The sequence below is a fragment of the Dendrobates tinctorius genome, unplaced genomic scaffold (assembly GCF_039654945.1).
Source record: "Dendrobates tinctorius isolate UK_male_01 unplaced genomic scaffold, ASM3965494v1 ptg000032l, whole genome shotgun sequence".
NCBI classification, from domain to species: domain Eukaryota; kingdom Metazoa; phylum Chordata; class Amphibia; order Anura; family Dendrobatidae; genus Dendrobates; species Dendrobates tinctorius.
In genome coordinates, this window is record NW_027361700.1 from 15930912 (window position 1) to 16003000 (window position 72089).

The window sequence follows — 72089 nt, forward strand, 5'->3', positions numbered from 1 at the left end:
TGTATGGAGGAGCAGGGGCCCATAATACTGTATGGAGGAGCAGTCGGCCATAATACTGTATGGAGGAGCAGGGGGCCATAATACTGTATGGAGGAGCAGGGGGCCATAATACTGTATGGAGGAGCAGGGGGCCATAATACTGTATGGAGGAGCAGGGGGCCCATAATATACTGTATGGAGGAGCAGGGTCCCATAATATACTGTATGGAGGAGCAGGGGCCCATAATATACTGGATGGAGGAGCAGGGCGGCCCATAATGCTGTATGGAGGAGCAGGGCGGCCCATAATTCTGCATGGAGGAACAGGGTGCCCATAATTCTGTATGGAGGAGCAGGGGGCCCATAATGATAATGCTCACCTTGAGAAAGACACTTGAGGTGTCGGAACGCCTGGGTCTCCATAGACCACTATGGCTGCAGATACCTTTCCCAGATGACGGGGCGACTGTGACTGCTTTTTTCATTGACCGGTCTGTGGTGAAGTATCAGTTCACTGTCTTGTTTTTGAGCCACCAGCTCTTTACTATTTTCATGAGCTTACTTTATTCAGAACTTCTGGGAGTACCCCTGTTGGGGGTTTGTTGAGGGGTTTGAAATATTCATTGATCCTGTCCCTCTACTTATGTATTTCAATCATGCTTTTGTGCTCATTATTCACATTGGTCTATGGTAGTTGAACTTGCGGTCCTATAGGAAATTATGAGTGGCTCAAGTGATCCATTTGTCTGCCACTGATCAGCCTGGTGTTTCGTTTCTGTCTACTGGGTTACATTAGCAGTTTGACTATATGATGCTTCTTCCTTTAGTGCAATAATAAAATTATTTTGCAGCCAGTGGTTCCATAATTTTGACCATCTTTTATGTTTTCTTTGGGGACCATGTTGGTCTCAGTTTACTGTTTTTAATTGTTTTTAAAATTGTGTGGTGCTTTGGTGTTCTTGCAAACAATAAAGTATATTTTTCAAATTAAATTTGTATTTCGTGTGGTGATCCTACACATGTGCATGGTCTTTGTCTTTACATTGCTTTGGTCTACTTTACATGCATGTAGTGATCCCCTTTATATTATTATACTGATGGTGCCCACTTAGTCTGCTTGTTCCTATATACAGAGCTCCTGTGTACAATGTCACTGGTGATCACTGTATTACCTGTACGCTGACACTATATACAGAGCTCCTGTGTATAATGTCACTGGTTATCACTGTATTACCTGTACACTGACACTATATACAGAACTCCTATGTATAATGTCACTGGTGATCGCTGTATTACCTGTACACTATATACAGAGCTCCTGTGTATGATGTCACTGTTGATCACTGTATTACTTGTACACTGACACTATATACAGAGCTCCTGTGTATAATGTCACTGGTGATCACTATTATTTCTACACTGACACTATATACAGAGCTCCTGTGTATAATGTCACTGGTGATCGCTGTATTACCTGTAAACTATATACAGAGCTCCTGTGTATAATGTCTCTGGTGATCACTGTATTACCTGTACACTGACACTATACAGAGAGCTAACTAGATCAGTCAGGGATAGCAGAAAGAATTTTAATAGGACTGGCAATCATTAGCGTTAATGAAAATGACTTTTAAGTTAAATATCCAAGTTTCAAAAAGCCAGTCACCAAGATATTATCAAAAATATCAACAGGAGTTGAAAAAATACTCCTGTTGATATTTTTGATATCTTGGTGACTGGCTTTTTGAAACTTGGATATTTGACTTATAAGTCATTTTCATTAACGCTAATGATTGCCAGTCCTATAAAAATTCTTTCTGTTATCCCTGACCTAGTTGGTTTTTGGTAATTATGTCTTTGGTCTAGAGGCTTTTTCCACTTGACCATGTGGTATCTTCTTTTTTTGGTTTAACAATACAGAGAGCGCCTGTGTATAATGTCACTGGTGATCACTGTATTACCTGTACACTATATACAGAGGTTCTGTGTATAATGTCATTGGTGATCACTGTATTACCTGTACACTGACACTATACACAGAGCTCCTGTGTATAATGTCACTGGTGATCACTGTATTACCTGTACACTGACACTATATACAGAGCACCTGTGTATAATGTCACTGCTGGTAATAACAGTGTTAGTATTGTGGGTTGTATTCATGATCAGTATTGCAGTATTTGGTCATTATGTGGTGGTAATTTGAGGCCTGATGTCGGCGTAGCAGTATTTCTCCTTTTATGTGGTATTATTTATTATTATATACTGGTAATATGTCATATTATTGAGTCACTATATGGTCTGATCATGGTGTGGCGGAATTTGTCCCTTGTATGTAGTATTATTCGGTCACTAAGTGGTCTGGTCATGGTGTGGCAGTATTTCTTTTCTGTATGTGGTATTATTCGGTCACCATGTGGTGGAATATGTAGTCTAGTTATGGTGTGGTGGTATTTCTCCTTGTATGTGGTATTATTTGGTCGCACTATACTGGTAATATTTGGTCACTATGTGGTCTGGTCATGGTGTGGTAGAATTTCTTCCCTGTATGTGGTATTATTGGTCTTGGTATAGTGGATTGTGTTGTGTATGGTGGTCATTTGTTCTCTCTAATAATTAAATACTTTGCACACAGCGGTAGAGATGCACTTACAGGGGTTTTCCTGTGAAAAAAGTAATCACCTCTCCATAGGATAAGTGATAACGTATTGATTGGTGGGTGTCTGGCTACTTGCACCCATTCAGCAAAATGTGGAACTTTTTATCCCCATTAGACTGGTGTGGCATGTACAACTTGATCACTGATCCATTCATTCCCTCCATGGCTGCACTTGTTTTTTTCTGGAAGCCCCAAAGAGAATGAATGGAGCTGCGGTCAGACATCCCACCTGCCGCTCCATTTTAAAATGGGGATAAGTGTCCTATCAAAGATAAAACTTCCTCGTTCTTCCGATCGGTGCAGTTTCTAATGGTCGGACCTAAGTGATCACCTATCCTGTGGAGTCCACCCATGGATCGGTGATAACTTGTTTTAACCAAAGAACCCCATTAACGTAAACTATCGTAATTATACATCCCAGTTATGGGGGCACACAGTAGATATGCAGGAGCCGCCTGTGTTTTACAGCCGAAGCTCCACTATTATGGGGATAACGACTGACAGATATTTGCATATAGCTGTAGGGTGGGCTCCTAGAGTCCATTCCCCTGGTGGGCACCAGACACAACAGTCCGACCCTGCATGTCGTCATCCTTTAAATTTGTCCACTTGGCCATCCATTGCTGAAATGTGAATGCTGCTCTGATAAGAGTTACACGTCATGATTCCTTCCGGTCCGTCAGGTTTCCAACCACATGGTTCACCGCCGGTATGTACTTTGCTCGTTAAAATACGCATATATAGATTTGATGAGTAATCCATAGAGATGATCTTTCCATTGCTGTGCTTGGCCGCATCTCTCTTTCCTTCCAGATACTTGGTCCATAGCTCTTTTGCGGCCACAATACCTATTGCCCTTTATCAGTGTAGAACAGTCTGTTTGACTGAGTGTGACACCCTTGATGCAACATGTGGGATGTACTGGTTTTCTTTAAAGAGGCCAGCTGAGTATGGAGTCTAAGGGAGAAAATGATGCAGTAATCAATAAATACCTCCCCAAAATTGCATCATTGATGTCACACTCAGCCAGCCAGACACTGCTCTACACTGATGAGGGGCACAAACACTGAAGCAGGCTTCCTGTAGAAAAGTTTCTGGCTTGACTTGTATCACTGGTCATGTTGAAAGGATCGATAAAGAGTCAGGCAATGACTTATAGGGTAGATACCTCTCCTAGACGGTACTTTGGATATGCAGTAGTATATTTTGCACTGTGAGAGTTAGTTTGCATAAAAGATATTCAAAACCAATAAACATTGATTGAAGATAAAGCTGACCATACATCTTATAAAGCTGTTACCTAAACTATCCATCCTGACTTCCCCATAAATATGAACACTTCTTAATATTACTATGTTATGAGAGGGAGGAGAATTCTACTTCCAGACACCACATTTTTATTATTATTTATATAGCACCATTGATTCCATGGTGCTGTACATGAGAAGGGGTTACATACAAATTACAGATATCATTTACAGTAAACAAACTAACAATGACAGACTGATACATAGGGGAGAGAACCCTGCCCTTTTGGGCTTACATACTACAGGATGGTGGGGAAGGAGACAGTAGGTTGGTGGGTTGCAGCAGTTCCGCTGTTGGTTGAGGTGATATCTCTGGTAGTGGTGAGGAGATAGCGGGGTCATTGCAGGCTGTAGGCTTTCATGAAGAGGTGGGTTTTCAGGTTCCTAATGAAGGATCCGAATGAGGTTGATAGTCGGACATGTTGGGGCAAAGAATTCCAGAGGATAGGGGATATTCGGGAGAAGTCTTGGAGGTGGTTGGGTGAGGAGCAAATAAGTGTGGAGGAGAGAAGGAGGTCTTGGGAGATTACGTGAGGGAAGGTATCGGGAGATTAGTTCAGAGACATATGGGGGAGACAGGTTATAGATGGCCTTGTAGGTCAGTATTAGTAATTTGAACTGGATACGCTGAGGGAATGGGAGCAAGTAAACAGATTTGAAGAGGGGACAAGCAGAGGAGTAGCGAGGAGAGAGATGAATTAGTCAGGCAGCAGAGTTAAGGATGGACTGGAGAGGTGCGAGGGTGTTAGCAGGGAGACCACAGGAAAGGATGTTGCAGTAGTTGAGGCAGGAGATGATGAGGGCATGCACAAGCATTTTAGTAGATTGAGGGTTGAGGAAAGGACGGATTCTGGAAATATTTTGAGCTGGAGGCGACAGGAGGTAGAAAGAGCTTGGATGCGTGGTTTGAAGGACAGGGCAGAGTCAAAGGTTACTCTGAGGCAGCGGACTTCTGGTACGGGGGAAAGCGTGATGTCATTAATTGTGATAGGTCAGGAAAAACTGTGAGATGGAGGAAGGATGATGAGTTCAGATTTTGTCCACATTGAGCTTGAGGAAGCGAGAGGAGAACGAGGATATGGCTGATAGTCACTCCAGGATTCTGGACAGCAGAGAGGTGACGTCTGGGCCAGAGAGATAGATCTGAGTATCATCAACATAAAGGTGGTACTGGAATCTGTGGGACTTTGAGTTACACCAGGCCAAGTGTATAGACTGAGAAGAATAGGGGTCCAAGACAGAGCCTTGGGGGACTCCAACAGAGAGAGGGTGGGATGAGGAGGTTAGTGTGGGAGTGGGAGATGCTGAATGTGCAGTTGGAAAGGTAAGATGAGGAGATCCAGGATAGGGCATGGCCTTTGATGCCAAAGGAGGAGAAGATCTGTAGTAGGAGGCAGTGGTCAACTGTGTCGAAAGCAGAGGACAGGTCTAGAAGCAGGAGTATAGAGTATTGTCCGTTTGCTTTGGCTGTAAGTAGGTCGTTAGTAATTTTGGTCAGGGCTGTCTCAGTGGAGTGATGGGGGCGGAAACCAAATTGTAGATTGTCAAAGAGCAAGTTAGATGAGAGGAGTGAGGAAAGTTCAGCGTGGACGGTCAACTCCAGGAGTTTGGAAGCGAAGGGGAACAGCGATATTGGGCAATAGCTGGACATAGCGGTTGGCTTTTTAAGGATAGGCGTGATTGTGGCATGTTTGAAAGCGGAAGGGAAGGTACCGAACGTTAGTGATAGGTTGAAGAGGTGGGTTAGGGATGGGATAAGTGTGGTGGTGAGGTTGGGGAGGAGGTGGGATGGGATGGAGTCAAGTGCAAAGGTTGTGAGGTGCGATTTGGAGAGGAGACAAGCTCCCCGTCAGTGATGTTGAAGAGGGAGGTTATGGGGTTTGGGCATTGGTCTGGTATACAAAGAGGTTGTGGTGGTTGACCAATGAAGAGTTGCCTTGTTTGGTTAATCTTATTTTTGAAGTGTGTGACAAAGTCCTCAGCAGAGATGAGGGAGGTTGGAAGGGGCAGTGGTGGGCGGAGGAGGGAGTTAAAAGTTTTGAATAACTGTTTGGGGTTGTAAGATAGGGAATATACGAGGGTTGTGAAGTAGACCTGTTTAGCATAGGTGAGGGCAGATTTGAAAATGAGTTTGAATGCAGTGAAATCGTCTTGCGAATTTGTTTTCTTCCAATGCCGCTCTGCAATCCTGGACACTTGCCGGAGCTTTTTAGTGGTGTTATTGTGCCAGGGTTGACTGTTGGTACATCGCATTCTGCCATGAACGAGAGGGGTGACGTGTCAATAGCTGATGCGAGAGTGGCATTGTAGAAAGCAGTGGCACTGTCTGTGTCATGGAGTGGAGTGATTATATGGATGCCAGTGGTAGAATAGAGTCAGAGAGCATGTGGGTGTCTAGGTGTTCAAGGTTTCTGCGGGGGTGCGCATGTTGCTGGACATGGGTGCCAGGAGAGGAGGACAGGGATGAGAAAGTGAGTAGATGGTGGTCGGAGAGAGGGAGAGGGAAGGTGGTGAAGTTAGAAAGAGAGCAGAGGCGGGTGAAGACCAGGTCTAATGTATGTCCGTCTGTGTGGATGGCTGAGGAGGACCACTGAGTAAGTCCAAAGGATGAAGTAAGGGACGGGAGTTTGGAGGCTGCTGACTGAAGGGTATCAGTGGGGATGTCAGTTGAAAGAAAATGAAGAAGCCAGGTAGAGAATTGGTCAGTGAAGGCAGTGGTCGGGCCTGGAGATCGGTATATGATAGCCACTTGGAGGTTGGAGAAAGAGTAGATGCAGACCGAGTGGACTTCAAAAGAGGGGAGGATTAGGGAGAAAGGAGGTGGGATTGGGTTGAAGGTGCAGTTGGAAGAAAGGAGAAGACCCACTCCTCCACCGTGTCTGTTGCCAGGGCGAGGAGTGTGGGTGAAGTGGAGGCCAACGTAACACAGTGTAGCAAGGGAGGCGGTGTCAGAGGGTGTCAGCCAGGTTTCTGTGAGGTCATGAATCACATGAAGCTTATTGCAGATGGAGTGGGGATTCCAAAGTGTTCCACAGAGAGGGAGCAGGAGGGTGGGTGTCAATGGCACGGGTTTAACGTTGGAAAGATTGCGGTAGTTCTTATTAGATAGGGAGCGGTAGGAAGCGGTAGTAATGGGGGTATGAGCTGTGTGGGTCCAGGATTGGGAAATATGTCGCCAGCAGTGAGGAGAAGCAGAGAAAGGGAGAGCAGATGGGAAATGGAGAGTGGGCAGCTTGTTTTATGTTTCATTAAGACAGATCTGAGGTTGAGGAGCAGGTCAGCAGAGGAGGTCAGGTGGGGAGGAAAGAGGGAAGGGGAGATGATTATTTGGTTAGAGGGTGCTGGGGTTAGCGAAGGAGAGTGAGGATTAATGGAGCAAATACTGTGAGGGCATATGTAAACATGGTAAAGGAGTAGGAGGGTTAATAGAAAAGCTTGATCCAAGTAATAAGACGTTCTTACTCAGCAGACATACTCAAAAGAGACAGGTACATAGTGTGGGGCCCTGACTCCTGCTGTGACTAACTGCTGTTGTAATAACTGCAGCTTCAAGATACCTTTGCTGCAGTGATACTTATGCTGCAGGGAGACGTGTGCCAGACCCCACATGCGTGCACCACTTGGGATGCTACTAAATATATAGGACTGAGTAGAGCATCAGATGAGAGGGATTGTGGGAACTAATATGGGATAAATTATCAACTGGCTAGCACACCAGGGGTGGTTAGACAATCAAAGGCACAGGGCCTGGCTACATCCATATGCTGGTAACACCTTGCACCTGATAACATCTCTACTGGCCCCAACATGGATATACAGCAGTATTTCACAAAGAAAATAAGGATAAGGATTTTGTATTCGATCTCCCTGATCCTTTTCTTCTGTGACATACAGTATATGGATAGAGTTGGAAAGCCCCATAAATATTAGGTGTTTGGCTATTACTGGTGAGTTTGGCTTACTTAAATCTAACCTGTATGGGGAGTCTTATGACTGCTTTCTATTATGACCAGATCTATGAGGCATTGCTCAAAGAAAAACTGATATTCTCCCAAATGAAATGTTCTGTTGACAAAATAATTGTTACAAGAAGTTCAAGAGGCTCACTGAGAGAGGTGATTCACAGACAGGTAGCAAAGTTACTGGAAACCGCAATCAAGTAGGTAGCGATACTGGAAACCGCAGGCAGGAAAGTAGCAAGGTTACTGGAGACAGTAGACAGGTAACTAAGGGACTGGAAACCTTAGACAAGCAGGAGATGTCCTGATGATAGTGGATTTGAACTGTGCACTGAAAACTAAGAGGATTACTACAAGTCTTAAAGCAATACCAAGACATAGGTGTGTGTCTAGGGAGCCTTTAAATAGGCCTTGGAAATATAACGCATGGATCACGCTGGGCTACTTGCAAAGCCCAACACGGAGCTCATGAAAATCAAATGGACAGGGTCATATGCGTAACCATAATAACTACAATTAACATGTGAAATATATTTACCAATTTTTGTCCTTTTAAATCAAATACTTTACATACAAACTAGGAGACCAGGGAAGAAAAGAAATAATTTTTATTTGTATATTTGGGCACAGACAAAGGATCCAATTAAGCCATAACTTTGTCAATTTCAAATTTGCTGAATTTTTTTTAATGTATCTTGAAATAAAAAGTTTATATTAAAATTTTCCATTGTTTCGATACTCACACATACACTTCTGAGGAAATCTGACACACTGAATTCTGTTTCATCTCTCTTGTCTTTAAAATCTACCACTCACACAATTTGTTCCTATTGTAACCTTGTAGGCAATAATCTGTATATCAGAGCAGGCATAGTGCACCTTCTCGTAATTTTTACTGAAAGTCCCATGGACATACATCAGCTTTCCTGTCTGGGATCTCTGTTTCATTGACTTCATTGGGTTCTTCCTGCACCTCCCAGGGACAGATGTTTACCAGTTTGGTTGACTTTTCAATGTCTCCAGCCTTGGCATTTTGTATATTGGTATCTAGTGTGTTGTTTCCACTGCTTTCATTCTCATCAGAACACCTGATACTTTTTTCCATCAGAGAGTAATGATAACGCCTATCATGCTTTACACTACTTTCAGAGGCATAGAGATCACCAATACGGCTTTCACTTTTGCTTATGATTTTGGTCAGTGGTCGAGGATCTTCACTGGACAAGCTACTCAAGGAATCCTGTTTACTTTGTGCTTTCACTAGCTGACTTTTAGAAGGTCTGCTAGTCTGTGCTGACTCCCATGTAGATATTTCATCCATTCCCTTTGAAGAGGGTTCCCAACTGTGACTTTGGGATTGACTCATAGTTGCAGGAGTTTCCTCAGAATCTAGGCTTTCCCAAGGACATATCTCACCTCTTCTAGCTTCCAAGTCTAAACTATCTGAGGTTTTTGATGGAACAGGACACCCATCAAATGTCTTGCTCTGTGATTGACTAAGTACACCAGGAGAACCTCCTGATTCTTCACTCTCCCAAGGACAGACTGCATCTCTTTGCTTGCCAAGTACCTCAAGTTTCATAGCAAGTCTGCTACTACTCAACCCTCCCATTTCCAGTACATCATCATTTGCTTCCCATGGACATATGTCTTTTCTTTCTTGACTTGACTGCATACCTTCGCAAGAACTGGTTCCCATTCTCTTGGTTTTCTCCTCATTTTCCCATATATTTTCATTCTGACTCTTTTTTCCTTCTGTTGAAGGGCTGTGGAAAGATAGGTTGCTACCTGACTGACTAAGTGGACCTCCTGCACCTTCACTGTCTGTGCTCTCCCAGGGACATATTTCACTTCTTCTACTTTCCACACTATTGGATTTTTGTGGCGCATCTCTTGGTCCCTCCATGCTTTCCCATGGACAAACTGCCTCTCTCAACTGGCTCATTCTTTCTAACCTGCTTGCTGTAAGAGTATGTTTGGAAGCGTTTGTGGTAGAGTATTTCCCCTCTTGTTCCATCTTATCATGACTATTTTTATCTGGCTGTGGGGAGGAGAAAACCGGCTTTTTATTTTCTGCCATGTCGAATACTGGTGCGTTTGGTTTCTTATCCACAGTATAACTGGATTCGGTTTCCCAAGGACAAACCTCTTCAAGCACCTGTTTATTTGTTTCTACAGCTCCCTCCATAGGTTGCTTCACCCTTTCCTTGTTTTCTTTTACCACAGCTGTTCCTTTAAATGCTCTGACTGCAAGAACCAAACTTTTTAGAGTACTTTTGTACTGTGGTTTTGTGTTATCAACTAATTCAGACTTTTTCACTACCGTACCTGTTGTCTCTAACCCCTTCCCTTCATGTTGAACTGTTCCAGGTCTAATGGTTAGACGAGAGCATCCATTCTCATTTTGCTTCCAACATGGATTACTCTCTTCTATGCTCTTTGATTCTTCATTACTACCCAAACTATGGTGCTTCCCCCCCACCTCTCCCTTATTTACAAGTGAAACATGTTGGTTTCCTGATGAATAAGAGCTGTCCAAACTGCTGCATTTTCCTGGTGCATAAGTGACATGCTTCTGCGACCGATTTTCAGACTGCATTGGGAGCTCTTGAACTTCCCATGGACATACCTCTGCTTTGTCAAAGCTGCCACCCAATAAGGGGTTTCGGCTTCCTTCCATTGTTCTCTCTGTGGGGACATCTGTTAGTGGTCCCTTTCCTCTATCACTTCCCATCATGCTATGTGATTTCTGTAGAGTCCCAGGTTGTACACTCAATGGCTTTTTATCAGCTAGTAGATTGTGGGCACTAAGAGATTTACAAACCAAGGGTGCTTGACGAAGAGAATCACTGCGTGAACGTAATGATACATTCCGAGCAAGATTTCGTCTCATGACAGAGTCTCGCAAGGAGGCATCTCGAGATGAGCTTTCCAGTCGTGGAGAAGTAGCTCCTGTATCCTTGGATTCTTGCATGTGGTCGTATGTGCTGTGTGACTTTCTTAAGGAAAGAACTCTCTGCCTCAAAGACTCCTCACGCAGTTTAACACTACTACTGTCCTGTTGCCTCCGCCTTTGTCCACCAGTCAAACCTGGAGATCCTTCACGTTCGTCACGTCCACTTTGCTTTGAAACAGAATCTGGGATTTCAGTGATTCGTCGAATAATGGATCGACCAAGACCCCTTCGAGAGCTGCGTTTCTTTTGCAGGTGTGGATTGTTTAGAGTCATTTTTTTTGTCTTATGGACTTCCAACTGAGCATAAAGTTTTTTCAGTTCATCCTGCAGACAAGAATATAAAAGGTGACAAACTATTAGCATGGAGCTGTTCTTGGGAAATAGACTTGTTTTTTTGTGTGCATTTCAGGTGGGCTTTATGAGATATCATTGCATAGTCCCGAGTCCCATATTAGAATGTTATGCACATACCTATAGATCCAAATTTGTATTCTAGCTCCTGACATTCACAGATATTCAAGACTCACTCTGATGTCATCAGGGTCCAGGCTGTGCTCACTCCAAGCTGATGTGATGCTACTATTCAGGTTGGATCTAGACCTTCTCAAGTCCAATTCATCTTCATACACCTCAGCAATCTCTTCTCTTGGAGGACCTCCTGCATGTAAGAACTAACACAGCCGCTTACATTGGGATCTGGTGAAAGAATATCTTTTATATAAATGGATGAACACAAATATTACAAAATTACCTTGGGTACAAACATCAAGGTGAGTGTCATTGTGACTGTTCCATGTGTGTGAATGAAGAAGAGAAGTAGTGTCCAATCCGGATGAAGTGATGGGACCATAACAAACCTAGAGTGAAGAAGATAGTGTAGCAGACCGTCAGGACTGTGAGGTTTGCATTGCATATTATGCAACAAATCCAAAAGGTGGTGCACTCAATATAGTGCTTGAAGGAAAAAGAAAACAGTATATAAATAGATAACCTTCTGCACTTAATAAGTCACAAGAAAAACAAGGGATTCCAGCAGAGTTGAATTTAATGAACAGTTGACCAAATAGGTTAGACATCATCCAATGTTTCGGCAATATTCCCTTTATCAAGGTAGTCTATATCAAATTAATCAAAATTTTTGTTTAATTTGATATAGACTACCTTGATAAAGGCAATATTGCCGAAACGTTAGATGATGTCTGTTTAACCTATTTGGTCGGCTGTTCATTAAATTCAACTCTGCTGGAATCCCTAGTTTTTCTTGTGACTTATTGAGTGCTGAAGGTTATCTATTTATATATTATGCAACAAGAAATAATTTGAGTTGGATGGCAATAATCACTGAGTGCATAATAATATCAGTTTCTCTTTTGCCAAGAAAACATGCTTCCGGGATCTACACACAAAACTAGCTAAAGCATAGAGTAATGTTCCAAAACTGATGTGCGAATCAGGAAGTGAAAGTTGGAAAACAACAATATGGTGCATTTCATCATACCCTGGTACTTTCACCTTACCTGAGAATATGGAATGCAGTTGATATAAGCATCTCATTGTGTATCGCCAATCCCATATAACGTGGTTCATGGAAAGCAGAGGGCACTGTACGAGCTCCGTAACACAAGTAACTGCCCCAAAAGAGGAAGAGCAACTCAGCTGTGGAGAGACATCAGTGTCACACGGAGGACTTTATATCACTTTATATCACTTCACGCTTTTTTTCTCAGTCACACACTGTATGGACAAAAGTAACACCCCCATAATTATTCTATAAAGGTGATTCAGCCACATCAATCGCAAAGCGGTGCATAAAATCAAGCACACATATGCAATTTTCATGGATGTTAATATCAGTTCAGTCATAGAGAGAAACTGAGTGACTTTCAACATGTCATGATTAGGATGCCACATTTCATGAAATTTCTGATGTGCTTCATCTGCCATGGTAAAAATGCTGCTATTGCAAAATGGAAGACTCTAGAAGTAAAAACATCTCAGTCATGAGACTGCACCGAGTAATTCAAACTGCAAGTTATATCGGCACAAGATCTGTCTCTCAAGATCTTCTTGGAATGAGTGTCCATTGTGAAGTAGCTGCATGTAAACCTAAGATCACCTTGGCCATTGGCTCAATCATTGGCTTTGCGGTGTAAAACATGCTGTCACTAGTCGTTAAAGCAATGGAAATGTGTTGTCTGTAGTGGTAAATCACTTTATTAAGTTGCTCACTAGTGTATAAACAAGGGTTTAGTGGATGCCAGCAGGAGGTTACCTACCAGAATGTTTAGTGCCTACTGTAAAGTTTGGTGGTGGAGATATATAGTATGGGGCTATTTTTAATAGTTTGATGGCAATCACTGCATGTGTTGAGTCTGTCGAATAGCCGTACGACACGCAGGCAAGGGGGCTTGAACATATTTTTCGAGCATGCCGCAGACACTTGGTTAGCACATGGGCATGCTCGGATAACACCTTATTCCGACCATGTTCACTCTTCACTATTGAACACCCCTGGTTAAAATTACTGCTAGGCTACGTGTGCACATTGCGGTTTTGCTTGCAGAAATGTCTGCACAGTTTCTGCATCTCTTGGCAGAAAAACGCAGTGAAAATCCGCAAGTTTTTTATGCATTTTTGTTGGGGTTTTTCATGCAGATTTTCATGCATTTTTTCATGCGTTTTTGTAAATCCATAGAACTCAATAAAGATATATTATTAAAAAAAAAAGAATTGTGATGTAATTTCCTTGTTCAACCTCTTCTTTTTCATTCTCCATTGAAGACCATAATATCATTACATACCATGTTTAAATGTATAATATTTACACCCACAAAACATGGAGAAGAGCAAATGTTGTTCCTATCTTCAAAAAGGGGAAGAAGGTGGACCCAGGCAACTATAGGCTGGTGAGTCTGACTTCTATACCAGGAAAGATCTTTGAACAAATTATTAAACAACATGTATGTCAATACCTGGATAAGAATGAAGTGATTAAACAGAGTCAGCATGGGTTTGTAACTAATAAGTCATGTCAGACTAACTTAATTTCCTTCTATGACGGAATCACTGATTGGGTGGATCAAGGAAATGCTGTAGATATAGTATATCTTGACTTCAGCAAAGCATTTGACAAAGTCTCTCATACAATCCTTATTGAAAAAATGACTAAGTATGGAATGGACAAGGCAACTGTTAGGTGGATTCATAACTGGCTTAGTGATCGGACCCAAAGAGTGGTCGTAAATGGCTGCACATCCAGTTGGAAGAATGTCTCAAGTGGGGTACCACAGGGCTCTGTCCTGGGCCCTGTATTGTTCAACATCTTTATCAACGATTTAGATGAAGGAATTGAGGGTAAACTGATTAAATTTGCTGATGACACAAAGCTAGGAGGGATAGCTAATACTAGAGAAGAGAGAGAGAGGATTCAAAAAGATATAAATAAACTGGAGAAGTGGGCAGCAACTAACAAAATGGTTTTTAACAGGGAGAAATGCAAAGTACTACATCTGGGCAATAAAAATGAAAAACGCATATACAGAATGGGAGGAATAGGGCTAAGTGACAGCACATGTGAAAAAGACTTGGGTATACTAATAGATCACAGACTGAATATGAGTCAACAGTGTGATGCAGCAGCAAAAAAGGCAAATGCAATTCTAGGATGTATTAACAGAAGCATACAGTCTACAGCATACAGATCACGTGAAGTCATTATTTCCCTCTACTCCTCTTTGGTCAGACCTCATCTGGAATATTGTGTCCAGTTTTGGGCACCACATTTTAAAAAAGACATCAACAAACTGGAGCAAGTTCAGAAAAGAGCGACCAGAATGGTGACTGGTCTGCAAACCCTCTCTTATGAGGAAAGGTTGCAGGATTTGGGAATGTTTAGTTTGCAAAAGAGAAGACTGAGAGGAGACTTAATAGCTGTCTACAAATATCTAAAGGGCTGTCACATTGTAGAAGGATCAACTTTATTCTCATTTGCAAAAGGAAAGACTAGAAGCAATGGGATGAAACTGAATGGGAGGAGACACAGATTAAATATTAGAAAAAACTTGTTGACAGTTAGAGTGATCAATGAGTGGAACAAACTGCCACGAGAAGTGGTGAGTTCTCCTTCAATGGAAGTCTTCAAACAGAGGCTGGACAGACACCTGACTGGGATGATTTAGCGAATCCTGCTTTGAGCAGGGGGTTGGACCAGATGGCCCAGGAGGTCCCTTCCAACTCTACGATTCTATGATATATAAGTGAATATATATATATGTTTCTGACCAAATACTTATTTTCCACCATAATATGCAAATAAAATGAAAAAAAAAACAGACAATGTGATTTTCTGGATTTTTTTTTCTCAGTTTGTCTCCCATAGTTGAGGTCTACCTATGATGTAAATTACAGACGCCTCTCATCTTTTTAAGTGGTGGAACTTGCACTATTGCTGACTGACTAAATACTTTTTTGCCCCACTGTATATATATATATATATATATATATATTTTATACAGGGTGGGCCATTTATATGGATACAACTGGGTGGGCCATTTATAAAGTTGCATCCAAAATGGCCGACTTCAAAACGGTCGCCATGGTCACCACCCATCTTGAAAAGTTTTCCCCCTCCCATATACTAATGTGCCACAAACAGGAAGTTGATACCACCAACCATTCCCATTTTATTTAGGTGTATCCATATATCCAGGTGTATCCATATACCCAGATGTATCCATATAAATGGCCCACCCTGTGTGTGTGTGTGTATATATATATATATATATATATATATACTGCTCAAAGAAATAAAGGGAACACAAACAGGCTGTTGCAAATGGAATAGTGTTCCCTTTATTTTTTGAGCAGTATATATATATATATATATATATATATATATATATATATATATATTTCCAAGCCCGAGGTTTAATAATGAAAAGGTGCCAGGCAGATACCCTCATTAATAAAACAGTACATAAAGAGTTAGATAAAGACACACACACACAAACACACACACCAGCCTACATATGCTGTAACAAGACAGAAACTGTCAGAAATCTGCATGAAGCAGAAAAATTAATAAATTGCGTGGACTTCCGCATAATTTTCATAAACTGCAGCGGGAAAGCTGACAGCTGAGGGCTGATGTTATATTTCTGAGAAGGAGCCAATAGCCATAAAGGTTACCAGGCTATTAATATTAGCTCACATATATTCAGGAGAACCTCAGAAAAGAATTGACATGGGGTCCCCCTTTGAAAATAGAACCAGCAAAGGCTAGGCAGACAGCTGCAGGCTGATATTAATAGCCTGGGAAGGGGCCATCTATATTGGCACCCCCCAGGCTAAAACATCAGTTCTCAACTGCCCCAGAAATGGCGCATCTTATAGATGAGCCAATTCTGGCACTTAGCCTTTCTCTTCCCACTTGCCCTGTAGCGGTGGCAATTGGGTTTCATATTTGTGGGGTTGATGTCATCTTTATATTGTCAGGTGACATCAAGACCACGGCTTAGTAATGGAGACGCGTCTATAAGACACCTATCCATTACTAATCCTATAGTTATATGGTAAATAAACACAGGCAGAAAAAAGTCCTTTACTTGAAAGAATCACACACTCTTTTATTAAATATAAATTAATCATACTTACTGAACACCTAATCCCCGACGCCCTTGTTTCCTGCAATCAAAAAATAATAGACCAACATATAATACTATCCTGTCCGACATAATCCATTTAATACCGAATGTTCCACGGCGATCTCACTGTAGAACAGTCATATCGGGAAATGTAATCGCTCTACTCGGCCTCTGGCGATACACTGACAGGAGGTAATCGCTCCCGCAGTGTATCACTGCGCTGCCGTGAGAGTTCACCGGAGTTCATCAGCACCGGTGCTCTCACTTATGGCACTGCCGCTGTGAGAACTTTCTCACGCAGCGGTGCCGTAAGTGAGAGCACTAGCGCTGATCAGCTGATGCACTCCGGTGAACTCTCACGGCGGCTCAGTGATACACTGATAGGAGGTAGTCGCTCCCGCAGTGTATCGCCAGCAGCCGGGTGACATCGACGTGGGACACTTGGTATTAAATGGACTACGGCGGACAGGGAGTATATGTTGGTTAAAAATTTTTGATTGCTTGCAGGAGACGCAGGTGTCGGGAATTAGGTGTTTGGTGAGTATGTATATTATATGAAAATATGTATGTGATTATATCAATTGTGGTGTAGTGACCACTGTGTCCGCTAGGGGGCGCTGTGTGGATGTCTTAGGAGAGAGGATGAATGGCAGAATACTGTATGACCGTTGTGTATCTCAAGGTGGTGGCCTTGAGATGGAGACTTGTGTGTGTGTTGATCAGCAGTGATACTGCTGAGGTGCTGTTTTAATGTGTCCGGGAGAAGTCTCCAGGTAGCTGGGGAGACGGGCGTTACTAGTTACCTACTAATCCACCCAGGGGTGTGGTTAAGAACGATATTGTAAAGAGTGTGAGAATGGTTCAAGGACCTGTGATGAGGTCATAGCCATGTGACCCGGTGGGCGTGGCTACGGACCATATAAGGTGGCCAGGGTAGGTCACATGGGTGAATGCAGGGACCTGGTTGGTCCGTTTTGGAAGGCCCCATCTGGGAGAGATGGGGACTGTCTTCCTGACAGCAAGGAACGCTGGGTTGAATGGCTGCACGTGCCTGATGATTCCCTGAAGGCAATTGACGTCTGCAGCATGATGAGGTGAAGCAGTCATGAGGAAACCCTGACGTGGGTGAGATAACTGAGGCTGAAGAGCCTGTGTATGCCTTACCTGTGTGACCACAGGGGTTACAGAGCTGAACTCTGTCATGGACGCTATGCTGATGTGATGAACTTTATGTTACTGCTGTGGATTTATGATGCTGAATAAACCGCATGGACTATAATTGTTTTATGAAAAACCTGTGCCGAATCTGGTTTTGTGGCTGCTAAGCAAGTATCCCCTATCCGAATAACAGTGCTACCTTACACAATGTTTTGATTTTTTTTTATAACTGAGCTCAGGCGCCAGATGATGAGACTATTCTCCCATCATTGGCTCGTGCTGTCTCTGTTATATGTGACAGCAGACATAGCCAGATGGGAGTAGTAGTCCCATCAGACGACGCCTAAGTACAATCACTATGGGCTGTTCGTCGCATGGGTACACACAGCGCCGGACTGGGACTAAAATTCAGCCCTGGCATTTGAAGTTACACAGGCCCACTAGTCACATGGTGACTATATAATATCTTTTTACACTTGTAGTTTACAAGAAGTGAGTGGAGATTAACACGTCTATATAACATGTAGTCACAGCTGTGCCCAGTATTTCAGCTCAGTCCTATTTATTGCTTTTAGGTACAGTACTCCTCCCAAATCTCTGTCCCCTTTTGTATGCACGATTACAGAATTCCTGGCAGAACTGCTATCCATTGGGCAACCAGACCCCCTGGTCATAGCCGCCCCTTTCATACCTCCCAACTTTTGAAGAAGGGAAAGATGGCCAAAGATGCTGCAAATTTTGGCCACGCCCAACCACACCCATTTCACATCTAGTCACACCCATGTCCACACCTAATCGCACCCATTTAGCACTGCTGATCACACTGACTGGTACTGAGGGCACAGTGGCTGGCATTATGGGCACACTGACTGGCACTAAGGAAGAGAGAAAACAGAGAGAGAGAAAAAAGAAAACAGAGAGAGCGAGAAAGAAAGAGGAAAGAAAGAAAGAACAGTGAGAGACAGAGAAAGAACAGAGAGAGAAAGAAAGAGGGGAAAGAAAGAAAGAACAGAGAGAGAAAGAAAGAAGTAAAGAAAAGAAAGAAAGAACAGAGAGAAAGAGAGGAAAGAAAAAGAAAGAAAGAGGGGAAGAAAGAACAGAGAGAGAAAAAAGAACAGAGAAAGAAAGAAAAAGAGAGAAAGAAATAAAGAAAGATTCTACAAAGATACTATAGCAGCCCGGCTCCCATTGTAGTGCCCACCTGAGCCTCCCGATGCAGGACATATCATGATCCGCTCGCATGGCCGGCATCCCCGATTCCAAGGCGATCCTGCTGTCTGCGCTGTCGGAGGAGGACACGGTGATGGATCTGAAGCATTCCTGGTTCCGCCACAATCTCCTCAAGAAATTATCTCATTTCCGGTCAGCTTCCAGCATATCACTTCTGGTGGAACGTCATGTGTGTGTTTTAAAATGCTCCTCGGGGCTCCGCCGTGTACTCCTGTGTCCATGGGAAAAGCCCGCTTTGTATGCTTCGTACACACTTGGCTTCGCTCCATACACATATGGCTCCACTCCGTACACCTCGTACACGCGTGGCTCCTCTCCGTACACCTCGTACACGCGTTGCTCCTCTCCGTACACCTCGTACACGCGTTGCTCCTCTCCGTACACCTCGTACACACACGGCTCTGCTCCGTACACCTCGTACACGCGCGGCTCCTCTCCGTACACCTTGTACACGCGCGGCTCCTCTCCGTACACCTCGTACACGCGCGGCTCCTCTCCGTACACCTCGTACACGCGCGGCTCCTCTCCGTACACCTCGTACACGCGCGGCTCCTCTCCGTACACCTCGTACACACACGGCTCTGCTCCGTACACCTCGTACACGCGTTGCTCCTCTCCGTACACGTCGTACACACGCGGCTCCGCTCCATACACCTCGTACACGCGCGGCTCCGCTCCATACACCTCGTACACGCGCGGCTCCTCTCCGTACACCTCGTACACACACGGCTCTGCTCCGTACACCTCGTACACGCGTTGCTCCGCTCCATACACCTCGTACACGCGCGGCTCCGCTCCATACACCTCGTACACGCGCGGCTCCGCTCCATACACCTCGTACACGCGCGGCTCCGCTCCGTACACCTCGTACACACACGGCTCTGCTCCGTACACCTCGTACATACACGGCTCCTCTCCGTACACGTACGGCTCTGCTCCGTACACCTCGTACACGCGCGGCTCCTCTCCGTACACCTCGTACACGCGCGGCTCCTCTCCGTACACCTCGTACACGCGCGGCTCCTCTCCGTACACCTCGTACACACACGGCTCTGCTCCGTACACCTCGTACACGCGTTGCTCCTCTCCGTACACGTCGTACACACGCGGCTCTGCTCCGTACACCTCGTACACGCGCGGCTCCTCTCCGTACACCTCGTACACGCGCGGCTCCTCTCCGTACACCTCGTACACGCGCGGCTCCTCTCCGTACACCTCGTACACACACGGCTCTGCTCCGTACACCTCGTACATACACGGCTCTGCTCCGTACACCTCGTACACGCGCGGCTCCTCTCCGTACACCTCGTACACGCGCGGCTCCTCTCCGTACACCTCGTACACGCGCGGCTCCTCTCCGTACACCTCGTACACGCGCGGCTCCTCTCCATACACCTCGTACACACACGGCTCTGCTCCGTACACCTCGTACACGCGTTGCTCCTCTCCGTACACGTCGTACACACGCGGCTCTGCTCCGTACACCTCGTACACGCGCGGCTCTGCTCCGTACACCTCGTACACGCGCGGCTCCTCTCCGTACACCTCGTACACGCGCGGCTCCTCTCCGTACACCTCGTACACGCGCGGCTCCTCTCCGTACACCTCGTACACGCGCGGCTCCTCTCCGTACACCTCGTACACACACGGCTCTGCTCCGTACACCTCGTACATACACGGCTCCTCTCCGTACACGTACGGCTCTGCTCCGTACACCTCGTACACGCGCGGCTCCGCTCCATACACCTCGTACACGCGCGGCTCCGCTCCGTACACCTCGTACACGCGCGGCTCCGCTCCGTACACCTCGTACACGCGCGGCTCCGCTCCGTACACCTCGTACACGCGCGGCTCCGCTCCGTACACCTCGTACATACACGGCTCCTCTCCGTACACCTTGTACACGCGTGGCTCCTCTCCGTACACCTCGTACACGCGTGGCTCCTCTCCGTACACCTCGTACACGCGTGGCTCCTCTCCGTACACCTCGTACACACGCGGCTCCTCTCCGTACACCTCGTACACACGCGGCTCCTCTCCGTACACCTCGTACACACGCGGCTCCTCTCCGTACACCTCGTACACACGCGGCTCCTCTCCGTACACCTCGTACACGCGCGGCTCCTCTCCGCACACCTCGTACACACACGGCTCTGCTCCATACACCTCGTACACGCGCGGCTCCTCTCCGTACACCTCGTACACGCGCGGCTCCTCTCCGTACACCTCGTACACGCATGGCTCCTCTCCGTACACCTCGTACACGCATGGCTCTGCTCCGTACACCTCGTACACACACGGCTCCTCTCCGTACACGTGTGGCTCCTCTCCGTACACCTCGTACACACGCGGCTCCTCTCCGTACACCTCGTACACGCGCGGCTCCTCTCCGTACACCTCGTACACGCGTGGCTCCTCTCCGTACACCTCGTACACGCGTGGCTCCTCTCCGTACACCTCGTACACGCGTGGCTCCTCTCCGTACACCTCGTACACACACGGCTCTGCTCCGTACACCTCGTACACGCGTGGCTCCTCTCCGTACACCTCGTACACACACGGCTCTGCTCCGTACACCTCGTACACGCGCGGCTCCTCTCCTTACACCTCGTACACACACGGCTCTGCTCCGTACACCTCGTACACGCGCGGCTCCTCTCCTTACACCTCGTACACGCGCGGCTCCTCTCCGTACACCTCGTACACGCGCGGCTCTGCTCCGTACACCTCGTACACGCGCGGCTCCTCTCCGCACACCTCGTACACACACGGCTCTGCTCCGTACACCTCGTACACGCGCGGCTCCTCTCCGTACACCTCGTACACGCGCGGCTCCTCTCCGTACACCTCGTACACTCGCGGCTCCTCTCCGTACACCTCGTACACGCGCAGCTCCTCTCCGTACACCTCGTACACGCGTGGCTCCTCTCCGTACACCTCGTACACACACGGCTCTGCTACATCCACACTGTAAATCCTGACCCCACACATACTTACCTCAACCAGCACCATGATAACAGCAAAGCAGAGTCTTGCAGACGGTAGAGGCAAGGCTGAGCGCACAGGACCTGTGATGAGGTCACAGGAGGGGCGGAGTCAGGGGTGACATGATCGGGGGTCTGGACAAAGACTCCTGCTGATCATGTGACCCCCCTGACTCCTCCCCTCCTGTGACCTCATCACAGGTCCTGCGAACAGAGCAAGCAGGCAAGCGAGTGCGACGCTGTGAGTGGCTGCGGGGGGGTCTCATCTCATGCTAAGGCGAGGATGGGGGGCGTGGCAGCTTATCTCCCTGCAGTGCGGGAGGAACTTGAAACTATCACCGCCATGCCCACAGAGGGCCGGCGGCAGGAGCAACAGTGGCCGCAGCAGCTGGCAAGTGGCCAGATGATCGGGCGCTGCCGCCCGCGGCCCACGTGACAGCGGCCCAGCGGGAAAATGCCCGGTTGGTTATATTGCCAATCCGGGCCTGGATACACACACACACAGACACCCGCAGACAGACACACACAGACAGACGCAGACAAATAGAGACAGACACACCCGCAGACAGACACAAACACACACGGACACCCGCAGACAGACAGACACGCACATATTATCCGTTCACATATATTCTCCGCTTACACATATTCTCCACCCACACACTCTTCCTCCTTCTGACATAATTCCCTTTGACAATTCCGCAGCGTTTTTGGCAGCACATCTGCAACAAATCCGCAAACCTTTTTACACCTGCATTTTAACTTCAGCTTTGACTTACTCAATGGAAGTCAATGGGTGAAAAACGCTGCAGGTCCGCAAAAAGAATTGACATGATGCGGAAAATAAAACGCTGCAAATAGGGACGGAAATTTCCGGATTATGCGCACAACACTTCAGGATTGTCATTTATTAACCTTGCTTTAGTATTCCATTACATTCTTGGAGCATTTCCACGCATTAAAAAAGCTGCAAATACGCAACAAATCCGTATCGTGTGCACATAGCCTTAATGTGAGCAGTTAAGCAAATTGAAGATTAAGTGATCTCTAAAAGGGCTAAAGTTAAAGATTACACCATTTCCTTTGTATTTTAGGCAAAAAAAATTGTCATCTTTTACATTGTAAAAATTGCTAAAAGGAAAATGGACCAAAAACGTAATGTAAAAGGTTTGGGCAACCTTGGAGATTTGTGTGCTCAGATAACTTTGACCAAGGTTTAAGACCTTAATTAACCTGTTATAGTTTTGGTTTCTTCACTATTATATTTATGAAAGGCCAGGTGATGTAAATTTCCCAGCTTTATTAAAACCCATCCTCTTCTAACCTTATACTAAAAAACAGCAGCCATGGGTTCTTCCAAGCAGCTGCCTTATCACTCTGAAAATATAAATGGTGAAGGCCTACAAAGCAGAAGGCTATAATAAGATAGCAAAACATTTTCAATTTGCCCTTTCCTGAGTTTGAAATGTTATTAAGAAATGGCAGTTAACAGGAACAGTTGCGGTCAAGATAAGGTCTTGAAGACTAAGCAAAATTTCAGTGACAGCTGCTCGTAAGATTGCTAAAGAAGCAAATCGGAACCCCTGCTTGAGTGCAAAATACCTTCAGAAAGATTTAGCAGACTCTGGAGTTGTAGTACATTGTTCTACTGTTCCAAGACACCTGCACACATATGGCCTTCATTGAAGTCATCCAAAGAAAACCTCTCCTACGCCCTCACCATAAAAATCAGCATCAGAAGTATACAAAACAACATCTAAGCAAGCCTGATGCATTTGAAAACAAGTCCCGTGGTGCTCGTATTTCCGGCTGCACGGCCTGTAGCTCCATTTAAATGCCGCTGTCAGCGTTTGACAGCGGCATTTAACTAGTTAATAACCACGGGCGGATCGCGATTCTGCCTGCGGCAATTGCGGGCACATGTCAGCTGGTCAAAACAGCTGACATGTCCTGGCTTTGGTGCGGACTCACCGCCGGAGCCCTCATCAAAGCGGGGGATACTGCCAGCTGACGTACTATCCCATGAGCCTGGCAGTAAGGGGTTAATGACCAGGCCAATTTTTACAATTCTGACAACTGTCCCTTTATGAGGTAATAACACTGGAATGCTTCCATGGATCCTGGTGATTCTGACATTGTTTTCTCGTGACATATTGTACTTCATGATAGTGGTAAAATTTCTTTAATATTTATTTGTTAGTTCGGAAGGGAAGGAGCGTTGCTTGACTTTTCAATGCAAAATTGGCTGAAATTGAGATCGGACGCCATGTCGCGTTTGGAGAGCCCCTGATGTGCCTAAACAGTGGAAACTCCCCACAAATGACATCATTTTGGAAAGTAGACCCCCTAAGGAACTTATCTAGATCCGTGATGAGCACTTTGAACCCCCAAGTGCTTCACAGAAGTTTATAATGTAGAGCCGTAAAAATATAAAAAATAATATTTTTTTCACAAAAGTGATATTTTCTCCCCCAATTTTTTTATTTTCCCAGGGGTAATAGGTGAAATTGGACCCCAAAAGCTGTTGTACAATTTGTCCAGAGTATGCGGATACCCTATATGTGGGGGTAAACCACTGTTTGGGCACATGGCAGAGCTCGGAAGAGAAGAAGCACAGTTAGACTTTTCAATGCAAAATTGGCTGGAATTGAGATTAGACGCCATGTCACATTTGGAGAGCCCCTGATGTGCCTAAACAGTGGAAACCCATTCTATCTCCAACCCTAACCCCACCTCACCCCTAACCCTAATCCCAACCCTAACCCTAACTTTAGCCCCAACCCTAACCCTAACTTTAGCCCCAACCCGAACCCACATTCCCAACCCTAACCTTAACCCTAAAGAGAACATGGAAATGAATAAATTTTTTTATTTTATTATTTTTCCCTAACTAAGGGGGTGATAAAGGGGGTTTGATTTACTATTTATAGCAGGTTTTTATGTTTGGCAGCTGTCACACTCTGAAAGATGCTTTTTATTGAAAAAAAAAAAGTTTTTGCATCACCACATTTTGAGAGCTATCATTTTTCCATATTTTGGCCCACAGAGTCATGTGAGGTCTTTTTTTTTTTGCGGGACGAGTTGACCTTTATATTGGTACCATTTTCAGGCATATGACATTTTTTGATAGCTTTTATTCCGATTTTTGGGAGGCAGAATGAGCAAAAAACAGCAATTCATGAATTTCTTTTGGGGGGGCGTGTGCGGTAAAATTGATAAAGCAGTTTATTTTTCGGGTCAGTACGATGACAGCGATACCTCATTTATATCATTTTTTAATGTTTTGGCATTGCAGCCAGGCGTGGGAGCGCCGCTGTATAGCACCACAACAACAGCCGTCTTTCTTGGGCTATTTTCTTGGGAGTTCTATTCTTCTTTATTCAAAGATCCGAATTTCAATTCAGCGATAAGAGTGATAAAGGCTCGGACTGAGCCGAAACGTCGTATTAATTATATCGCTTTTACTTCATGCTATATATTCTTGTTTGGCTCTCACATGTTTTGTACATAATAAAATGAGCACTTGTTTGCATAAAACCCCTCTGAGTGTGAGGTGAATTAGATTATTATTGGTAATAGGACCTACTGGTCCATTACACCTGCACCTCGCTACTGGACTTGAGTGCACGCTAACCTCCTGGTTACTTTTCTAGTACTGCACTATTAACAAATCTTGGCATATGCACACATCCTGCAGAAGTTGCTTAATATTGTTGGAAGGGATAAAAATTGAAGTGTGGAAAGTTTGGTGCCTAAAAACTTCCAGTTTTCAATTTTGTCTGTCAATCCTGCTTTGGTGTTGTGTTGCAGCCAATGGCACAGGGAACATTTCACGGGCAGAGGGAAGAATGGATTCAATGAAATTTTAACAAACTCTTGATGAAAACATAACATATCTGTAACAAAGTAGAAGTTAAACAAAGGATGGCTTCTACACATTGGATAATGATCCTAAACACATGTCAAAATCCACAATAGACTACCTCAAAAAGGCGCAAGATGAAGGTTTTAGACTATGTATTCACATATTGCGCTTTTGTTGCATTTTTTAATGTACCGTAAAGTTTAAGCTGCATTTTATAGTATCAGCAAAGTCTATGAGATTTCAGAAAATTCATGCACACAAATTGTTTGTTCCTGACTGATTTTGAAAACTGCTGCGCTTAAAAAAGCGCAGCAAAACATGCTTTTTGTAAGCAGCTTCGTTACTGCCAAGAGAGCACGTTTTGCCTGCAGAAAAAAAAACGGAGCAAAAATGCAACGTGTGAACATAGCCTTACAATGGCCCTCATAGTCCCCTGATCTTAACATCATTGAAAATCTGTGGCCCAGGAATCTCACAGAACTGGAAGAATGGATGAAATCCCTCAATCAAGAATTGAAAGATTCTTGGCTGGCTACAAAAAGTGTTTACAAGTTGTGATACTTTCAAAAGGGGTGATACTAGGTACTAATTATGCTGGGTACTCAAATGTCTGCATTGATCCTTTTTCCTTTTTGTAATTTTTTAAATGTAAAAAATGACAATACAACTTTTTTTTCCCTAAAATACAAAGGAAATGCGTCATCTTTGACTTTAGGCCTTTTAAAGATCATTTCATCTACAACTTTCTTAACTGTTCACAATAACAGTAATTATGACCAGGGGTGGCCAAACTTTTACATGCCACTGTATCTCTTGGCCACATTGTGTAATCTGTTAAAATTTGATTTCTCTCTTATTGCAATATAAAGTTAAAATCTGACGCAACATAGAGGACTTACCCAAAGACATCATGTAGTCCCAGCGATCGTAATCACATGTGTAAAAGATTAGCCCTTCTTGTGTTTGTGTTCGGATGACCACTGGAACCCCTCTTTGTAAATTCTCCAGCGTCCCTACAGTCCATCCCACGAGGAACCAGAGACAAACCGCCAAGATGATACATAACATACGTAATAATCGCACACTAGTCATGTACGGTACGCGCTGGGCAGTCCGCGATAGGAAAACTTTCATAACCCTAATGTGAGGTATTATACATTAAAAAATATTAGTTCATGAAACCGTTCATGTCTAACTAGACCCATAACATCTACAATCTTACCTGTACAATTTAAGAACAATGGTCCCATAGACAATACAGAATCCAAGTAAACGGACCCAGCGAAGAGCCATGCAACGGAACACACCGGGTTTAAAATACACAATAAATACCTGTAATCCAAAAGTGGTTTTAGTAAAAAAAAAATGAGAGCTCTTCCTCATGTTATTATTTGTGTTGAACACATTTTTGTAACTCACTGGAAAGTAGAGCAGCAGTGACCCAAAAAGTATCGTCTCTAGGAGGAGAAGACCTGAGGCTCGAATTCTCTATATGGGAAGAGACAAGGTGCAGGTGTTATTTCTCAGGAAGAAGATGTCTTAAGACATGGATAAGCAACCTTTTGGCAATCCAGATGTTCCTGTTCCTAACAACATTGTACATATGACGGTCCATACACCAAAATCAAATCACCTTCAGTATTAATTATAATCAAAATGTAGCTGTCCACACTGACTGGTAAGGGTATGCTATGAAAACAGAAACATTGTGCATTTCATCCATGTTTAATACTTAAACAGCATTGTAATATTTATCAACGAGATTAGGACTAAGCATGCTAAGCAACCAGTAGAGATCTTGGAGGACCAGTCAGCAGTCCTAACTTTTGTATTTAATGTAATACAGAAAAAGCACAAAATAAGAATCCCAGCAATTTTTACCTTTAAGCGAACCTATCAGCAGCATTTTGCTCAGTAAATTACAGGCATTGTCATGTTGCCACTGTTATACTGAATACAATGATACCTGTGGTGAAGAATTCCGTCTTGTGGTTCTTGTATAATCAGCGTTAGAAGTTTTCAGCTAAAGAGATGCCCATGCTCCAGGCCGGGACTGTAGGCAGAGTCTTATCTTCCTGCACTAAGCAGAGAAACCAAGGAAAGACCTGCCCACAGGTCTCCCCGAAGCACAAACAGTCTGTCTCTCTTTGTCTTTATGATGAGGGACATGTTTGTGCTTCCGAGTGGCCGGTGGTCAGGTCTTTCCTTAGTTTCTCTGGCTTAGAGCAGGAAAATAAGACATGTTCCTGACTCGCTACTTCTTCTCTTCTATACCTAGGAATCAAAGACATTGAGCCCGATTCATCAGAGTTTGGCCTAAATTTTGTGACTTTTGGCGGTTTCACGCCAGTTTCTCCCAGCTCTACCAAAATGTGCAGAGCTGGCATGGGATTCCACAGCTCATCTACAAGCGGTGGTTTTCTGTGCACAGTCTTTGACTGGAGTGGGAGTACTGGAATGGCACATGGAGCGCACACCACTTGTCAGACTCTCTAGATTAATGAAGAGACATGCACTTCTTCATGAATCAGTAGCATCTGACTACAGCACGCCTTATCAAGATTGGTGTGAATAACGCCAGTCCTGATGACTCAGGCCCATTGAGCATGTGCCAATTCAAAAGAGAAGAAAGAAGAGAAGATATAGGGCCTTATACATCAAGACTGACATATGTCATGCTAGTCTTGATAATGGGATGTGGTAGAGCCAGAAGTTCTCAATTCATGAAGATGTGAACACCTCTTTATGAATCTGGAGCATCTGACTAGTGGCATGCACCAGAAATCTTACTCTGGCCAGATACTGGAGTGAGGTTTATTGTGTAAGGAACGCCACAGCTCATCATGAATTAGACAAGCTCCTGTCCTGACCCAGATCTGCCCCTATAGTCAGAGCTAAGAGAATCTCTGAGCTGCCCCTAAATTTTATGACTTTTCAAAGATTTAACATCAGATTTCTGGCATGGCAGGTTTGATGAAGCGGGGTCACAGTGCGCTGGGAGGAGGCTAGTCACACCCAGGGCATGACTACAGTGTGTATAGGTTTCTTTGCATAATCTGAGAATTGTATTAAAAGTTTATTCTTCTGATAATAATAGTTATTGTCTCAGGTCAGGTATCGGGGACACTATTAGGAAGCTAGATTCACGTTCTGAATTGGTTTCTGAGGCTTCAGACAAGACCCCTTAAAAACCTGCTTGCCATGTGACATAACAGTGTATTGCAGTTAGCACAGGCCTCCGTACTATTGCAGTGACAGATTGCACCCGCGCCTTTACTTGTGGGTGCCAACTGCATTATACAGCTTACAACCTACTCAAATGGTAGTGATTGCATATAACTCCCAATTCTAGCTGTTTAACCCCTTCCATGATGTGCTCAATTCGGACCGTGACATCTAAGTTTCTAGACTGCTACATTAAAGGAAAAAAAATGTCATGTTTGTGTCATTAAATATTAAACTGGGCTGCAACCTTAAAGGGAACCTATCAGATTCCCTGACTGTACTCAACCACTATAGCAGAACTGGTGCAGTTCTTTATTCCAATAAGTTTTCCAGGGTGTCAGACGTAAATCCAACGGAGCCACGGACATGAATGTAAAACAAAATGTGAACCCAGCCTAAGGTGTTAAATGGATCTATGAAACATTCTCAGATGGTTTATTAAAGGGAACCTGTCAACTGATTCATAGGCAGGTCACTGTAGGGTTTCAGAGAAATGCATAATTGAAAGTGCGTTCGCTAGCAAGGTGACTAGTCCATGAAGCAGGTCCCCACCCTCCAGCTAGACAGATCTCTCCCTATACGTGAGGCCACATTTTCATCTCTGAAACAACGAAGCAAGCTAGTCTCTGGTTCATGCTGCCTGTGGTTCAGGTAGCATGAATCAGCTATCCGTTTCCCTTTAAAACAGCAAAACCTAGTGCTCATACTCACTTTGCTCTCTCGGAAATTGTAGGACACCAGCATACTAAAGAAGACTGCCAACATCCCGGCACCTTGCAATGACAACACTGTAACACGCAAAGCCCAATCTTCTTTCACTATGCAAGGTGTGTTATCTACACAAGTGGCGCAGCCTTTACTACAAGGTAGACAGGATGTGGCACCGAAGTAAGAGTTGTCTGGACCTGCAGGGTAGATATATGTTTTCTTAAATAAAATAACTAAATATTATATATATATATAACACAAAAAACACAAACATTATATTACGAGATAGCTATAATTCTTATGATTCTACACTGAAGACTACACATCCATGTACGCATAGATATTTGCACACAGTTTTACATTACCCTCAGGCTGTCTCCTGTAATAGCCAGGCTGACACACGCATCGGTACCTGCCCAAGATGGAGCCGTCTCTTTCATCCGATACGCACTAAGGGAGAAGATACACAGCTCAGAACAAGCAAGCTATATAAGATTATTCATCCCATACTAGCAATATTAGTAATCAATTCATTAACAGCCAAGAAGAAATAATTTCTTGTCTCTATTTCAATACCTAAGGGAATCTCAAAAATATATTCATTTATGAAAGTTATTAAGAATAAGACAAACAAGATTGATTTCCCCCAAAATAGTGCCACGCCAACGCACAGGTTGTGTGTGGTATTGCCACTTGAGCCCATTATACAATCCGGAAGGCTTTGTGGGCCTATTATGCTATATGAAAGGCTATGTGAGGGCCATTATACTGTTTGGAGCACTATATGGGGATCTTTATACTGTTTGGTGGGCTATGTGGGGGACCATTGTATTGTTTGAAGGGCTATGTGTGAGCCATTATATTTTTGGAGGGCTATATGAGGGCAATTATACTGCTGGTAGGGCTATGTGGGGGCCATTATACTGTTTGGAGGGCTACATAGGGGGCCATTATACTGTTTGGAGGGTTATGTGGGGGGACATTATACTACATGTGAGCAATTACACAGTGTGGAGTTTTGTGTGGTGTCCATCATACTTTGTGGAAAGTTGGGCCATTACGCTGTTTGGAGGGCTGTGTGGGGGCCATTATACTGTGTGCAGAGTTGTGGGGGCCAGTATACTGTGTGGAGCGTTGTGTGGGGGCATCATATTGTGTTGGTTTCACCATATTTTGCCAGGGAGGGAATGGGGGCTACAGTAGGGTCAGTGGAAGGTATAGTGGAAGGTACTGTGGGCACTTTTGTTGGCATTATACATTATGGGGGCAATGAAAGGGGAATCTAGGGGCTTCAATAGGAGGAAAATTACTTTGTAAGGGCTGCAAAGTTGTGAGATATGCTCATCTGCAAACCAAATATTTTTTTTTTTGTAGATGAATCTAAATATAATTACTACTATGGGGCCTCATGATTTCTGAAGGAAAAAAAAAAAAAAGATACCTGAAAAACGACATTCAGCCTATGGACAAATGTGGGAAATAGGATTTTTAATCCTGTAAAACTCTAAAACGCTATCAACATTTCCCCCTCTCATATCAAAATTCATAATTCTAGTAGTACTGTCTCCAAGTAATTTATATCTCCATTTTGGTAGACATTATTACCTGTGTACTGTTCTCATCACAACTGTGAGTGTTGGCAAACCAGCCGGAGCCTTGGGAGCATTGGTCTATCCCCAGACTCAGCAACCGCACATCTACATGTAATGTTCCCCTGAATGGAACAAAGGGAGAAATGTTTATGTAAATGAATCGCTTTAATCACAAAGTTACTGATTATATATACAGTTCTGTAGCTATATTTTAAATAAAAAGTGGAGTAATTTAGGAAATATTGAGCTTCCACTGGCTGCTCCATCGTCTGTGCGGGACTCGGAGATATTTATGTCAGCGTTCTACCGGTCACAGGACCACTGTGGCAACAGTCACTAAAGCTGATTAGCTCAGGAGAAAAACATCCAATGATGTGCGGCTCAAGTAATCTGACCGCTGACCCCTCCTACGAGCCATGGTGGTCTTGTGACTTGTTGAACTACACATTCATCGCTTCTGGTGTTGGCGCAAATTATGGAGCGGCCTGTAATGGATTCAGGAGGGTGGCAGCAGAGAGTGGGATTTATTTTGTTCCTTTTTCAGAATCCATCCCCCAACTAATGAGCACCTCTTGCCTGGACAACACCTTTAAAGCACACCTGTTATTTCAGGTATGTTTTCTGAATAAACTGCAATGTGTGTACATGAGGGATGACACTATGTCTGACTATTATTTCAGTTGCATTCCACATTTTTCACCAGTTCTAACCTTTACAGGCTCTATCTCAAATTTCAGTTGTCTCTGACCTAGTGGGTAGACACTAGCTGCTATGATGTCTCCTATACAGAGAACAGAGAGAGAGAGATCCCTTGCTCTTCTTTCTGTATATCACACAAACAGAAGTACTAGCCAGGAATATATTATATAACAGCACTGAGCTTTGCGGCTGTGAATTCAGCACTGAAGTGAAATAGAATCATAGAATGGTAGAGTTGGAAGGGACCTCCTGGGCCATCTGGTCCAACCCCCTGCTCAAAGCAGGATTTGCTAAATCATCCCAGACAGATGTCTGTCCAGCCTCTGTTTGAAGACTTCTATTGAAGTAGAACTCACCACCTCTCGTGGCAGCCTGTTCCACTCATTGATCACTCTAACTGTCAAAAAGTTTTTTCTAATATCTAATCTGTGTCTCCTCCCATTCAGTTTCATCCCATTGCTTCTAGTCTTTCCTTGCGCAAATGAGAATAAAGATGATCCTCCTTTGCTGAAAGCTATAGTATGATCTACCTGTATCTGCCTGGTCTTTCACTGTGCTGAGTGCTCCTAATCTCCCTCCCCCATCCTCTATATAGACTAAAATAGTCAGTGTAACATTAAATTTCAATGTGCTGGCTTTTAATCTTATTTTGGCCCAGACAGATCAGTACTGTTTTTCAGAGTGGATGTTGAGTTCAAGGGACAAAGGGGAGAAGAAGTGGCTCCTATTTGGAGAATGATGCAGATTTCACTAATAAAATACATTTAAAAGTTCCTCTTGTTCTATTGCTTTATGCTAAAGGGAACATGTATGCTATTTACCTGCATATAGGGCTAATCTGTAGATAAATAGCATTACAAAGGTACCTGACTGCCACAATGAAAATGTGGCTACCATGTGAAAATGAGCTTAATTTCTCTGGGAAACTGCCAACTTTCAGTCATATTGGCGGTGCACAGAATGACTACGGTCACCGCTCACAACACCACACTATATTGTGAGTGGCAGCTGTTAGCACGCACTGGCACACTTTTTTAACAGCTCACTCTGCATAGACGCACTACACATCTCACTGTCAATCAATGCAATGTGCTTACAACTGTCTCTCAAAGTACAGGGTGGGCCATTTATATAGCTACACATAAATAAAATGGGAATGGTTGGTGATATCAACTTCCTGTTTGTGGCACATTAGTATATGGGAGGGGGAAAACTTTACAAGATGGGTGGTGACCATGGCAGCCATTTTGAAGTCGGCCATTTTGGATCCAACTTTATTTTTTCCAGTGGGAAGAGGGTCATGTAACACATCACTTATTGAGAATTTCACAAGACAAACAATGGTGTGCTTGGTTTTAACGTAACTTTATTCTTTCATGAGTTATTTACAATTTTCTCTTTGTTTACAGCCGTTGACATGTCGCAGAGATTAACACATGAGGAGCGGATAGAAATTGTGCTGATGTCTGGTGAATGTAGTAACTGGGTCATTGCAGCAGATTTCAATGCAAGACACAATACACAAGAAAACTGTCACCATTCCCATTTTATTTAGGTGTATCCAAATAAATGGCCCACCCAAAACAGTTTGCCTCATCACTGAACATAATGTTCTGTGTAAACTAAGGGTCCTGTTCCAATTTTTGTTTTGCCCATTCTGCAAATTCAGTGCGCCGATCTGGCATCAGTCAAACATCCCTTCAGCGGATATTAGCTACTCACAAGTGGCACCCTTACAAAATCCAGCTGCTGCAGCGTCTCAACGAGGATGACCCTGAGCTGAGCGCTGAATTTGCAGAATGGGCAAAACAAATATTGGAATAGGACCCTCAGTTTACACAGACATTATGTTCAGTGATGAGGCAAATGTTTTTGGGTGGGCCATTTATATGGATGCACCTAAATAAAATGGGAATGGTGACAGTTTTCTTGCGTAGGGTGTCTTGCATTGAAATCTGCTTCAAGGACCCGGGTACTGCGTTCACCAGATATCAACACAATTTCTATCTGCTCCTCACATGTTAACCTCTGGGACATGTCAATGGCTGTAAACAAAGAGAAACTTGTAAATAACTCATGAAAGAATAAAGTTACGTTAAAACCAAGCACACCATTGTTTTTATTGTGAAATTCTCAATAAGTGATGTGTCACATGACCCTCTTTTCTTTGAAAAAAATAAAGTTGTATCCAAAATGGCCAACTTCAAAATGGCCACCATGGTCACCACCCATCTTGAAAAGTTTTCCGCCTCCCATATACTAATGTGCCACAAACAGGAAGTTGATATCACCAAACATTCCCATTTTATTTAGGTGAAGCCATATAAATAGCCCACCCTGTATAGTGAGCAGTGTTGTGAACTGTGACTATAGTCGCTCCCTACAAAACCCCTAAGGCCTCTTTCACACTTCAGTTTTTTGCATCAGTCAAAATCCGCCAAAAGGATGGATGGCGGATCCGTTTTAGTACGGATGACAACGGATGCCACCTGTCCGTTTTTATGACGGATCCGACAAATGAAGAATTTTAAAGGAGTCGCAGCCTGGAAAAGGAGAGAGAGAGAGAGAGAGAATTTTTTTTTTTTTGTCCGGCACCCAGAAAGAATTTTGGGTTAAATGAGTGTCTGGAGGATCCGCCAGAGAAAAAAACGTTGCAAGCTCCGTTTTGCAATCTTTGAGGATGGTGACGGACTTCCATCAATGGAAGTCAATGGGGAAAAAACCGGATCCTCAAAAGAAAATTGAGGATCCGTTTTTTTCAAAACCTGGCGGATTGTGACTGATTGTAAAAAACTGAAGTGTGAAAGAGGCCTAAGACTGAAAGCTGGCAGCTACCAGGTGGAAATAAGTTCATCTTGTCGCAGTAGTCACACTGTTAGAAAAGCAGCTGGGCAGCATTTTAACACAATTTTTGTGCAGATTATTCATATATCTGCAGGCAAACAGCATTTTCCGAGATGATAGGTTCCTTTTAAGCTCCTTGAAATGACCTTGTCTATTTAAGCTGGCAATATACTGTATATGAGTGAGTGTCTGCCAAAACATATAAATGCAAGCATTCACTCCACTATTAGCAATTCATGATCCATAATCTTTTGTGCAAACAACCACCTAACATTAGAGTTGTGTTGTTTTGGACAAAAAATGCTAAAATTTTTTGTGCCTGCGGAATTGTAAAACAGTTCTGATCTATAATATACGATAGGCTGTAACTCTGCATTAATACTACAGACACTGTACATTTTCTTATAACTGTCAGAAGCAAAGGGTTAATATAGCATAGGAGAAGTTCAATGATGGTCTTTCCAGAGTATAGGCAATTCATCTTTGATGATGAGGGAGTATACCACTTTCAGTACTGTAGCCAATTGGCTACAGAGACTAAAGGCCCTGTCTCACATAGCGAGATCGTTAGCAAGATCCCTGAAGCGACACCAATTTTGTGACTCAACAGCGACCTCGCTACATGTGACACAAAGCGGCAACCAGGCCGCTGCTGTGATATCGCTGATCATGCTCGAATGTCCTGGGCCATTTTTTGATTGCTGGTGTCCCGCTGGCCAGCGCGCATCGCTGTGTTTGACGCCGACGAGCGACCTTGTTAGCGACTCAGAAATCATGGACGCAGGCGGGAGTCGTCAGAATCGCTGCTGTGTGACAAGGTCCCAACTACCGCCGAGGTCGTTATATGGATCGCTGGATCATTGCTGCGTCATTTGGTAAATCTGCCTGTTTGACAGCTTACTAGTGACCATTTAGCGACGCACCAGCAATCCTTACATGTCGTATCGTTGTCGGGATCACTGGTGCGTCACTAAGTGTAACGGGACCCTAAGACATCAGTGTTTAAGTCTCGAAGAACTCTTTTAAAGGGAATCTTTCAGTAAGATCTATCCTCTTAAGCCTGGTCATGAAAGTCATAGGAAGCTGAATAAAATTATACCCGAGATCTGATGTCTTATGCCAATTAAACCCATGTTTTTCTTAAATGTAAATGAGCTGTTTAGAACTATGGGCCGGACACTGATCTGCATGAGAATCTGCCCCCAGAGCTTATTTTTAATTAAAAGGGGCATTTCCAGTGTGAGACACATAACTAACACATAACAGTAGAACTGAACCTTGTCTCCTTACAAACACGTTTGCTGCAGCTCTCACAGCTCTGCTGTATTGTAACACTAGCTGCCTGTGAGATGGAAAGTGAAGTACTCATAGGAATCTGCAGATTTGTCAGGTATCATCACACACAGTTCTGCAGTGAGAACAGGGGAGCAGAGAGCGGCTATTACACATCACACTGGTAACACTCCCTTTCATTTAAAATAAGCTCTGGCAGATTCTCATGTAGATCATTGTCCGGCCCATAGTCCTAAATAGTTCATTTACATATAAGAAAAATGTGGATTTCTCTGGCATAAGACATTAGATGGCAGATATCAAGGTATCATTTTATTTAGCTTCCTGTGACCTACAGTGCCTTGAAAAAGTATTCATACCATGTGAACGACTCCACATTTTTTCACTTTACACCAACAAACTTAAATGTATTTTATTGGTATTTCAGTTGATATATCAACAGAAGGTAACAAGTATTTGTGAAGAATAATGGAAATGATACATGGTTTTCTAAATATTTTAAAAATATAACTCTTAAAAGTGTGACATGCTTTTGTATTCGTCCGCCTAAGTCAATACTTTGCAGGACCATCTGTTGCTGAATTACTGCTCTAAATCATTTGGGGAATGTCTCTACCAGCTTTGTACATCTAGAGGCTGAAATTTTTCCCATTCTTATTTGCAAACTAGCTCTAGCTCACTGACATTGGATGGAGGAACCTGTGAACAGCAATTTTCAAATCTTTCCACAGATTCTCAATGGGATTTAGGTCTGGATTTTGACTGGGCCAATCACACATATGAATATGCTTTGATCTAAACCATTCCATTGTACCTCTGGTAGTATATTTAGGGTCGATGACCTGCTGAAGGTGAACCTATGCCCCCCATCTCATGACATTTATCGCTGCTGACAGGTTTTCTTCCAAGATTGCCCAGTATTTAGCTCCATCCAGCTTCCCATCAGCTCTGTCCAGCTTCCCTGTGCCCGCTGAAGAAAATCATCCCCACAGCATGAAGCTGCGCTCACCATGTTTTACAGTGGTGATGGTGTTTTCAGAATGATATGCAGTGTTAGTTTTCAGCCACGCATAGCATTTTGAATTCAACCTAAAAAGTTTTATTTTGGTCTCATCTGAACAGAGCACCATCTTCCCCATGCTAGCTGTGTCAAATGCATGACTTTTTGTGAACTTCAAGTGGGATTTCTTATGACTTGCTTTCAAAAATGTCTTTCTTCTTGCCACTCTTCAATAAAGGACAGATTTCTGGAGTATACAGCTAATATTGTCCTGTAGACAGATTCTCCCACCTGAGCTGTGGATCTCTGCTGCTCCTCCAGAGTTACCATGGACCTCTTGGCTGCTTCTCTAATTAGTATTCTCCTTGCTTGGGATGTCAGTTTAGCTGGACAGCAATGTTTTGTTACATTTGCAGTTGTGCCATACTGCTTCCATTTTTGCATGATGGATTTAACAGTGCTCTGTGAGATGTTCAGAGCTTGTGGTATTTTTCATAACCTAACCCTGCTTTACTTTTCTCCACAACTTTATCCCTGACCTGTCTGGTGTGTTCCTTGGATTTCATGACACTGTTTGATTCCTAATGTTCCCAAACAGACCTATGAGGCCTTCACAGAACAGCTGTAGTTTTTCTGAAAATACATTACACAAAGGTGGACACAATTTACTAATTACGTGACTTCTGGAGGCAACTGGTCGCTTAGGATTTTATTTAGGGCTATCAGACTACTGGGGACTGAATACAAATGCAAGACACCATTTTCTGATTTATATTTTTAAAATACTTAGAAAATCATGTATTATTTCCAATACTCTTCACAAAATGCTTACTACTTTGTGTTGGTATATCACATAAAATCCAAATAAAATACAAGTAGGTTTGTTGGTTTAATGTGAAAAAAATGTGGAAAAGATCAAAGAGTATGAATACCTTTTCAAGGCTTTGTACATGTTCATATAGACGGCTTAGGAGGGTTAACTTTAAAGACAGATTCTGATAATCTGTCTCCTTAGATGGGTTTACATATACAGTATTTCGATGTCCTCTAAAACTGGAGAACTTTTTCCAATACTTTTCACTGTGCAGTATGTTATTCCTCCTGAATATTTATTTGTACATTTGGACCTCTTTTTTTTTCCTTGTCAAAAGGGCTAGTCCCTTCACTTTCAGCACTAATTGTGGCGTCCCCCGAGGAAGTGGTATCTACACCGCGAAACGTACATTGGGGTTCTCTGACTGGCGATCCATACATGACATAATGGGTATGTTTCTAAATACTTGTTTACGTGGGTTTGGTGCAATATACTTTAGCATGTAATTTCATTGGTTCCCATATTTTTGGCACTTTGTGGCTTTTTGCTGTACTTTTTGACCCAGTGGTGGTGCCTGCAGCTGCAGTTGACGCGATCACTGACTAATATTGCCAGATATTGCGACTGAATATAATTATACCGCGCCGGCTGTGACTGCGTCCCCCACTGCTGTGTCAACAGCTTACAACCTAGGGCATAGTGCAATATAGTCATTCATTTACTATTTACTTTCTTTTGTATATTTGTACAACTTATTGGGACCTTTGAATATGACCATTGTTTATTTCCACTTCATGTGTGATAGGCACATAACATTACTTACCCCTCTCAATGTCGTTCACCTTGGCCTTTTATTAATATCGCTGGTCTGCTCTTTTTTACAGTTTCAGGCTAAATAATCCATTTGACCATTTGATATATTAGTACAAATGTCCCGTTTCTCATGATGTGTCTTGAATTGTATTAATAAAATCACACGCATGAATATAGTTTGGGAATCCATGCAAAGAGAAAAGGTCGCACTCATCGAGATGGAAGTTTCACTGATTTATTGACATATCATAAACATGTCAAGTCGGGGGAGTGACATAAGGAGTGTAAGAAAGGCTGACAACGGCCGTTTCGCGCTGCTCGAGCGCTTCAAAGGGTCAAACAGTGGGGGAAAGTGCCGGGTTCATATGCAAATCACATCACTCCGTACCTCCTCCCTCCACAGCTGCTGTCTAAATGACATTGGTGAATTAAAAACATGCTGAGATGCATTACAACATACAAAAGCATAAATACAACTTACTGCACAAGCAGAAAAAATGGTTACATCGAGAGATAAATTACAATGCATATTCATATATCGAAGACTACTGTTATTTTCATATGTCGAAAACTACTATTTTTTTCTTTTCTTTTTTCTTATGGAAAACATCTACAATCATATGTATTCAGAGACCAAACTGTCTCACTATTATTATAATGAACTACTAATATACTCACAGAAAAAAAAAAAAAAAAAATTTCAAAAAAATTCTCCCCAAAAAATTTTTTTCAAAAAAAATTTTTTTTAAATAAAAAATACAAATTGTGTGCAACTTAATATCTGTTTTTTCATAAACGACTATGTACATGCATAGCTGTGTCTTATTATGGATAAACACAAAAATGGACTATCAATGACAAATCTCAATCCTAGCGGACAGAAACCGCTGCACTGAAAACGCACAATGTATATGTGCACGTATACTAAACAAACAAAAAACAAGTCACTAAACGATTCAAGTGTTACGGGAAAGAAAACCCACCAAATTCAAAAAGATGTCTTTGCCTCAAATATGTGAAAGTTCATCAAACTGCAATAAGAGACTCCAGAAAAAAGGTAACAGCCAGAAAAGCCACATATATACACTCACTGGCCACTTTATTAGGTACACCTGTCCAACTGTGTGTTAAGACTTAATTTCTAATCAGCCAATCACATGGCGGCAACTCAGTGCATTTAGGCATGTAGACATGGTCAAGACAATCTCCTGCAGTTCAAACCGAGCATCAGTATGGGGAAGAAAGGTGATTTGAGTGCCTTTGAACGTGGCATGATTGTTGGTGCCAGAAGGGCTGGTCTGAGTATTTCAGAAACTGCTGATCTACTGGGATTTTCACGCACAACCATCTCTAGGGTTTACAGAGAATGGTCCAAAAAAGAAAAAAAATCCAGTGAGCGGCAGTTCTGTGGCCGGAAATGCCTTGTTGATGCCAGAGGTCAGAGGAGAATGGGCATACTGGTTCGAGCTGATAGAAAGGCAACAGTGACTCAAATTGCCACCCGTTACAACCAAGGTAGGCAGAAGAGCATCTCTGAACGCACAGTGCGTCGAACTTTGAGGCAGATGGGCTACTGCAGCAGAAGACCACACTGGGTACCACTCCTCTCAGCTAAGAACAGGCATCTGATGGCTACTTTCAGCAGGATAATGCGCCATGTCATAAAGCTCGAATCATCTCAGATTGGTTTCTTGAACATGACAATGAGTTCACTGTACTCAAATGGCCTCCTCAGTCACCAGATCTCAATCCAATAGAGCATCTTTGGGATGTGGTGGAACGGGAGATTCGCATCAGGGATGTGCAGCCGACAAATCTGCGCCAACTGTGTGATGCCATCATGTCAATATGGTCCAAAATCTCTGAGGAATGCTTCCAGCACCTTGTTGAATCTCTGCCACGAAGAATTGAGGCAGTTCTGAAGGCAAAAGGGGTCCAACCCGTTACTAGCATGGTGTACCTAATAAAGTGGCCAGTGAGTGTACATATGTGACCTAATTATCCTATCAACATCAAGGGAAATGAGGGAAAATATAAACTCCTTCATAAAAAAACAGCCATGTCTATTCTATCATTAAAACCCAGCGGACCTGTCGCCTGTGTATTCATAATCCACCTGGATTCTCGTTTTAATAAGATTTTGTTTAAATGCCCTCCGTCAAAACGTGGGTACCGCGATGGGTACCCCGGCAGCATGTACATTCGCCAATCTCTTTTTGGGTGCCCTGGAAGAAAAATATGTCTACAATGCCAAACAATTTTTTCAACATATCAGACTGTATCTTAGGTATGTGGACGACGTGTTCATTGTCTGGGATGGCACTAGAGATTCTTTTGACAAGTTTGTCAGTCACCTAAATGAGGTGAACCAGATGAACATGCTGTTCACACATACTTTTGGAGGGACACGGCTGGAATTTCTTGATGTCTTGCTGGAAGTAAAGGATAATGAAATCTGCACGTCAGTTTACAGGAAACCTTTGGCTACCAATTCCATATTGCGTTATGATAGTTTCCATCCATCACATACCATTAATTCATTACCATATGGCCAATTTTTGAGAGTCCACCGTTTAAATAATACCTTGGAGGGCTTTGAAACACAATCTAGAGAGTTATATAATAGGTTCAGACAACGGGGATATCCTAAGGTTCTATTAGATACCACACTTGATGTTGATAGGATAATTAGGTCACATATGTATATATGTGGCTTTTCTGGCTGGTACCTTTTTTCTGGAGTCTCTTATTGCAGTTTGATGAACTTTCACATATTTGAGGCAAAGACATCTTTTTGAATTTGGTGGGTTTTCTTTCCCGTAACACTTGAATCGTTTAGTGACTTGTTTTTTGTTTGTTTAGTACACGTGCACATATACATTGTGCGTTTTCAGTGCAGCGGTTTCTGTCCGCTAGGATTGAGAGATTTGTCATTGATAGTCCATTTTTGTGTTTATCCATAATAAGACACAGCTATGCATGTACATAGTCGTTTATGAAAAAACAGATATTAAGTTGCACACAATTTGTATTTTTTATTTAAAAAAAAATTTTTTTGGGGAGAATTTTTTTTTTTTTTTTTTCTGTGAGTATATTAGTAGTTCATTATAATAATAGTGAGACAGTTTGGTCTCTGAATACATATGATTGTAGATGTTTTCCATAAGAAAAAAGAAAATAAAAAAATAGTAGTTTTCGACATATGAAAATAACAGTAGTCTTCGATATATGAATATGCATTGTAATTTATCTCTCGATGTAACCATTTTTTCTGCTTGTGCAGTAAGTTGTATTTATGCTTTTGTATGTTGTAATGCATCTCAGCATGTTTTTAATTCACCAATGTCATTTAGACAGCAGCTGTGGAGGGAGGAGGTACGGAGTGATGTGATTTGCATATGAACCCGGCACTTCCCCCCACTGTTTGACCCGTTGAAGCGCTCGAGCAGCGCAAAACGGCCATTGTCAGCCTTTCTTGCACTCCTTATGTCACTCCCCCGACTTGACATGTTTATGATATGTCAATAAATCAGTGAAACTTCCATCTCGATGAGTGCGACCTTTTCTCTTTGCATGGATTCCCAGGATTGACTGTTTCCAGGTCTGGCACCCGAGATTCCCAGCTGCTGGGCTTCTGTATGCCGCACATCATTTGAAGTTACACGGTAACAGCGGTGCCGTCCGCTTTTTAGCTTGAGTTTTGTGATGAATATAGTTTGGACTCTGGTGTTCTCCTGTTTACTAATTGTGGAAAGGTAGAGTGTGTAGGGACACCTCCTCCAATTGGTGACATCTAGTTTTCAATTTATTCTAACATTTCCAAAAGGAATAACAAAAGCTGCACAGGTCTTATATTTTATAGGGAATTTATCAGACTTATCAGGAGTACCGATCGTTATTCTTTGATATTTAAATTGTACCATAGATTGGTATCATCCTATTTATAAGGTGTAAAGCCAAAAATTCCCCTCTACTACTGAAATAATAGAATATGTAACTGGCTGTAATAAATTCATTTAATGGATATCAATTAAACATACATTAAAAATGTGTGAAAATGCTGAAAGGTAAATGACAATCAAGGAGAAGGTAAGAGAAGTGGATGATTGAACAATAATGTAGAATTGACAGATGATTGGAGAGACTTGAGATGTTCAAAAAATAAACAAATTCATAAGTATAAAAGTGAATGTGATAAATAAGAGTTAAAGTTGACTATATACATCCGTCAGTATGGACCAATGGCATGTGTATGAGGCCTGTGGGCAGACCATTGGGGTAAGAAAGATCAGCGTGTTGGATTTTAACATATCTAATCCTTTATTCCAGCAGGAGATAAGCCCCCAGAGAGGACTGACAGCAGCTTATTCCTCTCTTCCCTATCTCTCCCAACTTCCCCGAAAAACATGCACGCTAGGCCATGCTGAACATGCATGTTTATTGGGGATTCCGTACATATGTCCAGATGACCATGATCTTATCTGTATGGTCAGTTTAAGGAAATACTATATTCTCAGTGCAAATGTTTGATTTTCTCTTGTTGTAAATGCCATCTAAATGTGTGATTTTGAATTTCAGATTTAGATACTAAAACTTGGAAAGTTCTACAATTCTGGGCAGCACGTGGCTGAGTGTATAGCACTGCAGCCTTGCAGCGCTGGAGTCCTGGGTTCAAATCCCACCAATGACAACATCTGCAAGGAGTTTGTATGTTCTCCCTGTGGTTGTTCTTCAGTTTCCTCCCACATTCCAAAGACATACTGATAGGGAATTTAGATTGTGAGCCCCATTGGGGACAGTGATGATAATGTGTGCAAACTGTAAAGCGCTGCGGAATATTTTAACGCTATATAAAGATTATTTATTATTATTAATTCCACTCGATTTTCATGATCTCTGCTTGCCTCCATAGAATTGGAGCTATAAATCTCATCTTCAGCAGAAGTAAATCTGGCATAGTCACGTGATGTCATACAAGTGCTCAATTAGTTATAGAAGAGGGTATCAGAACTAAGTCTTCCGAAAACCCATGGACCTCAGTCTCCACCATCACATGGCCAGGCCCAATTTTATCCACTGGAATTTAATAATGAAGGAATCTCAAAAACACCAAAAAAATCAGTATAAAACGTATGCTGGAATATTTTATAACTTTTCAACAATTAATTGTATTTGGCTGAAACCAGAAGACTCTTAGGATGGTAAATTGAATTAGGCACTGTTGGGGCACAACCGTTTCATAATGTTTTCATGAATGGAGATGTCACAACTTGGAGAGACATTTGCAATGCCACATTCAGTATTAATAACTGGAGTGAAAAATTACATAAGTCATTTAAGTAATAAGAAGGTACAACATCAGCAAAAGCAAAAAAAATGAAAAATAAATTAAAATAAATAAATTATAAATAAGGGAAAGCTATACTGGATCACGCATTGTGTTTGGACATGTACCCCTTCCCTTGTCCTTCTCTATCCATCGGATGAACTTGATGGACATTTATCTTTTTTTCAACTGTATTAACTATGCAAGTATTTAAAAAAAATGTCTTTAGCATAGCTGTGAGGGTGGAATATTGGTCCTAAGCACTTAGATCCATCATTCCCTGGGTAAGGCATCTATAATATGGTATTTGTCTATGGATTTACTAATAAATAAGGGGGCAGTGAGATGGAGAGGCAGGGGGTGCACAGACAGTTAGGACCTGGAATACTAGCGCCATCTGCTCTCTGAGAGCTGGCGGATGGGAGATTTGCAGCTTAACAGCTGCTCAGTTTGAGGGCGGATGTGAGTGATACAGAAATCAGCCTGTGTGAGAGTCTAATCTGTGGGGGGAGGGAAAATAGAAGGACAGGTGAGAGACAGAATGGGCAAATAGCAAGCTAAGTAAAAAAATGTCATAATGATGTAAAGTGTGCATAATAACCAGCATATTATAGTATGACCCAGTTAGTATCATTCCCAAGAGAGTACAGATCATATAGTATCGTCAACAAAAACGCTATGGATACATTTTCAGTCAGACTCTCATCCCCTCCCATCCCGTTTCTCTCCCTCCTCCATGTTCCAAGCTCTTCAAAGATCCCATCTGTCCTCTGCCCACACAATAATATGGAGGTTCACTTACTTAAATTCTGGACTCAGATCAGGCTTCAGCCCATAAAATGCAGTGGACAATGAGACCATCCATCCTTGTACAAATCGACCTCCCTCGCACTCCAGAAAGGGTTTAGACCACTGAACATGGCTTGGGTCCAAAATGTAGCTGTCACCTCTGCTCCATTTGGGAGTTTCTAGACTCTGGAGGTCATTTAGTAGAATTGCTTTGGTAAGAGATGGGTTGGCTTGAAAGGTGGTCCAGTTACCAAGGTCTATTCTATGTCTCACACGATGAAGTGACAAAGACAGGTCCTGAAGCAAAATTTCATGACCCACCTTGGTGGCCTGAAGAAGCAGCTGAGGTTTAGAGGACATGGGATGTGCAGTGAAGGAGAGCATGGCCCTATGTATATGTGGTTCCCCACCAGCCAGACTTCGAACCAAAGCATGATACCATTCCATATCTTCTCTTATGCTGGATTCTCGCATATCACTAGCCTGGAATATCATGTTAAGGAAGTTGGTAGCATGCAACAGGTAGTCCAGTGGCCTTCTGACATGATGAAGAAGTATCTCAGGAGGAGACCCCTGCAGGTCCGTTAGCTCAAATCTCCTTGAGCAATTGGCTTCTGATAGTGAAAGAAGGTCACCTGAGTGTAAGAACTGTACAGCTGCTTTTTTGCCCTCTTCATCAGGCTGGTCTGGATTAGGCGTGGAGGGCTCAAATGGGGTTGTTTGGGTTGATGTTGTAGGAGAGGGTGAAAAAGGAAAGGAATATGAAACCGGAGTAGTGGGGATAGAGTCTGGAAAAATAGTAACAGGCACAGGAACTGATGGAGTTGGTAGAGGAGATAAAGATGTTGGTGATGGAGTGGGAGTTGGAGTTGGTGTCCACTCATCAATAGCATATTTCCAAGAAGGGCTCTGAAAATCCTCGTTGGCATGGAGAAAATGCTGGGCATGATGGCACCATAACAGCGCCCACCATAGCACCGCCATCTCTCCGTGAAGAAAAAAATCATGCCAGGGATCTCATCCCTGCCAATTGTCGGAGGAGTCTTGGCCAGTTCTCTTCTGAACACGGACACCCCATCGCACAGAAGGATCAAATGCCAGTCAGGCCATGAAATGCTGGTAGTCTGATGTCATCTATAGAGGAACCTCTAAGCAACAGATATCTGCTACGGTCTCACGTGCACTGTGGACGTATCAGGTCTTCTCTATAAGATTCCCATGCTTCCTTCCCACTCCTTCTTGTCTCACTCCTCCCTCTGTAGCTCTTTTCTGTTACATCTCATCACCACTTTCTCTCAGACTCCTTTCTCTCATTTATCTGTCTTCCCTGTTATATTATCTATTCCCTGTGATTCTCTCTCCTCTTCTCTCTCTTCCTCTGTCCCTCTCTCATGGAACCCCCTCCCTCTCTGACTTGCTCCGTTTATATGTACGTCACTTCGTTCCCCAATCTCTGCCTGGCACTGCCCCCCTACCCTGTGCCCGCTTCCCATGACAGGGCTACCTAATCCCTGTGCTTGCTAATAGATCGAGGTGTGACAAGGACTGCTGGGCAGCGATCAAAAGGCTCAAATGTGAGGGAGGAGTGTCTGCAGGATGCAGATGTTAGGGGAAAGCTGGCAGATTATGATGGCTACTGTGCCTCCTCTAGGCAAGATGCTGAATGTGTGATGTTTGCGTAGCACAGGGGGGCACCGGTATTTATTGACGAGATATATTTCAGGCAATGCTCCTTGGGACGGAAGTATACAAATTAGTTATCAGAATTGCTAATTAGTTCATGACATTATATTTAGGAGGCCGGTTGCAGACTTGCTGGTAAGCACTGATGTTTAGATCAGTAGTGTACTAGGAGATGCCACCTGCAGTTGCCCAGTGGTGAGTATGAGGTAAGAAGGTACCACTAACTTAAAGGTCAAATAGAGGCACGGCATCAAAGATGGCAAGACTAGACGACTGAGATGGTAGAAGGGAGAAGTGTAAGATGCAGAAAGTTATGTGGCAACAGTCTTGTGGGAAAAGGGGGGTTGCTCTGGATTTTTTTTCGCAATGCTAGGAGACGCTAGATGTGTCGTCACACCCTGGATAAAACTCCATGGCAACTGAGGCTGAGTTCTGCCCCCTCCATCAGACAGTCTGCTGTGAAAAAGGAGCTGGTACAGGAACATGGGGCTTCCTGATAGGCGAGAGATTGAGTAAGAGATGTAAAGGAGACAGATGAACAGAAGAGACGAGCAGATAACATGGAGCGACACATATTTATATGATACATACAAAGTGATGAGATAATGATATTACTGAACAGATTGATGGGGAGAAAGATTAATGGGCAGGCAGCTCCATGTAATTCTTTGATGGTAAACAGCTGTCACATGAGTGTGGTTTCAAGTGTCTATCATTTCTATTTCTTTTGCTGCATCTTGTGGTAGCAAAATCCCGATAACCATAAGGATAAATGACATAAGCAATATGGCGAGGGCAGAAAACTCACTTGGGGTGGCAAGGACAGGTGGCACCAGGTGTCATGGGTGACATCACTCAAGGGTAGCTCAGTGTTAGCACTGTTGCTTTGCAGTGCTGGGGTCCTGGGTTCAAATCCCACCTAGGATGACATTTATATCTTCCCCCAGTGTTTGTGTGGGTTACCTCTGGGTACTCTATTTTCCTCCCAAAGACATACTGATAAGGAATCTAGATTGTGAGCCCCAATGGGGGCAGTGATCATAATGTCTGTAAAGCATTGCAGAAAATGATGTTTTTTTATAACAGAGGTCTCAAACTGCATTCCTCAAGGGCCGCAAGCAGGTCATGTTTTCAGGATTTCTTTGTATTGCACAGATGATGAATCCAGCACCTTGTGCAATGCTAAGGAAATCTCAAAAACATGCATGGTTTGCGGCCCTCCAGGAATGCAGGTTGAGACCTCTGTTTTATAAGCAATGCATAATAATAATAATTGTGATACAGCCATAGTTACAGCAATCTAATAGGCATTATGCTGTATAATGTTACTGCCCTAGCCTTTATGCAATGTTTCCATGATGAGTTTGTGATGTTACAGATTTTATGCAGAATTTCCGCACCAATTAGCTAAACTGGTTACTTCTGGGGTTTTTTCATTGCATTTTTAGTGTGGTAAAATAATTAAAAAGTACCCACCTATTGTTGTAATGGTAGCCTAGTCCCCTGCTGGTCTCTCTATTCTGGCCTCCAGTGATGACGTGTTGTCACATGTGGCCACTGCAGCCTGTGATTGGCTGCACTGGACATGTGCCTGATGTCCATGATTTACAGACTGTCAGGAGACCATACTAACATTACAAAATGAGTGTTTTTATTTTAAATTGCTTTTTATTTTACAATTGTATATGGAGTTTGCTTGTTATCAAAATTTGCAGCCATTTGGTTTGTCGCATATATGGTCTGCTCCTTTGAACTCAATGGGAAAATATGATTTACAGGTCAATCTTATGCATGGAAACTGTCTTTAGATGAGATTTGTTCAAGTCTCATTCTCTTTTCTGTTACTGTATGTCACTTCTGATATTCTGCCTAACTAAAAATTGTCTGCAATTCCGGTGAATGTATCGTAAGGTCAACTTTGGATACCATAGGGCTTAATAGACATCTGTGGGTTCTGATTTACAACTTTATACAAACAGAGACTATTTGAAAAGACAAGGCGTGTTTGTGTCTCTCTGATTATTGCTTAGAAATCCCTCCTCTGACATTCAGAAGTTGTGCAGAGCTGGAGTTATAGTCTGCATGTGTGCTTATGGGGATTGAGTCATGTATTTGATAATCTATTATAAATTCTTGCAAAATAATTTACAAAGTTACAATTATTTAGTTTATGTGATAATTGTTTCTATTGCTGATGTCCATCTTCAGACACAGGAACCGGTCCTCTGTTGAAAACTCTACTGTTAGGCCCCCAGCTGCAGTGTATTTCACACTAAGAATATGTGCACATTGGGTGGACACTCTGTTGACATTTCCTACATATTAAGGCTGGTTTCACATTAGCGCATTTTCAGCGCGCGCACGGCCGGGGGTAGCTCCGCCCCCGATCCGGCTCTCTGCCCGGCGTGCCCGCCCCTTCCTTGTAGCGCCGCCTCCTAGCGGACAGCGGCGCCTGCGATCGGCGCACCCTATCTTTAGCATAGGGTGCGCCGATCGTGCGCAGGCCGTGCGCTAGTTGCGCTTTGACCTGTGCTGCGCACTTTTGACGGTGCGCCGTGCGCGCCAAAATCCGAAAAGTTTGATTTTGGCGCGCACGGCGCACCGTCAAAAGTGTGCAGCACAGGTCAAAGCGCAACTAGCGCACGGCCTGCGCACGATCTGCGCACCCTATGCTAAAGATAGGGTGCGCCGATCGCAGGCGCCGCTGTCCGCTAGTAGGCGGCGCTACAAGCAAGGGGCGGGCACGCCGGGCAGAGAGCCGGCTCGGGGGCGGAGCTACCCCCGGCCGTGCGCGCGCTGAAAATGCGCTAATGTGAAACCGGCCTAATACTGCATATTTACACAACAAATTTCACCCTTTTCAGTGTTTAGGGTGAAATCTGGGGTAAATCTGCAACAAAATCAACACAATTTGGTACCAATTTTCCAGTTGAAAATCTATTAATTATTAGGCTATGCACACACACTGCGGATTGGTCTGCGGATTTTTATCTGCAGAACCGCAGGTTTGGCCTGCGGTTTGCCACCTGGACAATGGAATAGGTGGCAAACCGCAGCAGAATCCGCAGAAAGAATTGACATGTCAATTGTTTCTGCAGATTCAAAACCGCAGCATGTGCACAGCAGAATGTAAATCCCATAGGATAACATGTTACTGTACACTGGCTGCAGAACTGCTGCAGTTCTGCTGTGGCCGGAACCGCAGCAAAAACCACAGCGTGTGAACATAGCCTTAAGATTCATTAACGATTATAAATTTGCAGCATGTCAATGTATCCCGTATATGTGAGTACATATTTGCACTGTTACAGTTGTTTATTAACATACGCTACATGTTTAATGGTTTCGAACTTTCGAGCAAAGGAGGAACTAGCTTTCATTTTTTCCTAAAGTCTACCTGACAAACAATCGATTTGATTGAAATTGGCTACTTTGATTTACTTTACGCTAATGTGTGTGGCCACGTTTACAGTGAGAAGAAATAAATTGCATTCTCTAAGTAGACTGCAAAACAGGGCTTACTTTACTCAAAATAGTCACAAAACTTTGTTGGTTCTAGCAAAAAAGGTGTAGTATGTAAGAAAACACAGAACAGTCCATATAACAGTACATCAATTGCCAGAGTAGTTCTTCCGGCGGTTCCAGTCTGATAAAATTATAGACCTTTTATAGGTCACTAACAATTATTTAGCCATGGTGGAGGCTTCATGTCTGACTTTTGCATAAGTTGGCAGCCAGTCGCTAGTCTGGGGTTGAGTTATCACTACACAATGCAAGCGAAGTGCAATGTAGCTACTGTTGCAGATTTCAGCAGAATCATTCAGCACTTGTGGGCAAATTAGATGGTTTACTTGTGACATACTGCAACCATTATCTGCATCTTCAACAACATCTAGGATTTCGAAGTAGCCACTGGTGGACACAGGTAGAAAAGGGACACTGTGCAAGAACAGTATATGGGCCCTTTGCAGTCCAATTGCTCATCATAATGCACAATTCCATCTGTTTTAGAAATAGAAATGGCCCCCTTACCTCTCGGGCCCCTTTTTGGCTGCACAGGTTGCACCAATACCCCTGAGAACACTGACGCAAATAAACCAAAGAGGTACACACTATAGTGTTAACGCTAACAATTAAAATGGCGCCATCTGTTGTATGCTCAACACAGTCCCCCAAGCATAAGTCTGCAGCTGTTGTATACTCCAACAGCTATACAGTCATATGTACATATACAGACAATTAGGCACAATGTCAATATTAATTTGTCTCCAGGGGCATACAGTCTCCAATGTTATCATTTATGGGAGAAAGTATAAGAAGAATAGTGTAATTATAAGGTGATGGAGCTTGGCACATGACACTAAGGACAAGAATGAAACGATAGAAACAGTCTACCTCGGTTCTCCACTGGCATGCAGCATATATAGTGGACAGGGTGACACCTAGCGATAATAGTCTCTCTCCCCCTCCCACAAGCTCTATAATATAATGGCGTCTCAGACTGTGTCGCTTCCAATTAGTGTTGTATGAATGAAGAGAGCAAAAGGACAGATGGCTGTAGTGAGCCAGGGGAGTTGTGGATGTGTCACAGATGTGTGGAGAAAGTGTCAAGCACACTATCCTTTGCCTGTACTCCAGTTCATCTCATAATATAATATATAATGAGCAGATTATGTACATTGGTTGATGTTATCACAACCTTACAAGGATATTTTACGATGATGAATTGTAGTACAAAATTGTGGGGTTTTCAAAAGTAATTCAGATGAGCGTATAATAGTTGTGTATGCTGTCCCTATGCAAAATTGTTAGCATTAAAACAGCACACTGATCAATGCAAGTTAATGTGGTCGCTCACATGAATGTAGCATGCACCACTTTGATCTGTATTTTGGATTCAGACTCACCCAATAGAAGTCAATGGGTTGTAAGGCAGCGGTAGCAGCGTATGCAGTGAAGAGGCAGTGACCCACAAAATTCAAACACAAAAGTCTTTTTAACCCCTTCACCCCCAATGGTGGTTTGCACGTTCATGACCGGGCCAATTTTTACAATTCTGACCACTGTACCTTTATGAGGTCATAACTCTGGAACGCTTCCATTGATCCCGGTGATTCTGACATTGTTTTCTCGTGACATATTGTACTTCATGTTAGTGGTAAAATTTCATTCAAATAACTTGCATTTATTTGTGAAAAAAATGGAAATTTGGCAAAAATTTTGAAAATTTCGCAATTTTCCAACTTTTAATTTTTATGCCCTTAAATCACAGAGATACGGCACACAAAAACTTGATAAGTAACATTTCCCACATGTTTACTTTACATCAGCACAATTTTGGAACCAAAATTTTTTTTTGTTAGGAAGTTATAAGGGTTAAAAGTTGACCAGCGATTTCTCATTTTTACAACACCATTTTATTTTTAGGACCACATCACATTTGAAGCCACTTTGAGGGGTCTATATGATAGAAAATACCCAAAAGTGACACCATTCTAAAAACTGAACCCCTTAAGGTGCTCAAAACCACATTCAAGAAGTTTATTAACCCATTAGGTGCGTCACAGGAATTTTTTTGAATATTTAAAAAGAAATGAACATCTAACTTTTTTTCACAAAAAAAATACTTCAGGTTCAATTTTTTTTATTTTACCAAGGGTAACAGGAGAAATTGGACTGCAAAAGTTATTGTGCAATTTGTCCTGAGTACGCTGATACCTGATTTGTGGGGGGGAACGACTGTTTCGGCGCATGGCAGAGCTCAGAATGGAAGGAGCGCCGTTTGACTTTTTCAATGCAAAATTGGCTGGAATTCAGATCGGACGCCATGTCACATTTGGAGAGTCCCTGATGTACCTAAACAGTGGAAACCCCCTACAAGTGACCCCATTTTGGAAACTAGACCCCCCAAGGAACTTATCTAGATATGTGGTGAGAACTTTGAACCCACAAGGGCTTTACAGAAGTTTATAACGTACAGCCGTACAATTAAAAAATCATATTTTTTCCACAAAAATGATCTTTTCACCCCAATTTTTATTTTCCCAAGGGTAACAGGACCCTAAAAGTTATTGTGCAATTTGTCCTGAGTACGCTGATACCCCACATGTGGGGGTAAACCACTATTTGGGCGCATGGCAGAGCTCGGAAGGGAAGCAGTGCCATTTGACGTTTTTGGCTGGAATTGAGATCGGACACCATGTCGCGTTTGGAAAACCCCTGATGTACCAAAACAGTGGAAATCCCCCACAAATGACACCATTTTGGAAACTAGACCCCCTAAGGAACTTATCTAGATGTGTGGTGAGAACTTTGAACCCCCATGGGCTTCACAGAAGTTTATAACATAAAGCCATACAATTAAAAAATCATATTTTTTCCACAAAAATGATCTTTTCACCCTCAATTCTTATTTTTCCAAGGGTAACAGGACCCTAAAAGTTATTGTGCAATTTGTCCTGAGTACGCTGATACCCCACATGTGGGGGTAAACCACTATTTGGGCGCATGGCAGAGCTCGGAAGGGAAGCAGTGCCATTTGACGTTTTTGGCTGGAATTGAGATCGGACACCATGTCGCGTTTGGAAAACCCCTGATGTACCAAAACAGTGGAAATCCCCCACAAATGACACCATTTTGGAAACTAGACCCCCTAAGGAACTTATCTAGATGTGTGGTGAGAACTTTGAACCCCCATGGGCTTCACAGAAGTTTATAACATAAAGCCATACAATTAAAAAATCATATTTTTTCCACAAAAATGATCTTTTCACCCTCAATTCTTATTTTTCCAAGGGTAACAGGACCCTAAAAGTTATTGTGCAATTTGTCCTGAGTACGCTGATACCCCACATGTAGGGGTAAACCACTATTTGGGCGCATGGCACAGCTCGGAAGGGAAGCAGCGCCATTTGACGTTTTTGGCTGGAATTGAGATCGGACACCATGTCGCGTTTGGAAAACCCCTGATGTACCAAAACAGTGGAAATCCCCCACAAATGACACCATTTTGGAAACTAGACCCCCTAAGGAACTTATCTAGATGTGTGGTGAGCACTTTGACCCCCCCAGTGCTTCACAGAAGTTTATAATGCCCGGGCGTGAAAATAAAAAATTCGTATTTTTTCCACAAACATGATCTTTTAGTCACCATTTTTTTATTTTCCCAAGGGTACCAGGAGAAATTGGACCCCAAAAGTTGTTGTCCAATTTGTCCTGAGTATGCTGATACCCCATATGTGGGAGAAAACTACTGTATGGGCACACGTCGGGGCTCGGAAGGGAAGTAGTGACGTTTTGGAATGCAGACTTTGATGGAATGGTCTGCGGGTGTCATGTTGCCTTTGGAGAGCCCCTAATGTACCTAAACAGTGGAAACCCCCCACAAATGACCCCATTTTGAAAACTAGACCCACTAAGGAACTTATCTAGATGTGAGGTGAGCACTTTGAACCCCCAAGGGCTTCACTGAAGTTTATAATGCCAGGGCATGAAAATAAAAAAATCGTATTTTTTCCAGAAACATGATCAATTAGTCCCCAATTTTTTCATTTTCCCAAGGGTAACAGGAGAAATTGGACCCCCAAAAGTTGTTGTCCAATTTGGCCTGAGTACGCTGACACCCCATATGTGGGAGAAAACTACTGTATGGACACACGTCGGGGCTCGGAAGGGAAGCAGTGACGTTTTGGAATGCAGACTTTGATGGAATGGTCTGCGGGTGTCATGTGCGTTTGGAGAGCCCCTGATGTACCTAAACTATTGAAACTCCCCACAAGTGACCCCATTTTGGACACTAGACCCCCCACGGAACTTATCTAGATGTGTGGTGAGCACTTTGAACCCCCAAGTGTTTCACAGAAGTTTATAACACTCGGACGTGAAAATAAAAAAATCATTTTTTCCACAAAAATGATATTTTTGCCCCCAATTTTTTATTTTCCTAAGGGTAACAGGAGAAATTGGACCCCAAAAATTGTTTTGCAATTTGTCCTGAGTAGGCTGATACCCTACATGTGGGGGTAAAACACTGTTTGGGCACATGGCAGAGCTTGGAAGGGAAGGAGCACCATTTGACTTTTTCAACTCAGAATTGGCTGGAATTGAGATCAGACGCCATGTTGCATTTGGAGAGCCCCTGATGTGCCCAAACAGTGGAAACCCCCAATTATAACTCCAACCCTAACCCCAACACACCCCTAACCCTAATCTGAGCCCTAACCCTAGCCCTAACCCTAGCCTTAGCCTTAACCCTAGCCCTAACCCTAGCCCTAACCCTAACCCTAGCCCTAGCCCTAAGGCTGTGTGCACACGCTGCGGATTTTGCTGCGGTTCCGCAGCGGTTTTGGCTGCTGCGGACCCGCAGCAGTTTCTGCTGCGGTGTACAGTACCATGATTCCCTATGGGAATCAAAAACCGCAGTGCAGACGGTGCGGAATTTTCCGCGCGGATTATCTGCGGTTTTCAATCCGCAGAAAGAATTGACATGTCAATTCTTTCTGCGGATTCTCCTGCGGTTTGCCATCTCCTCTATTGAGGAGATGAAAAACCGCAGGACAAAACCGCAGAGCAATCCGCAGGTAAAACCGCAGGTCTTTTGACCTGCGGTTTCACCTGCGGATTTTACAAAATCCGCACCTAATCCGCAGCGTGTGCACACAGGCTTACCCTAACGGGAAAATGGAGATAAATACTTTTTTTTTAGTTTTATTATTTTTTCCTAACTAAGGGGGTGATAACGGGGGGTTTGACTTACTATTTATGGCGGTTTTTATGTTTGGCGGCTGTCACACGCTAAAAGACGCTTTTTATTGTAAAATAGTTTTTGCATCACCACATATTGAGAGCTATAATTTTTCCATATTTTGACCCACTGAGTCATGTGAGGTCTTCTTTTTTGCGGGACGAGTTGACGTTTTTATTGGTACCATTTTCGGGCACGTGACATTTTTTGATCGCTTTTTATTCCTATTTTTGGGACGCAGAATGAACAAAAACCAGCGTTTCATGAATTTCTTTTGGGGGGGTGCGTTTACACCGTTCCGCGTGCGGTAAAATTGATAAAGCGGTTTTATTCTTCGGGTCAGTACGGTTACAGCGATACCTTATTTAGGTCTTTTTTTATGTTTTTGTCGGTTTTATGCAATGAAAACTATTTTATATAAAAAATAATTATTTTTGCATCGCTTTATTCTGCGAGCTATAACTTTTTTATTTTTTCGCTGATGATGCTGTGTGGTGGCTCGTTTTTTGCGGGACAGGATGACGTTTTCAGCGGTACCATGGATATTTATATGCGTCTTTTTGATCGCGCGTTATTACACTTTTTGTTTGGCGGTATGATAATAAATCATTGTTTTTTATTTTTATTTTTTAAGGGGTTCGCTAAAAGGGTTAACTAATGGGACAGTTTTATAGGGCGGGTCATTACGGACGCGGCGATACCTAATATGTGTACTTTTATTGTTTTTTTTTATTATTATTTCCAAAAAATAGATTTATTGAGGGAATATTTTTTTTTTTTTTCTAATTTATTTGGCGATTTTTTTAAATTTATTTTTACATTTTTTTTTAACTTTATTACATAGTCCCAGGTGGGACATCACTGTCCTGTGACAGATCGCTGATCTGTCACATCACAGATCACTGTGACAGATCAGCAATCTGTCACAGGCATTGAAGAAGACTTCCTCTTGCCTGCGCTTTGCAGGCACTGAGGAAGCCAGCTTCCTCAGGTCTCCGAAGGCCCCCGTCGCCATCTTGGATTCGGGGGCCTGGAGGATAGGAGCCCCCCGCAGCAGAGCTGCACATTGCGCTGCCGTGGGGGGCTCAGGGAAGCACGGAGGGAGCCCCCTCCCTCCCGATGCTTCCCTTTAACTCCCGGTACACCGCGATCATGTTTGATCGCGGTGTGCAAGGGGTTAACGTGTCGGGGGCGGTCCGTGACCGCCCCTGACACATAGTGCCGGGTGTCAGCTGTGATAATCAGCTGACACCCGGCCGCGATCAGCGGCGCTCACCACGTGGGCGCCGCTGATCGCGGTAGACGTACTATCCCGTCCACGGTCATACGGGCCCGGGTACCGTGGACGGGATAGTACGTCGGATGTCAGGAAGGGGTTAATGTGTTGTCTTCACACATAAAAGTCCAAATTCACACAATTGCATATAACTTCAGTGCATATTATCAGTGTTCAGTTCACACCAGTTCATAGCACACCATACTACACAGCATCCTTTAGATTGCAGTCACTACACACGCTAGTCCTCCTCTGACTAGTTCCCGTGGGTGTCCTGCACCGCTTGTATCGCAGTCTCTACTCACAGCCGTACATAGTTCAGGATATCCTCCGGATCGCAGCCGGGCACCATATCCACCTGTTTTGCAATCGTTACACGCCAGTCCTCTTTCAGGCACAAGACATCAACCTCCAGTTCACCTTCGGGCACAAGCTGTCCACATCCGAGACCAGTTACCGTGGACAACTTGCATCACTGTGTAACTGTCAGTGCCAGGTCTATTGGCTCCGCTCTGTCTTGTGCTCTGCACAGCAACAAGCACAACTCACTCTGGCCCTGACACACCTGACACTCACTCAGAACTCCTCAGATCTCAACTGACTAACCCTTTCCTGCAGGGCTTTTATCACAGCAACCTGTGGCTTCCAGCCACATGGAAAACCTGGGTCCGGAATGGAACAGACTGCAACACTATCATACTGTAATCTGTTTCAAACACAACATTCAGAGCAGGTTTTCCATACCTCTGTCTTGGACACTAACATGTCCAAGACTAACACTTACTGTTATTATCAGCCTGCATTGTAGTCACAGCTACGCCCGTGACTGCCATGCACACCTATGGTCTTCTTACACCCCCGCCGTGCATATCTTGGAGAAACTACACAGCGACCCATACCTGTGACATTGGTCACTGCTTCCCCATTGCAATTTCAGCTATGCTTGTGACCGCAATGCATCCTCATAGCCTCAATACGCCTCTGTGCGTATCCTGGGGAGAACACACAGCGCCAGCGCCTCCTAGCTGTAACAGGGGTCACTGCCTCACAGGGTGCATACTTTTATTATTCGTCTTTCAAGGATCCATTAAAAATATTAACATTTGTAATACAGCGGTCCTTGCTGTGCAGTGATGAGGCAGTGACCCAAGCAAGTTCAAAACAAAACGTGTTTAATATCCAAAACTCACACAGTGCTCAGCACGCTGTAGCCTCCGGATCGCAGCTGGGAAAACAGAAAACTGTCTGGGACCGGTTGCCGTGAGCGACTGCACTGCCGTATATGCAGGCAGGGGGTGCTAGACCCTTTGGCTCTGCTTGGCCCTGTGTTGCCTCACACAGGGAGTGCTCTGCAGACCTGCTGCTCTGTCTGCTTGCAGCACCAAAACTGACACACCCAAAATCCTCTTGTAGGGTTTTTTTTTTCCTTTCCTCCAGACTCTGTGGCCATAGGCCACTTATAAAATCTGGGTTAGAGGAAATGGACCGGCCCCACTACCTTCCTGCAGTCCGTTTAAAAAATAAAAGCCCATACCTGGTTTTCCTGAACAAATTCTTGGTCACATAACTTGACCAAGTTCATACTCACTTTTATTCTGCTTTGTGACTCACAGGCAACTTGCTGTGAGCACAAGGCACTCCAGCGGATCTAATACGTTTCTGAGCGAATCCTGGGGGACACATAGCGACCCTCACATATGATACTGGTCACTGCCTCACATATCCCCCCTCTGTTCAAACTTGTGGGGTTGAACATTTGTCACCATACAGGGGGCTCGTGACAGGGCATCCGCATTTTCCTGTGATTTCCCCGCCTGATGCTACACTGAGAAACTGAAGTTTTGTAGGGAAAAGAACCATCTGGTGACTCGGGCATTCCTCTCTTTTGCATTTCTCATCCAGACGAAGGGTGAATGATCTGTTACCAAACGAAACTGACGCCCGAGCAAATAGTAACGTAGGGACGCCAAGGCCCATTTAATCGCCAAGCACTCCTTCTCCACTACGCTATAATTTGTCTCTGCCGGGGTCAGTTTCCGGCTCAAATAGGTGACTGGATGCTCATCACCATTCACCTCTTGCTATAGCACCGCTTCTAGGTCTACCTCTGAGGCATCGGTTTGCACAATAAAGGTCTTCTTGGGGCTGATGAGGACCGGCTGTCCACACAACGCCGACTTCAGAGACTGCAATGCTTCCTCCACTTGAGGATTCCACCGGACCATCACCGTCTTCTTACCTTTTAACAGGTCCGTTAGGGTGCAGATCTCCCAGCAAATTTGGGTATACAGTTGTGGCCAAAAGTATTGACACCCCTGCAACTCTGTCAGATAATACTCAGTTTCTTCCTGAAAATGATTGCAAACACAAATTCTTTGGTATTATTATCTTCATTTAATTTGTCTTAAATGAAAAAACACAAAAAGAATTGTCCTAAAGCCAAATTGGATATAATTCCACACCAAACATAAAAAAGAGGGTGGACAAATATATTGGCACTGTTCGAAAAATCATGTGATGCTTCTCTAGTTTGTGTAATTAACAGCACCTGTAACTTACCTGTGGCACCTAACAGGTGTTGGCAATAACTAAATCACACTTGCAGCCAGTTGACATGGATTAAAGTTGACTCAACTTCTGTCCTGTGTCCTTGTGTGTACCACATTGAGCATGGAGAAAAGAAAGAAGACCAAAGAACTGTCTGAGGACTTGAGAAACCAAATTGTGAGGAAGCATGAGCAATCTCAAGGCTACAAGTCCATCTCCAAAGACCTGAATGTTCCTGTGTCTACCGTGCGCAGTGTCATCAAGAAGTTTAAAGCCCATGGCACTGTGGCTAACCTCCCTAGATGTGGACGGAAAAGAAAAATTGACAAGAGATTTCAATGCAAGATTGTGCGGATGTTGGATAAAGAACCTCGACTAACATCCAAACAAGTTCAAGCTGCCCTGCAGTCCAAGGGTACAACAGTGTCAACCCGTACTATCCGTCGGCGTCTGAATGAAAAGGGACTGTATGGTAGGAGACCCAGGAAGACCCCACTTCTTACCCCGAGACATAAAAAAGCCAGGCTGGAGTTTGCCAAAACTTACCTGAAAAAGCCTAAAACATTTTGGAAGAATGTTCTCTGGTCGGATGAGACAAAAGTAGAGCTTTTTGGACAAAGGCATCAACATAGAGTTTACAGGAGAGAAAAAGAGGCATTCAAAGAAAAGAACACGGTCCCTACAGTCAAACATGGTGGAGGTTCCCTGATGTTTTGGGGTTGCTTTGCTGTCTCTGGCACTGGACTGCTTGACCGTGTGCATGGTATTATGAAGTCTGAAGACTACTAACAAATTTTGCAGCATAATGTAGGGCCCAGTGTGAGAAAGCTGGGTCTCCCTCAGAGGTCATGGGTCTTCCAGCAGGACAATGACCCAAAACACACTTCAAAAAGCACTAGAAAATGGTTTGAGAGAAAGCACTGGAGACTTCTAAGGTGGCCAGCAATGAGTTCAGACCTGAATCCCATAGAACACCTGTGGAGAGATCTAAAAATGGCAGTTTGGAGAAGGCACCCTTCAAATATCAGGGACCTGGAGCAGTTTGCCAAAGAAGAATGGTCTAAAATTCCAGCAAAGCATTGTAAAAAACTCATTGATGGTTACCGGAAGCGGTTGGTCGCAGTTATTTTGGCTATAGGTTGTGTTTTGTCTGGCCCATTTTTGGAGTTTTGTGTGAAATGATCAATGTTTTGTTTTCTGCTTCATTCTCTTTTGTGTTTTTTCATTTAAGACAAATTAAATGAAGATAATAATACCAAAGAATTTGTGTTTGCAATCATTTTCAGGAAGAAACTGAGTATTATCTGACAGAATTGCAGGAGTGTCAATACTTTTGGCCACAACTGTAAATCAGCGGTAGTACCCAATGATGCCAAGGAATGCCCTCACTTGTTTGGTACTTAAGGGCTTGGGCCAGTTTTGAATGGCCTCAATCTTATTCACTTGGGGCTTGATGACCCTGTGGCCGATCACGTATCCTAAGTACTGGACCTCTGTGAGACCTATCCCGCATTTCTTTGGGTTTGCTGTTAACCCCATGACTCCAGCACTGCTTGTACCTGGGACAGATGGGTATCCCAGTCGGTACTAAAGATGACTATGTCATCCAAATAGGCCGACGTGTAATCCCGATGAGGCGCTAACACAATGTCCATCAGCCTCTGGAATGTGGCCGGAGCCCCATGTAACCCAAAAGGCAAGACAACATATTGATAGAGACCCTCTGGTGTTATAAAAGCGGTCTTTTCTTTCGCTGACTCTGTTAAGGGGACCTGCCAGTAATCTTTTGTGAGATCCAGCGTGGTGAAGTACTGGGCCTCTCCCAGTCTCTCAATTAGCTCGTCCACCCGTGGCATGGGATAGAGGTCAAATTTTGACACTTCTTTTACCCTCCTGAAGTCATTACAGAAGCGTAATGAACCATCTGGTTTTGGGATAAGGACAATGGGGCTGGCCCACTCTCTCCAGGACTTCTCAATAACTCCCAACTGGAGTATTTGCTTCACCTCGGCGGCGATGGCTTGCCTTCGGGCTTCTCGCACTTGGTGAGGTTTCATCCGTACCCTTACTCGGGGCTTGGTGACAATGTCATGTTGTATCACTAAGGTCTGCCCTGGCAGCTCTGAGAATACATCCGTATTCTTCTGCACGAAGGCCCGAGCCTCCCGCCCCTGCTGTTTGGGGAGAGCATCATTTATTTCAATCTGACCCCCTGCTGTGTCCTTCGCCAGTGCCAGAGGGACCCCTGTTGGTACGGCCGGAGTTGCCTCTGTGACCAAACATTCCCGGTCTTTCCAGGCCTATAGCATGTTTACATGGTACAGCTGTTCGGGTTTCCTTTTTCTTGTATACTCTATAATTCACTTCCCCAACCTTCCCCCGTATCTCATAAGGCCCTTGCCACTTGGTCATGAACTTACTCTCTGGGGTGGGCACTAGTACCAACACCCGGTCTCCTTCTTTAAAGGTCCTGACCGTGGCCCTTTTATTGTATGTGTGGCTCTGCGCAGCCTGAGCATCTATCAGATGTTCTCTTACTATGGGTCTTACGGCCGCAATCTGATCCTGCATGCTTGCCATGTGCTCAATTACGCTTTGATGTGGAGTGGGCTCCTGCTCCCACGTCTCCTTAGCTACATCGAGCAATCCCCTCGGATGCCTGCCATATAACAGCTCAAACTGGGAAAAAAACAGAGGACGACTGGGGCACCTCCTGGATGGCGAACATCAGATAGGGCAATAACATGTTGCAATCCCTCCCATCCTTGGTGACCACCTTTTTGAGCATGGCTTTGAGGGTCTTATTAAAGCTCCACCAACCCATAGGTTTGTGTATGATACACCGACGTCTGGAGCTGTTTAATCTGGAGCAGCTTACATAGCTCCCTGGTCACCTTAGACATAAAAGGAGTTCCCTGATCTGCTAGGATCTCTTTGAGTAGCCGAAGGTGACAAAATATTGCAAATAGTTCACGGGCTATTAGTTTAGCCAAGGTATGGCGGAGAGGTATCACCTCTGGGTAGCGGGTGGCATAGTCTACGACTACCAATATGTGTTGGTGACCCTGGGCGGATTTTATTATTGGCCCTACCAGATCCATTGCAATCCGCTCAAAAGGTACCTCTTTAATGGGCAGAGACACCAATGGACTCCCGTAGTTCGTGGTGGGTGAGGTCATTTGGCTCTCCGGACACATCTCACAGTACCTTTGGACCTTAGTGTAGACACCTGGCCAGAAAAACCGCTGCAGTATGCGCTCCTGCATCTTTTTGGCTCCCAAATGCCCTCCTAGCATGTGAGTGAGGAGCCATGTTGAGCACTGCCCGACGGTAGGTCTGGGGCACTACCGATTGTTCTACAACCTCACCCCAAATTTTATCAGCCCTGTACAGTAATTCCAGGTTGATCACCATTCGTGGGAACTCCGTCTCTGCACCCGGTTGCAGAGTGACCCCATTTACCTCGATTACTCTTTCCCGTGCCTGTGTCAAAGTGGGATCCTGGAGCTGAGCTATCCCAAACTTACCAGAGGACAATTCCAGCTCAGGGATCAGTGAGGACTCCTTGACCTCTCCTGCCAATACCTCTAAGGGAAACCTATCAGGGTTACACTCTGTCCCTGGGTTGGCGACCCCTACGGCAGGTATCCCTGACTCGGGATCTTTGGGTTCGGCGCCCCTAATACCATTGTCTCTGAGAGGGTTAACCCTGGTCTCCCACAGGGACCAGAACAGGGGTTAGTCTCTTCCCAATACAGTCCCATATGGAAGAGTCTTTACCACCCCCACCACGTGACAGATGAAGAGGAGCAGTGTCCCGTATAAAGTCCTGAGTGGCCGTATACCATTCTATCAGTCCTACCACCTGTTCCAGGGTGCCCAGGCTCCCTTGTCCCATCCAACACTGTATGGCTGCTGGCAGAGCCCTCACCAGCCGATTGACCACCACTCTCTCCACTATCTGAAGTGGGGTTAAAGACTCAGGTTGGAGCCACCGTTTCACAAGCTGCAACAAGTCATAAACCTGAGATGGGGCAGTGTCATGATCCCAGTGCAGGTTTTGACCTGCACGTCAGGGGTTAATGTCTTGAGCCTGGTGCAGGCTTTGACCTGCACACCTGGGGTTAATTATTGTGGCCTCTCTTTGGTTCAGGGAGAGCTTCTTATAGCCCTGGGAAACTCCAATCCCTGTCAGTTATACTTTTGCCTTTGGCCGAGTGTGTTGACCCCTGTGTGCCTGTGCCTGTTCGTTGTCTTCTAGCTTGCTTATATGGTTCTGACCCGGTTCTGTCCCCCGTTGTGAGTTTTCCTGTTGATTCTGTACTGTATATTTGTTTCTCCGGTTTCTGACTTCTTGGCTACGTCCTGACTATCCGTTCTGTCTAATCCTTTGGTATTCTCATGCTATGTCGTGCTTTGACCCCAGCCTGATCTGTTTACGTCCCTGTCTATTCCCCTTGGTAACTTAGTTACCCTGCTAGGAGTTTTCTTTCAGCTCCTAGCTCTCTGAAGTTTAGACCACGCCCCCAGCAGTCATGTGCTTCAGGTCCTGCTGGTCTGAAGCACGCATCTCCTCTGCTGCTGCCCGCTTCACAGGTATCTTAGAGCACAGTTTGTCTTACTCAGGACACATGCACTGGCTCAGTGAGCAAGTGCAGTGCGGTGTTTCTGACATTATAACTGACCGTGAACTTTTTTTTCCCTCACTTCTGCAGCATGGACCCAATGCATGCTTTATCTGAGCAGGTGAAATGCTTGATTTAGTCGCTGCAGAAGCTAAGTTTGAAACACCATTATTCTCCAGTGGAGGTGAGATCCGGACTCCTCCTGTGGCTATGGAGGTGAGCGCTGTCACCTGTGAGGAGAAGGAAAGAAGACGCCGTCGGGAGAAGCAGTTGTGCTTCTATTGTGGGGAATCTGGACATTGGAAGAAGGACTGCCCCTCCTGTCCGTCATCCTCCAAGATGGCGGGAAACGACTAGGTCTGGGTAGTAGTCGAGGAGGCTACCCAGACCTTCAGGTACAATTTTCCTCACTTGCAAAAATTGTGCTTCAGGTGGAACTGGAACTTGGTGATGGTCCTGTTCAGACTACTGCTTTTGTTGACTGTGGTTCTGCTGTGAACCTGACTGATACCCGAATTATGACTCTTAATAAGATAGGGACAGTCAGGCTTCAGGATCCTGTTAAACTTGTGGCAATTGACCCGTCCCCTCTTACCCAGGACGGTATCTGTTTCAGGTCTGAACTTTTTTCTCTAAAAGTGGGTCCCACTCATGTGGAAAAACTAAGCTGTCTTGTGTTAGATAACTTGCCTGCAGGACTGGTACTGGGGATGCCTTGGCTTCAACGCCATAATCCTACCATTGATTGGGTAACAGGGGAGATCACTTAATGGGGATGCAAGGATAAATGTTTTAGCCTGGGACCTCTTGTTAACTCTGTTAAATCCGTATCTGTGTCATCTTTCTGTCTGGAAGGTATTCCGGAGTACCTGATGGATTTCGAAGACGTTTTTTCCGAAAGTGAGGCTGAGGCGCTGCCACCACATAGACCCTACGATTGTGCCATTGAGTTAGTACCCGGAGCCAAGTTAACTAAGGATCAGTTGTTCAATTTGTCCGGGCCTGAACGCCAAGCCATGAAGGAGTATATAGCTGAGAGTCTCCGTAAAGGGCATATCAGGCCTTCTTTGTCACCCGTGGCAGCAGGATTCTTCTTTATGAAGAAAGATGGTGGTTTGCGGCCGTGCCTCGACTTTCAGGAACTTAACAAGATAACGGTTAGGAACACTTACCCGCTTCCCCTCATCCCAGACTTATGTAACCAGTTATCTGGGGCCCAATGGTTCTCCAAGTTAGATCTCCGGGGGGCCTACAATCTTATAAGGGTTCGAGAAGGGGACGAGTGGAAAACTGCGTTCCTCACATCAGAAGGACTCTTTGAAAACCTGGTAATGCCGTTTGGGTTAACTAATGCACCGCTATTTTCCAGAACTTTATCAATGTTGTGTTTTCTGACCTGATAGGCCATTTTGTTATCATTTATTTGGATGACATTTTGGTGTATTCCCTGGACAGTGGGTCTCACTTGCAACACCTACGGACAGTTCTCCAGAGACTCAGGGAGAACCAATTGTTTGTTAAATTGGAAAAGTGTTCGTTTTTCGTACATGAACTGTCTTTTTTGGGGCTGATTGTGTCCTGTGAGGGGTTTCGTATGGATCCTAAGAAGGTGCTGGCGATCACTGACTGGGTTCAGCCTCGAGATCTCAAGGGGCTCCAGCGCTTCTTAGGATTTGCAAACTATTACCGGAGATTCATTAAGGCTGTGTTCACACACAGTGCTTTTTTAGCGGTTTTTACCGCGGTTTTCACTATAAAACCGCTATAAAACCGCTAAAAATAAGCTGCACAGTCATTTCTATGCATTTTGCACTTTTTGTGCACATTGATGCGTTTTTTTACCGCGGTTTACCTGCGTAAAAAACGCAGCATGCACATTAACTTTGCGGATTTTTCGCCGGTTTTGGCTTCTTCCATGCGTTTAGAAACCGCTGCGGAAAAAAACGCATCAAAAACGCATCAAAACCGTGCAAAAACCACGCAAAAATAGGTGCGGTTTCTGGGAAGGGATTCAGGTTTTTGAGCAGAAATTTTCTGCAATGTGTGCACTTGGCCTTAAGGTTTCTCACAAGTGGTTAAACCACTCACAGATCTTACCCAGAAGGGGACTGATGTGAAAAATTGGTCTGTACTCGCTAAGGAGTCCTTCTCAGCTCTTAAGAAATGTTTCATGTCCGCCCCAGTGTTGGTCCAACCAGACCCGTCCAAACCATTCATTGTGGAGGTGGATGCTTCTGAAGTGGGGGTGGGGGCTGTGCTGTCCCAAGGTCCGGCCACCCTTACTAATCTCAAACCCTGTGCCTTCTTCTCAAAGAAGTTCTCTTCAGCCGAGAGAAACTATGATGTAGGCAATAGAGAACTTTTTGCGGTCAAGCTGGCATTCGAAGAATGGAGGCACTTTTTGGAAGGGGCAGCTCACCCTATCACTGTTATCACAGATCACAAAAATTTGGCATACCTTGAATCTGCTAAGAGGCTTACTCGTAGACAAGCCTGTTGTGAAATCATTTTCTGGTCTGCCTCTGGTTTCTGGTGAGGGAGCAGGTTGTGCTGACAGAAGAGTTGTGAGTTTTCTTTCCGGGCTCCCTCCAGTGGTGGCAGGAGGTAATGAAGCTGATCTAATTAACAGAGACCTGCCACCTGATAATGAGGATGAGGAGTGGACAGCTGGAATCTCAGACTGGACTTAAGTTGCTGGTGATTTTTTCCTGCCTCCTGAGGTCTTACTTTCCAGCTCAGTTCTTGCCTTCTCAAGCTAAGTTGTTCTCTGCTTATGTTCACATTTGATTTGGTTTGGTCTATTCAGTTTTTTGTGTGGTCAGCCAGCCCCGGCTGGGGCTGTGCTGAATTTCCACTCTTATGTCATTGTATGTGCTAGTTTGCTTTTTGTCCCTTACTAGATTGGCCTCTTTTTGCTCTGTTCTCAGAATATGCCAGAGTGCTGAAATAGTGGGAGAAGTCTAGTGACTTCAGGGTATTTTTTGCTATCAAAAGTGTTGGGACATTTTTGCAGGATTTTTTGGAGTGATTGCAGACAGTATCTTTCCTTTCCTGTCCTTTCTAGTTAGTGTGGGCCCCATCATTTGCTCAGCCTATTTTCCTACCTGTGTTTGTGCTTTCATCTTGTCTCACCGTCAATACATGTGTGGGGGCTGTCTATTCCTTTGGGGTCTGCTCTGGGGCAGTTTAGATTTCCCGTTTTCTTGCTTCAGGCTTATTTAGTCCTCCGGCTGTGTCGAGGCGCCTAGAATCATCGTAGGTACACTCCACGGCTGCTGTTAGTTGTTGTCACGTGCCCTGTCCTGTGTGACACGGCCAGCAGGCCGGTATCTAAAACAACAGGACACGGCACGTGTAATTGTCCAGTGTGATGCGGCGCGCAGGCTGGTAACTCATACAACCAGACACAGGGGATAGGGAAACATTTACAACGGTGGGCCCTGCAATAGTTAAAGGGGACATGGAGACCTCCTGCACTCCCCTGAGTCAGTGTCCCTAATGCTCCTAACGTTCCCTATGCCGGTTCCGCACCGGGCGCCGATCACAAACCTGTTGCCCTAGCACACCCTACACCTGTCCCTTGCTAGGGAGCTGGGTGGTGCAGGCACTGGCCCCACCGCTGTACTAACACCAACATGAGGAAAAGTGACAAACAGGGAAACACTTAGCTTTGCTCTGATGCACTTGCTCCAGGCAACAGAGTCCAACACCTGAGTGCATCTTCCTCCTACCGTGTCCAACACCTGGGTGCAGCTGTCCAGTAACGGAGTCCAGCACCTGAGTGCAGCTGTCCAGCAATGGAGTCCAGCACCTGAGTGCAGCTTTCAGCCAAAGAGTCCAGCAACTGAGTGCAGCTCTACACCATAGCTGCCACTCCACCAAGCTTTGCAAGAATTCTTCACTGGCACTATAACTGCCACTCCACCATGCTTTACACGATCTCCTTGCTGACACCATATCTGCCACTCCACCATGCTTTACACGAACTCCTCGCTGACACCATAGCTGCCACTCCAGGACTCTGACTGGGCTGTCCTGGACTCTCCTCAGCTCCTTCCTTCACCCAGCATGGTTGGAAAAGCCAACAATATCACCAACATGAGTCAGAACAACTGACACACCTATATTGAGTAAACACACCTGTTAGTGATTCCCGTGCAATTATACTAACCACCACCGGGGAAAACTATCTCTAAAAACACCAGTGCAATGACCATACTGGCCACCGGGGCAAAACTATCTCTAAGCACACAGTGCAATGACCATACTGGCCACCGGGGCAAAACTATCTCTGAGCACACAGCTTAAGAGAAAAAAAGTTACTTTGTGCATTTATCTGTCATGATCCAGCACGGATCATGACAGTACCCTCCCCTTAATGAGGGGCCTCTGGACCCTCAAGACCGCTCCTCACCTGCACTTCAGGTTTATGACAAACGCACCGCTGGTATTTGGCAATATAAGTTCTGGAGGCACCACACATCTCTAAAGTGCCGTCCTGAGAAACGAGTTATATATGTGTATGTTTGATATGAGCTGGTAAGACTCCAAAACACACTCCCACTATGTTTTTTGGTGGCCACTCATACATGCTCGTTCACACACAGGTTCGGACCTGAACGTTTATTGCCACACATTCGTTTGTCATCTTTCGGTGAACTCATTCTGGGATCGACAACAGAGGCATCCCCCTGTGTGACCACACTCACACCCCCGCTATTCACCAAGGGAACACCACCCTCCAACCCCTTACACCACGAGGTCCACGCCTCCCAGGGTTGGCTAAAGGCGAGGGTAGAGATTTGCCCCTACTCCTCCACAGCACACCTGCTGCTCACACCGATGAGGGAGGGGCCTGGGATTTGGAGGAAAAATACACTCCCTGGTCGCCTTCTTCCACACGACCAGGAGGGGGCGGCTTCTTCAGTGGTATGGAAGATTCCCGCGGACTATCACACCAGTCTGCTCACTACCGGGATGTACCTTCACCTCGGGGAATCCCAGACAGCACCATGGGGACCAACTCCACCCACCTGTCTGGGTACGTCTGCCTGTAAGAGCAAGTCCCACTCCCCAGCAGCGACTCTAGGGGCTTCATTGCCAGCCGCTATTTGATTTCCTGGTTGAGCCAAATGGGAGGCCCCAGACCCTGATAATTGCTGCAGAAACTGCTTCTACACCATGCAGGTCCTCACTCACCTCAGTGAGGCCCAGCAGCAAATACTCACAGGTCTGGACATGGCCTGAGGCTAACCAGGAAAAAAAAATGTAAGGTTGGTGATAATGTCACATGCCCCGCCCTGTGTGACACGGCCAGCAGGCTGGTAACTAATACAACAGGACTTGGCACGTGTAATTGTCCAGTTTGACGCGGCCCGCAGGCCGGTAACTAATACAACCAGACACAGGGGATAGGGAAACATTTACAACGGTGGGCCCTGTGATAGGGAAATGGGATGTGGAGACCTCCTGCACTCCCCTGAGTCAGTGTACCTAATGCTCCTAACGTTCACTATGCCGGTTCCGCACCGGGCGCCGATCACAAACCTGTCGCCCTAGCACACCCTACACCTATCCCTAGGGAGCTGTGTTGTGAGTTAATTTTCCCCTTCGTCACTGAGGTCTGGTGAACTCCCTATTCTGGTAAAGGAAGGTAATGAGCCTGATTATCAGGCACCTGAGCCTAATGATGATGACTGGCTGAGAGGAGTCACGGACTGGATATAAGGCTGCCGACGCCCTTCTGCCCTGCGGGTGATTTCTATGTGGACTTCTAGGAGACCAGTCTGATTCCTGCTCCTCTAAAGCTAAGTTTTCTGCTTTGCCTTTTAGCATTTGTGTTTTGTTTTTGTTTTGCCTTGCTTTTCTGGATTCTGCCATTCCCTGCTGGGGTGAGCTGAATCTCCTTTTGCCGGTTGCTCTGTCTTCAGAATATTCCTGAGTACTGACATAGTCTTTTTGAAGCCTAGCGTCTTCAGGGCCTTTTTCACTGTCAGTCTGTTGGCTCTTATTTTCATAGGGTTTTTCACGGATTGCAGACAGCAGCCTTCCTATCCTTTCCTATCTAGTTAGCTTGGGCCCCGTCTTTGCTCAGTCTATCTTTCTGTCTGTGTTGTGTTCTTTCTTCTTGCTTCACTGTCATTATATGTGGGGGGCTGCCTTTTGCTTTGGGGTCTGCTCTGGGGCAGTTTAGATTTCCCTTTCTGTCTTTAGGCTATTTAGTCCTCCGGCTGTGATCGAGGGGTCTAGGGCATCATAGGAACCCCCAACGGCTACTGCTAGTTGTGTTGATAGGTTCAGGGGTCTGCAGTCCGATAGCTGCCAACCTCTCTGGTTTTCTGGACTTAGCTGGCATTTCTGTTTTTGCCTCCTACGGTGACTCAATCATAACAGAGCTGGGTGGTGCAGGCACTGGCCCCACCGCTGTACTAACACCAACATGAGGAAAAGTGACAAACAGGGAAACACTTAGCTTTGCTCTGATGCACTTGCTCCAGGCAACAGAGTCCAACACCTGAGTGCATCTTCCACCCACCGTGTCCAACACCTGGGTGCAGCTGTCCAGTAACGGAGTCCAGCACCTGACTGCAGCTGTCCAGCAACAGAGTCCAGCACCTGAGTGCAGCTTTCAGCCAAAGAGTCCAGCAACTGAGTGCAGCTCTACACCATAGCTGCCACTCCACCAAGCTTTGCAGGAATTCTTCACTGACACCATAGCTGCCCCTCCACCATGCTTTACACGAACTCCTCGCTGACACCATAGAGTCCAGCACCTGAGTGCAGCTTCTAGCAAAAGAGTCCAGCAACTGAGTGCAGCTGTCCAGCAATGGAGTCCAGCACCTGAGTGCAGCTTCCAGAAAAAGAGTCCAGCAACTGAGTGCAGCTCTACACCATAGCTGCCACTCCACCATGCTTTACACGAACTCATTTCTGACACCATATCTGCCACTCCACCATGCTTTACACAAACTCCTCTCTGACACCATAGCTGCCACTCCAGGACTCTGACTGGGCTGTCCTGGACTCTCCTCAGCTCCTTCCTTCACCCAGCATGGTTGGAAAAGCCAACGATATCACCAACATGAGTCAGAACAACTGACACACCTATATTGAGTAAACACACCTGTTAGTGATTCCCATGCAATTACACTAACCACCACCGGGGAAAACTATCTCTAAAAACACCAGTGCAATGACCATACTGGCCACCGGGGCAAAACTATCTCTAAGCACACAGTGCAATGACCATACTGGCCACCGGGGCAAAACTATCTCTGAGCACACAGCTCAAGAGAAAATAAAATGGTTACTTTGTGCATTTATCTGTCATGATCCAGCATGGATCATGACAGTTGTGTGGTTAGGATCAGGGGTCTGCAATCCACGTAGTTACCAACCTCTCTGGTTTTCTGTGACTTAGCTTGGTCTTGTTTTCCTCCTCGGTGACCCACTCATAACAGAATCACCAGCAATACCGCAGATTCTAGGGTACTCAAAAACAGGAAAGAATTGTTAAAAAAAAAAAAGTGTCAGAATTTTTTTTTTATGTTTATTTTTTCCTCTTTTTCTCTGGGGCCGTAGGAGGATTTTTTCTCTAATGGAGATTAAGCAATTGTCTGATCGTGTGGAGCAGCTTGCTGCTGAAGCGCAGGGAATTTCCACCTATCTCACTCAGTCACATGCTGTTGAACCAAAAATCCCTACTCCTGATGTTTTCTGGGGATCGGTCTAAATTTTTGAATTTTAAGAATAATTGTAAATGATTTCTTGCCTTGAAGCCTAACTCATCGGGGAGCTCTGTGCAGCAGGTTAAAATTGTCATCTCCTTGCTGCGCGGCGATCCCCAGGATTGGGCCTTTTCTCTGACACCTGAAAATCCTATTCTGACTAATGTGGATGCATTTTTTCAAGCCTTGGGGTTGTTGTATGATGAACCTAATGCTGTTGATCAAGCTGAGAAAACTCTGTTGGCATTGAACCAGGGTCAGGATTCTGCAGAGTTATACTGTCAAAAATTCCAAAAGTGGGCGGTCCTTACTACATGGAATGATGGTGCATTGGCAGCTCTCTTTCGGCAGGGTTTATCAGAGACCGTAAAAAATGTTATGATGGGATTTCCTGTTATGAATGAGTCACCGTAGGAGGAAAAGACAAAAATGCAAGCTAAGTCCAGAAAACAGGAGAGGTTGGTAGCTAGCGGATTGCAGACCCCTGATCCTATTCACAACAACTAACAGTAGCCGTGGAGCGTTCCTACGGTGGTCCTAGACGCCTCTTCACAGCCGGAGAACTAAATAAGCCTAAAGAAAGACAGGGGAAATCTAAGCTGCCCCAGAGCAGACCCCAAAGCAATAGACAGCCCCCTGTATTGTC

General features: G+C 44.3%; 1 protein-coding gene across 1 annotated transcript; it reads right to left on the reverse strand.

Moving 5' to 3' along the window:
* Window positions 1-8494: 8494 nt before the first annotated feature.
* Window positions 8495-46386, reverse strand: GPR179 (G protein-coupled receptor 179). Its single transcript, XM_073572478.1, has 11 exons — window positions 44856-46386; window positions 31278-31386; window positions 30038-30122; window positions 29676-29869; window positions 27159-27227; window positions 26962-27071; window positions 26639-26877; window positions 12378-12516; window positions 11612-11717; window positions 11388-11531; window positions 8495-11184 (listed from the first exon to the last, which is right to left on the reverse strand). Exons 1-11 carry the CDS (start codon window positions 45824-45826, stop codon window positions 8797-8799), a joined length of 4554 nt encoding a protein of 1517 aa, XP_073428579.1. The 5' UTR covers window positions 45827-46386; the 3' UTR covers window positions 8495-8796.
* Between the last annotated feature and the right edge of the window lie 25703 nt (window positions 46387-72089).

Bases quoted from the DNA above. Each gene is read 5' to 3' on its own strand.
- GPR179 (XM_073572478.1), bottom strand. From the start codon at position 45,826: ATGGCGGTGCTATGGTGGGCGCTGTTATGGTGCCATCATGCCCAGCAT. The intron at 26,878-26,961 runs GTAAGATTGTAG...ACCTCACATTAG, and splicing joins ATTGTTCTTAAATTGTACAG to GGTTATGAAAGTTTTCCTAT. The intron at 11,718-12,377 runs GTAAGGTGAAAG...TCTTCACTCTAG, and splicing joins ACTGCATTCCATATTCTCAG to GTTTGTTATGGTCCCATCAC.